Source organism: Falco punctatus (assembly GCF_963210335.1).
Source record: "Falco punctatus genome assembly, chromosome: 4".
Taxonomy (NCBI): Eukaryota; Metazoa; Chordata; class Aves; order Falconiformes; family Falconidae; genus Falco; species Falco punctatus.
Window position 1 is genome coordinate 19,956,907 of NC_137583.1, and position 72,089 is coordinate 20,028,995.

General features: G+C 44.9%; 1 protein-coding gene across 1 annotated transcript; it reads right to left on the bottom strand.

Moving 5' to 3' along the window:
- Positions 1–5,682: 5,682 nt before the first annotated feature.
- RYBP (RING1 and YY1 binding protein) lies at positions 5,683–52,511 on the bottom strand. Its single transcript, XM_080384378.1, has 5 exons — positions 52,330–52,511; positions 51,269–51,394; positions 14,022–14,198; positions 13,814–13,912; positions 5,683–9,599 (listed from the first exon to the last, which is right to left on the bottom strand). Exons 1-5 carry the CDS (start codon positions 52,359–52,361, stop codon positions 9,347–9,349), a joined length of 687 nt encoding a protein of 228 aa, XP_080240504.1. The 5' UTR covers positions 52,362–52,511; the 3' UTR covers positions 5,683–9,346.
- Between the last annotated feature and the right edge of the window lie 19,578 nt (positions 52,512–72,089).

Genomic DNA, 72,089 nt, shown 5'->3' on the forward strand with positions numbered 1-72,089 from the left:
GCAGCCTGCTCACCCCGCAGCTGCTCCATGGGCAGGGGAATCCTGGGGTCACCTCCCAGTTGTTCTACCTCATCGCCTTTAACTCCATCTTTTGACCAATGAAGACTCTGGCTGTATAAATCTGTGGGATTTATACCTTTGCACAGAAGGAAAACAATGATTGGCATCTCTAATAGGGCTTGCAAGAGGATAGACCCACCTGGGGGGGCCCGAAGCTCCGCTGGTCCTGCTTGGTCAGATAAACTGATGCAGGAAACAAGTGTAAGGGTTGGCAGATCTGTTGGTGAAGGGTGGTCAGTGGGGCCATTCCTGCTCTGCGATTGCTGGCGCAGCACTGCAGTGCAGAGCCGCTGGATTCAGGCTCCTCTCCTGCTGCTTCGAAGCCCCCCTGCCCACACGGCAGAGGCCCAGGGGGACAGCAGACCCCTCGGGAGCGGTGGGCAGGCGGAGGCAGCCAACACAGGCAGCTGCCAAGGCTGAGTCAGAGCCACCAGCATGCACGCAATTCCCAAATCCTGGCATCCTCATCACCCTCGCCGTGCACGCGCCTCTCCTGCCCCCGGCCCAGGCTTCCTGCTCCCCCGAGCGCCATCACAGTCTGGGAGCGTTTGCAGTCAGGGGAGTTTCCCATCACCCATTTTTCCCAGTGCCATTGTACACGGTAACTCCTGGTTTGATCACTGTCAGCTGTCACACACTCATCACGCCTCGCACCGCAGCCACAATTCAGCCCCCCCAGGAATCACCATATTCCTTTTCCAGGGAGCATTTCCACAATTCCAGTCCACATTTTCCTTCCTTAGCTTCACACCAGCAAAACTTCAGATGAATAAGGAGAACAATAGGAGCAGCTAAATACATTTCCATCCCCTCGGTCTCCTGGTAGCAAGCACAAATCCTGGGCTTGCAGGGCTGCTGCCAGGCTTTTCACTGGCTCTCTCTGCTATCAAGCTTGTTAATGCCTGGATGCAGCTCTAGCCCTCAGCCAAAACCTCAGTCTCTTACAGAGGCTGCACAGAAAGATTTGGAGACCACAGAGGATTCTCCATCCAGTCTCCACAAGCCTCTTCCAACATCTCTTCAAATCTGGGGCAAAAAGTCTGGGTATATAAATAAATTGACCCTCCTAGTGAGTAGCATCAGCCTTCAGCCCTAACCAGGTTCCCTCTGCCACTCCATAATTTTGGCTTTCTTGGATCAGGAATAAATTAGTTTAACGGAGAGATATGTTTTTCTTGCTTCATCTTATTTTTATAAACACCATTGGGAAGTAAAGCATATGAACAGAGAGAGACAATGTACTTGCTGCTGAAGTCAATCTGCAGAGCAAGACAGTAACAACCACCTCAAAGGGGCGGGAGGGATCGTTGGCCCCATTCGTACTTGGCTTATGCTGCCAATTCCTCGAGAGAGTCAACAAGAGTCAACCCTTATCAGAGAAAACTTTTGACAAGTCATGCCTCTAAACTTTACCACATCTTTAGCCTGTCACGTAGAACATCTCTAAAACCTACATAAATTCTAACATACTTAAGATTATATATTATATGTATTAGACAAGTATTAATTTCTGGGTGAAGGCAGAATTGCTGTCTCAGTGGCTCTCCTGCTTGCCTACACTGCTCTAAGCTTTAATCCCTAAAATACACATACAAACATGGAAAACTCCTCCTGCCAACTCCACGCCAAACTCCCCAGGCAACGTGAATCATACAGCCCGACAGCACAGCTTGAGGAGGAACAGAAATCGGTGTTATTCATTCCCCTTCTTACCTGGGCGACTATGTGCTGCTTCTGCAGCATGCCAACTTCCTCCTGCTCACGGCGATGTTTCATATCCAAATTCAGCTCCCAAATTTTTTTTTTCCAACACTTGAGAGCAACTTACAGCAGATTAAACATTTCAGACCTCCTCCCTTCAACTCCAGCCAGCTCCAGTAGCTGTGGCCAATTAATACTTCCTAAGAGCTTTTGATGTGCTCTTATCAAGTGTGTATTACACTGGGAATTTCACAGCATTTAAGCGAAGGCCATCAGCCCGACAGGCTTTGAAGGCCTCTGCCTCACCTGCTGGCAGGAGGAAGGGAGGATTGCCAGAGCACGGGAGGCAGGGCGAAGGGGATCCTCACACTAAGTCCCCAGCAGCTACTGTGCAGTTCTAAGTCCTCCTCCAAATGGTTTTGGAGGAGGCAATGTGCATGCTGGAACGGCCTCTCAAATACGTCACAATGGTTTTGACAACTCCTAATGCTGGAAAAAAAAGTTGGAAAAAATTAGAAATGTTAGAAAGTCATGAAGTCTTTGGGATCCTGGAAATAATAAGTAGTCATGGTGGAGAGGAATTTCTTTTTTTTTTTCCTTTTTTTTGTATGGAAGACATAAAAGAGAACAAAGAAGTATTTGTTCCTTGACTCCCGATCTAGGAAGCATGACCAGCCTGTGCCTTCCGTGCTTCCTGCGTAGCCAGGGCTGCCAGCTCATTTATTGCTCTGCAAGGAGCGATCCCCATTTGAGGAGCAACAAAGGACTTCAGGCAGGTACTGTGAGGCTGCAGCACAACAAGATCTGGCTGCAAAAAGATGCTATTTTCTAGCTTCAGTATTAATATTAGGTGAAGAGCAGAGTCAGGAACAGAGTGCTCTTTGCTGCTACAGGCTCCTATGCTATGCCATAGGGAAGTTTTGCAAGTGGGGTAATTGCACTGGTGTGGCTTGAAATGCTTTGATTAGGAATTTCCCAAACAGCCTTTTGATGTTACTGGTGACTTCTGCGTGCAGCTTTTTCTTTGCAGAGACATCCAAATAAACAATGAGAGCGCACTGCAGGAGTTTCTGATGTGTTCTGATTAGACGGGTTCAGCATTAGCCTCAACTCTGTCTGGAAAAGGGCTCCGTACGAATACCGAGCAATCAGCCCTCGTAAGATGGAAAAGAGCAAACAAGCCTCACTGCACCAGCTGACAGCAAGAGCAAAACGACAAGACTCATGCATGTAAATATTCCAGAAAGAAACAGCTGAGAAAAAGAAAGGCAGAAAGACCTAATGTTTCTTTGCCCTTATTACCACTCCAAAAGCCATGAAAGAATCCGGGTGTTGCAAACTGCAGCCCTTCTCCCTCTTCCTTCCAGATCCTGCTGGTTTTCCACAAGCAATCGGGACATGCTGGCTCCGCTGTGGCTCCCAATCCTCCTCCCTTTGAAAGGCTTCGAGCCCCGCTCGGGCTCCAAGCTCACGAGCCTGCACAGCCACAGCGTCCGCCCCACAAAACCCAGGCTGCCAGCGAGCACTGCGAGGGGATTTAAGAAAGGAGCAGAGATGCATTAAATGCAACCTGTACCATGCTCGTGTACTTCATTTCCCTTCTGGGGGGTGAAGGGAAAGCAGCACAGGGAAAAAGAAGAAAAAAGGTCTGCAAAACAAGGATCCACGTGAGGAGACCTATACACTTGCGATTTTTTAGGGGAGTTGGTGGGTTTTTTTGGTTTTAGCTTTTCAGTTTGTGAATCAGAAGTGATGTTTCGTAGCTCTGCTCTCTTTAAAAAAAGTAAATCATAGACTCAGGTTTACCTTTAAACAGCCAAATAAATGAGGCTGCAGCAGTCCATCCAGCCTACTGCAAGGTAACACACTTGCCTGAAGCCAAACCTTTGCACTCTGGAGGAAGCCACACTCAAAACCACAAAAGCAGAGCTGTGCATTGTCTTCACACTCCTCTCCCACAGCAAGTGGCCCCCAGTTTTCCAGCCAGATTTTTGGTGGTTCTACTTTTGGTCATGCAAACAAGGAAAGATGGGCAGCAGCTCTGCGATCACAAATGCAGTTTCTTCTTGAGGGAGCTGCCTCTGAGAGATGGGAAGGAGCCTGCCCACAGCTGGGATCCAACACAAGCCGGGTCCCAGGGCACTTGGCTGCCTCAGCATGGCACTGCACAGTCGCATGCTGGTGGGATGCGGTTGGACTGGCACGGCTGTTCATCACATCTGTAGAGTCTTTTGCAGACAACTTTCTGCTTTGGAAACTCCCATTGGGACCTAAATGCAATAAAATGCAGCTGGACGTCCACAGCTAATTACTGCGAGGGCTGCACAATTGACAGGTAAGGAACAGGCACAGCCCTGCCTGGGTTCCTAAAGCTCCTTCCAAGCTGCGGGGTGTAGCCTCTTCTTGTTTTAATTGCCCCCAAACTGCTGTGCCAAAGAGCTCAGATTTAAATAAAAATAGCTTGAGTCTTAAAACAATTGGCTGTTTGGCCCAGAAATAAATTTGCAAAACCCTAAGGAGCCAAGAACTAGTTTTCCCCATCCAGAGCTCCCCAGCTCCTTCTGTATTCCCTACAGGTAACAAACACGACCCCCCCAACACAACACCCAAGTCCAGCACATACCTTGAAGCAGCCTCGGTGCCCTTATCCCTGCAGCCTCCGCTGACCGCAGCTCCAGCATCGCACACGGTTCTAAAGCAAAGGATTTCCAGCAGACGGATCAACCGAAATCCCAGGGACGTGGTGACTGGGCAGGCTCAGCGGGCACCTTCCATGGAGTTTGTTTGCTGGCTGCATTCAAGCCTCCACCTGGTGATGAGGCAGGTGGATGCCCATCTCCTCCACTCTTGCTGCTGTACCCTGGCAGCGGCTCCGGCACCTTCGGCTGCTGCAGGCTGAGGACAGGGACCGTACGCTCCGAGGCAAGGACTAGTTCCCTACTCACCCGTCCGGCATGCCAAGCAAGTGCTTTTCAGGTCTATAGAACAACCACTACCTTTCCTGTTTCTTCTTATTCTTGGCACAAAGGATTCCGAATCGTTTCCAACTGAGGTTAAAAGCCTTTAGGAGCCTGCACAGTGTTGGGGTTTTTTTAAGCAACCTCTAATTCTAACACAGGCTTCTCCCAGCACACACAAAAATATCCAAATAGCTTTTAGTTTAGGCACTGTCCTCATGTTCCTGAAGAAAAGCTCTAGAGTAAGATACTTCTTTTCCCCTATGCATTTCACCTATTGCTTGCTTTTCAAGTTTCAGCTTCATATGTGAACAGTTCAGTCACACATCTCCTGTCTCGGGTGGGTGGGGGGGAAATACAAACTTAAAAAAAGCATAGTAATTCACATCACCTTGTTTCCTAGGCAGAGGACCAGCATACTGCCTGCAAAATACCAGTATTTTTACACTACAAAAATACAATTAGGCTCTCAATTAAATTTTATTAGTTTTACTCGTGGGAGTTCATTAGCACAAGACAGCTGAAGGAACTCCCAAGGGCTCTCACCGAAACCCTCTGCACTAAGCCTCACCGTTTTCTGCAGCTACAGAAAAGAGAAAAAAGATTTATCAGAACCCAAATTCTGCAGACACATCTGCCACAAACTCTCCATACATCGTCAGTCCCAGCGAACAAACTGGGTTTACTCACTCGACTGAAGTTTTCTGTGTGCGCAACCCAGTGTTTGCAGAAGTGGGTGCTCGAGCGGTGGCTCACGGGCAAGACGTACAGACTGACAAACTGCTTCAACAAGACTCCACTTTTTCTCAGTACTGGCATCTCCCAAAAAAGAGAGCTTTCAGATGTAATTAAATTTTACTATTTTATTTGTGAAAAAACTACAAGCAGAATTCATAAATAGACATTTCTATTTAAAGCAGGAAAATGATAAAGTGGCTTCTAATAACAGTCGTGCACATGCCAGTAACAGGAATATATTAACATCTTTTATTTGCTAGACAAAGAGCAGTGTCCAATATAAATTTCCCAAAAACATTTAAGACCTGTGAATTTCTGACCAGTTCACAAAACCACCATTGACACTTTAGCATGAAGATTAAAACAAACCTAACAGGACTGTCAGCTCTAAAGACTTTACAGAGCGGAAAAACTTTCAAAAGCGTTATACAAGCTGTCTTTCTGGGCAAATGAAAAATATAGCTCGTATAATACATTAACATAAAAATCCACAAGATAAGATTATGTTTTGACATACTTAAACAAGCATTCTATATTTGTCTCCAACAAACAAAGCTAAGGAAATAATGTAACCATCTTTACACAGTAAATTAAGGTTACAAGTCATACACAAGAACAGAACTGCTTGCGCATTAAAAACTGTTCAGCTCCATTGTCATACTCTAAATGTTGGCTCTTAAAACCATTCGGTTACATACAAGCAAAGGTTATTATATAGTCAGCAATTAATAAATTTTCAATAATTTAAGTTTATGGTAGAGCTTAAAAAAGTAGACTGAGAATGATCTTGGTAAGGCAGGTGAAAACATCTCAGTGGAAATAAACTCACGGAAGCTGCTGCCAAATTTTTGATCTGTCCAATTTGAAACAAGCAAAGTGTTCCAATAAATAGCTTGGTGGTGTAAAACGCTGTCATTTTTCCTTTGCAGAACTACGTCAAACTGAGCAAGTCAGGCAAGCTGTGTTGGTGTCTGTGTGTGTGTGTCTGTGTGTGTGTGTGTGTCTGTGTAAGAGTTGAAACTTCGCAAATGTAACACTGTGCTTTACTTACCTGCTTTCTGTGCCACTGAACACCACAAATCTGGTCCTTCCCCTACACTAGTGTTTTGGTTGGTTTGGCTTTTAAACACGTTCCCCACCAACAGCGGGGTATCCCACAGACACAGCGCGGAGGGAATCCCACCCGTGGACGCGTGCCATGAGTATGCTAACTTCAGAAATCAAGTGTAAAAGCAAACGTTATCCTTCAAATCCACAACACAACAGCTACGGATGAGGCTGGGGAGGTTCAATGCTTAGCTAGCAATTTCTATTGAATGCAGAATTACAGGTCACTTGTTCCAAAGAAATTTTCCTACTTATTTATAGCAAGCTACTTTATTGAGGAGGCACGCCCAAAAGAGATAGATGTTACTGACTTTACCAGTAGCCATGAGTAGCTGGTTACGGCGTTAAAGCTTTTTCAACTGATCTACAGGTCCATTTTCACTTGAAAAAGAAGCAATTTCCTGGTACACACAATGCTTTTTTTTTTTTTTTTTTTTTTTGCACAAATTCCCAGATTCAACGAAGAAGGTGAGTGTGCGGTTTGACTTGAAGCACCAGAATTTGCCCTGCTGAAGCCAGAGGGACTCGCCGCTCGCTCACACTCTTCACTGGATCGCGGCCAAGATGCATGCAAGCCTAATTGATAATGGATCATTTATAAAGCAGTGCAAAATATACAAGTTCAGGGGCATCTTCAAAAAATCTCTCTTAAAAAATTATTCCAATACATTTCAGTAAAATAAATAAATATGGCTGACCAGTTTACCCTCCCTGAGACCCTTAAAGGAATAGTAAAAACTGGAAAAGGAATGTCTTTGCAATATCCCACTAATGTTAAAATGTGGATTGAGAAATTCATAGTATTTAAAACTATGTATAATAAATTGTCTTGATGCTCATAGGAAGCATCTGGTTTCCTTTGGTTCTTTAATAAATACTTTAGAAATGCTTAAAAAGGTAAAGACAGCCTATACTGTGAATATAAGCAGAATTAAGTCGGGGTGCCCATGCTAACGTATCCAGAATAAAACCACTGCTGCAAAGGCACTGCCACTGCACGTACCCTCGAGCAGATCCCTTGCACGTTTCTGTCAGCAGTGTGAAAGGAACCTATGTCTGCTACTCAAAACCACACAGATTTTAAAAGAAATCTTAAATCAGTTGCCTCCACAAAGAGAAATTACTCTTGCTAAGCAAATAATTCACAATATAACAAGCTGGCACAAAGTTGTCAAAATGTGGCCCTCTTTCCTCACGCCCAGAAGTTATGCATTTGATGTCAAATGAATGCCACAGCCTCTGCGCCTGAAATTACTACAAAGCACCCTGGGGCCACTAAATAAAGATGAAAAGCCAAAGAGGTTTGGGTTTTGTTGTGTGTTTTTTTAAAAAAGAAGTTTGTTTCACCTCTTCAGCCTAGTGTTTTAGCAGGATAATGCATGGAAGGTAAACTGCAAAGCAACACTAACAGGCCAGGAAAAGAAATTACAGTCTGAATAGCTTTAGAGCAAGAATGGAGATGCTGGTCATGAGCATGAGCCACGCATGTCACTCACTTGCCAGCATAAAAGCTTTTCCCTACTTTTGCTCCCATAGCAGGAGACCCAGAAGCATCCAAATGCTGACAAGCCCAACATCATCCCTGGACGAGATGCTGTTCAGAAATGGAATACAGATGGACTTCAAGAAGAGCCACCCCAACAGCACGGCCGAGACAGACAGAAGGGGGCTGACGACCACCGACCCACATGCCGCTGGCTGGAGTGAGCGCCTGTTCGCTCCCAGTCCTACGGCTCCCTGCTGCCTTCAAACCGCTCCAGTTCTAGTTACCTCGGTTACTGATGCAGGTGGACAAAATTAATTAAATCTAAAACCACCAAATATCTGTGGGACTGGCTATGCACAACATAGCAATGCTCACGTTACCAAAATACATGACTCCGTGGCATGCCAACACCAGTCTGGCTGCGAACGCTTACGCTCCAGCTGGGCACGAACTTGCACATCACCAATCCAAGTTACCCTACTGGAAATACAAGCTACCTGGAGCAAATTTTTTCTCATTTCAGATCCCAAGCTATAAAAATCAAAACTGTGTGTCCAGTACATTTTAGCCATTGCCTAGGGAAGAAACGGGGAAGGAACAATAGAGAGAATGGATCCCCATCCAGGTTCAAACCTTCAGGAACGCTTTTCACCTAAGACCAGTTCCATTTCAGTACTTTCACAGAAGGGGACTGTCCCAGATCTTGAACGGTTCAATTATTTTTTTTTTTTCACTTCACAGTGTTTCAAGCACCAGCGTTTCCATGTATTGGTTTCAAATAACCCTTTATATATATTTATTTATATATATATTTATATATAATTTATATCAAAACTGATAGTACACAGTATAACTGGAAGAAGAACTGAACTTAAAAAGGATATGTTGAAAGAGGATGGAGTTTGTGAATGCAATAAATAAAGCTCCCTTCCCTCCCCACCCGCTCCCGACCCCAAAACAAAAAGTTGTAATGTTCATGGAAAATTGTGCACAGCAGATATTATAAAAAAGTAGATTCAGGAGCACATCCAATTATAAATGATTGTTAGGAAAATCATATAAAACAATGGAATACATAAAAGTGTCAAGAGTAATTGTTAGGGTGAGAAATTCCTTGGTGGCCAGATGCCCACGGCAAGCAGAAATTATATCCTGGTTGCATCGGTAAGAGGTTGATGTCCAAGAAAGTGTGTGTTCAAGCGCAGAAGAGGCTCTCCAGGATTTGAACAGCATGGGCAGGTGGAGTGTTTGAATTTCATACCCTGATTCATAGTTTCCACAATTCCATGTGCAATTTTCAGAAAGATTCATCGTTGACTGCCGACATGTCCCCCTTTGGCGTGGAGGAACGGGACGAGCCCTTGTCTGTGCTCTCAGAGCCTGAGCTGCTCTGATTCTGTTGTTCTGATCCTGCACTGGAGGTCACTGTAGAAGACGACGTGGAAGAAGAGCGAGTCTTTTCTTTAAAGTCTGTGATAATTACTGTGACATTTCCCACTGTGACTGCCAGCTGCTGCGCGGTACTTCTGTCCACATTTTTCAGTCTGGGTCTAAAACAAATGAGAAAACATTTATAAGAAGGATAAAAACAAACAAGAAAGGAAAAGTTTATTAGAAAAAGCATTTGACAACAAACTCAGTGTGACTCGTCCTCCACTCGCCTGCACAGATGGCAATAACTGGGAAGAGAACCTAGGCAGCAGCAAGCGCTGCACAGCAGAGGACAAAGGTTTGACCTGCTCCCTGTGACAGCCCGGGCTGCGAGGGCTGCAGCAGCATGCTCAGCCCCAGAGGAAAGACCTGTCTTGCAGAGCTCTGCAAAGGGCATCTGCTGTAGACTTATCCCTAACCCAACTCTGCCAGAAAGGAGGACACTACAGCAGAGCCAAGCGGCCAGGAGCCAGACAGACCGAAGGATCTCCTCCCCAAGCGGCAGATGAAAGAGTTCTCTTATCTAAATTCACCATCTCATCATGTGCCCTGATGTTATGAGACAAGGCTGTGACTCTGCAATACAAAACCACATGAAAGCATTTGACCACAGCTCTTTCATTCCCATATTGGAACTCTGCAGCTGCAAACAACACAGGCACTGGGACAACTTGGCTTCTCCCGCAACTGCTTTGAGCTTATACAAATCAGATGCCCAATCAGCCTATGTATAAAATTGCTCAAAATGTTCCCTCTGGAACCAAGGTTATTGTAAATAAAATCCAGTATGTACAACAGTATTTCTTGCAGCTAGTGCTTTTGGTTAGAGGAAGGGAGAAAAAGACTAAAAGGGGGGAAAAAAAACCCACCAGAAAAGAACACATTGGTATTTATTGCTCAGGATTATCTCAGTAATTTGCATGCTGTGCTATCATTCAGTTAGTAATGTAGCTAATAAGGGTCTAGACTCGAGGAAGCCAACATTCATGCACATTTCAGGGGCTGGTCCAAAGCTCTGATACAACAAAACTTGGACACTCCTTCAGCTACCAGCAAATTCCAAGTCATCCACAGCAACTGCTGCAATTCACAGCTTTTACTCCTAATTAAGGGTCAGGCTTAAGCAGCAGAATATTCCCAAAAGGGAAATTAAAAAGGAGAGTCTTTATACATCAGTGAAAAGTAGCTTGCTGAAAACTGCCTTATTCCAAGGGATGGAGGGAAGGTTAGTTTACTTTGGGATCAAGCTCCAGCTTTTAAACCAATCTGCCTTTACTCCTCCTCATCTGCAGCTAGGCTAGTGTGGTCGAAACGAAAAAAAGAGGAAATTAAGCCGACTTTGTATCGGCCATGCATATTCAGTGGCTTGCAGCGGTAAGTTAAGGGGACAGTCCTTAAGTAGTAGGCATCCAAGTGGTATTCTAGAACTGGACAGAATATAAAAAAGTATTAAGGACAGATGTACGGCTTCAAAAATAGAACAATGGTATTTCTGCAAGATTCCTTACCAAAAATGAAGTTACCGCACTGAAAATAGTATTTTCACATCTAACCTAGGAGACTGTTTCAATTTTTAACAAGTACCACAGCAAAGGCTAGAAAATACAACTAAAAATACTGCTACACTGGGATAACCATCAGTAAAACCTCCTACTTGAAAAACAGCCCCTTCGTTTAGTGACCAGCCTTTTCAGCCCCATAGCCGTGCTTCGTGAATTCCCGCAGCAGTGTGACACACGCCCACGCATATGTGTTGTACATACGTGCTCACGGGAGTTGGGAAATTCAACACGTAACCCCAGGCTAGGCTAAATGATGTCACCCTGTTTGTGGGCAACAAGAAAGGCCAGCTAGCTCAGCGAGTTTTGGGGTTTCCGTCAGCCTTCAGATAGCATCTCAGCAGACGCAGGCTGCCCCCAAAGCATCGGCAGCAAACACAGCACAAGCGTTCCCGGAAGCGTAGTACGCGTACGTATTTTCCTCCCTAAGCCCCGAGTTCCTCTAGGAAACCCAGTTCTTCCTGTAATTTGCCTGGGTCATTTGTTTTTTCTTGTACTCAGAAACAGCCAAAAAACGCTGGCCCAGATACCGGAACAGACCTTATTGCCTCTACCTTTCTGTAGTGTTGAACACGCACTCCCACTATTGCTTGTCAAAAGCCAGTGCTGATAGCCATAACTGGGGGGGTGGGGGAGAAGAAAAAAAGAAAGAGAGAAAGGAATTGATGTGGCCTAAGCTGCATTACATTCTGCCCAGAACAGCTCCCGCTACCAGCGGCCTTTGAGACAAGCCACGCACTGAGCACCTGAATGAAACTGCCCATGCATCCCTAAATGCCATGACAAAGTAACATGGAAGGACTTGGGGGGAAGCAGAGCTGAGGTGCAGGATTTGTCCACAGTCCTGTTCACATTCTCAATGTCAGTTTTACAGCTGAGCCCTCCAACCATTTCTGCAGGAGGTTTTAGGGGTCTCCCCTGTGCAAAGAGATGATTAAGCACAGGTGGAAGTCTCCAGACAGTCTCTTCAGCACATGCATGTTTTTTGCTTCCTATAGAAGGCAAAGGGATCGGCCCATTCATGTTATTTTGCAAAATTAAACACTGATGCTTCACGTTTATAGCTAAAAAGGTTCATGGCCAAATAAGAAATATGTTTCAAAATCAATCTGCACACATGCACAGGAAGGCATGGAACAAACCAAGATATTTTGTCAGAAATAGGCATAGTATTCAAGAAGCCCAAACCAGATTTCTTAAAAATCTGGAGAACCTTAAAAGACAATTTACAAAAATAACAAACAGTTAAGAAATCTGGGCATGAAAAAAATCTGAACAGATGTGACTCTGTAAAATTCAGATCCTTTAAAAAGACTCTTGACAGTACTCCTGAGGGCAGTGAATTGCAAGTAAGGTTCCACTAAACTAAATACTTAAAAAGAGTGTTTAGGAACTGAAGGAGATGATGTATCCCTTAAAAATACCCAATCAGACTTGATACTATTAAGGTTTAATAAGGAATGACAAAAGCTTGCCACAAAACATGGACTAAAAGACTGCAGTAGACAGAGTGACTCCTTCAAAGGAGTAAAAACAATTATTTTATGTAATCTATCAATTTAATATTATATCATTAGTCAAGTGCATCAAGTACCCTGCATCCTAAGTCTCAAAATAAGTCCCATTTAAAAAAAAGAAAAAAACCACAACAGGACCAAAAAACCAACATTGCAATAACATTGTATTTCTCTAATCAAATCAGGATTGGCAACTTCAGTCTTTGGGGGCTGAGGAAGAGTTAACAGTAGTCCCGGCAAACAGCTCAGTCTTCTAGCACAGCAAGTCTCACACTGCCCTGGCTACATTCAAACGAGTTCCTGTGTAAAGGATATTCACTCTTATCATTAAAGATTTTCATGCCATTACTTAAAAACTACCAAGGTAACAGTTTTCTGTAGAGTCATGTCTTGCCAAACTGAATGCTAACAGCAGTGTTAACCATATTTCCCATGTGCTTTACAAATGTTTGCAGCTAACTATTATTTTTTCAATTCATGTGGTTTCACTGTAAAATACTTACTACAGCCCATTTTAAAGAGATGCAATTCTCATATAGCCCCTATAGGCAAAGCACCCAGTTGAATTCAGCCTCTTGTAGCTCTCTAAGTTCAGTAATATAAAAACTGTTCTTAGATGCTGAATTTTTCATTTTAGAAACAGAGCACAAGACACCGCTTAAAGAAAACAAGCATGCAGTATAGGCAAGGCCAGGAATAAAGCTCTCTCCGTAGACAGCCACTCATTTGAAACTTGGACAAATAGGAAACCAACCATTCATGCTTTTTGTTGATTGCAATGTTCTAGCAAATTTGTTCATGCAGACTGAATTCCTGTATACTTGGAAAATTATCTTGAAAATTACAGTGACTGAACTATGGATATGGAACTGAAAAAGTAACCTTTGTTACTGCTATCAAGTGATGTTAAGAATTTGATGAAGACGACCACAATTGCTGGTTAATGTTTTTCCCCCCACTGTGGCTTTAATGCCCAATTGACAGTACCATTATTTTAGCAGAGAAGCAAAAACTGAGTGGACAACAGAACTAATATTTCCAATGCCTGAATCCCTTCTCACCAGCACTGTTTGAGTGCCTGTACATGGAGAAGGCTCATAGCCACTGATGGTCTTGCCATACTGACACTGGCAGACCCTGTGGGTTAGACAGTACTCTGTCTCTGTCCATTTAAAAAGAAAAAAAAAAGAAGAAAAAAAAAAAGGTCTCTGTTCTTTATCTAGTGCTCAGATACTGACAGCTTTATACTAAAGTTACCTTGAAGTGTGATTTGAGTCGCTGGTCTTTGTTGTAGTATTCCCAGACTGTATACTGTTTGCTTCGCTAGGAGGATCTTTCACAATATCTGACTTTGGTCTGTAAGAATTGGAGGGAAGAAGTAGAGTAAGATGTTAGTTTAACTGCACAATTAATCAATGCACAGTGCTACTGAAATCACATTTAACAGCGCATCCTTCAAACTTACTTAGTCTTCTTGTTAGTGTTCTTCTTTGTAACACTGGGACTGATTTCCTTCTCTTTGTCAGGTTTTTCTTTGTCTTGTTTTTCCACTTTCTCCTTCTTCTCCTTCTTAGGCGGCGGTGGGGTTGCATATTGCTGGGCAACTTGTTGTGCCACCAACTGAGAGTTTATTCTAGGTTTTCTATAATGACAATAAAAAGAGAGATCTATAGTCAATTTTACACAGTAAAAATAACTGCACCAAAAGCAGTATGAAGATTTATTTTAGCAACCAGGGAAGAATACTCCACTTATAAAGAACCAAATGGATGTCCTTATTTAATGCGAAGTACTACTGCTGCTACCAAATGAGATAGAAATCGTAAAATTAAGAAATACTCTAAACTGCGTCAGTTTTTAGCCTTATCTAACGTTCTTAAGTATAATGCTCCCTTTCTTCCATCCATGTCATGAAATTACAGCCAGTTTTGGGGGGACAATAGTGAAAAAGCAGCTTTCAAGAAGTTGCCAGCTATGAACTGCGGCTATACTTTAAGAGAAGGAACAGAGAGAGTGATAAAAATAAGTTTCCTGATAAACATCGGTCTCTTTCCCATCTTTCAATTTAATTTTTCAAATGAGCTTCTGGTTCCCTGAAGCAGCTAAACCTCACACTAACAAAGAACAAGAGAAGGTAACTGAGATGACTTTGTCCCGAGGGCCAGGAACGAAGCTCTCTGGCAGCAGCACAGAAGACAAGCGGGCATTCACGCTTCCACGGGGCAACAGCCGTGCCAGCCTCCGACACACCATCTTCACACCATTGTCTGCAGTCCCTGATGGTGCTCAGGCAAAATACACAAGCAAGCTGTCTTTCAAAGACTATTTCCATTTCAAATTCTGAATGACACAAAAAAGTAGCTTCGCACATAACCAATACCTTGGTTACTGGTCCTCACGTATGCTGCAGAGATCTGTACCTCCACCACTTCACACTCCTCATCCAATATCTAACGTCTTCTCAGCTTAACAACTCAAAACTTCTCCCTCCTGGCCCGGCATATCACAGCGCGGTTTATACACTGAATACTCTACCTGTTCATGATCGATTCAACCCCTTCAGCCTGCCAGAAAGATCTATGCTCCCTACGTCCACAGTACTGGGGGGGGGGGGGGGGGGGGGGGGGGAGGAGAAAAACTGGTTATCAACTCCATTAGTCGTCCGTTATGAGCTTAGTATCAATTGCAATAGTTGCTCAAGCTTGTCTATAGCTATTATATTAGTCATAAATAAGACTCAAATTTTCTACATATATCAGACTATAACAGATTTTCAATTAAAGCAATGCGCAAGTATCATTAAGTCTACAACTGGCACACAGAAACCCAAGGGTTTCTGCTGCAGAGCTCTGTACCTGTGCCCAGTTTTTACTACAAACATCTAGAGAGACTTTAAGAAGCTACTCAGTGGTTTCATGTGTTTAAGGAAAAAAAAAATCTACAAACCACTAATCATTCACATGTAACATCTGTATTTAGCAATGATACACACTATGAAACACCCAGAGAAGTTCTACTCCCTGTCACAGGAAAATCCAAGTATCTAATAAGCCCCTCTTGGCACTGGTTTTCTGCATAATGGTACCAAGATGTTCTTACTGAAGCCAGTTACACCCAAGTATTTAATTTCACTACCACAGCTTATTATAAAGGCTATGCAAAAGGTTGTAATTAGGCCCCTGACCCATCTCAGCACCACTGGCATTTGGATTTTTCACCCAACATAGAAACTACAACTCATTTTATGCTACAATCTGCATACATTTTTGAGTGACAACAGATGACTAGTCTTCAGCCTTAGGTAACTATGATACTGAAACATTCTGCAGATCAGATCAAGCAGTTACCTGTTCCATAGAACAGCAAAGATATTTAGCATCCTTGCATTTAAAATCCCATATACAGCAATTTCCGTCTGTATGACTAAGAATAAGCACGCAAGAAAAAGTGTTTTGGTTACATGGGATTTTCAGATTGATGCAATGACACTAAAAGCTGACAACAGTAGCTTGTGTCAAGTAACCTGCTAATCACCTACTCAAAAAAGAAAAAAAAAATGAGATAAAGTGTCAAGACATGTTCAAAGAGAGGGCAGATACCATCTCCATACATGATTATACATGATTAACCTCACTGCTTGAAGTTGCCACTTCTGCCCAGACTTACAGTTATGTGCTGTTTACACTACCAGCTAAGTCAGAAAACTGAGCCATTCATGGAAAATCCCAATTCAGGAATCTGAGAGCACCTTCAAAGTTTTTCCACTTTGCATGAGACCGATGTGCCTGCTTGTGATGTTATTTCCAAGCCTTATGTCCAGCCTCCGCAGCTATCAAGCTGTCGCTCCTGTTGCTGGAGTACTGCACTGCTTGAATGAAGACGCAAATTTTAAAATGGAAACTTCAACTAAACTGAAATAAACCCCAATATAAATAAGTCACATGCATTTCCCTAGAGAAGGCTGGAATCCAAAAGAGACCAGCATTAAAGTGCTCCTGCAGAGACACTTTGCCCTGTGAGCTCCCACTCCTTATCTGTGCCTGTGACAGCACACCACGTTTATTAAACTTTATCATTTTCTGGCCAGCCACTGACATAACTAGCACAACTTCTTCCAAAGCCACATTTGCATATTTCTTCTTCCCAGCCAGCCACTGCGGCGGGTAAGGGCAAATCCAAAACTGAAAGCGATGAGAGCAGGCAGCAACGTGTGCAGGCAGGGGACCTGCAGGAAGGGGGGCCAGCCCTGCTGATGGGGTTTGTCCTGCCACACCAAGGAAGGGAATGGAAAGCTGCTGAGATTTTGGCCAACACCGAGTATATTTCAAGATCTGCTGTGTTACTAGAACAGATATTATTTTTTTAAAATAATATAAATAATCCAATTGCTTTCCAATTCCTAATTTTGCCATTTCACTTGCTAGCAGCAAGCTTAGGAAGATTAAAAAACAGGTAAGTTAAGCACCTGGCATGCTAATAGTAATAAACTCCTTCAAATAAGGTCCCCGCTGCCAGCACAGCCAGGACACACTGGTTACAAGCCCTTTACAAAGAAGCCAAGCAAAGCAAGCAGAGCAGTGCATTTTTAACCACAGCAAACCATGACCATAGTAACCACAATCAAATAAAGTAGCTGCAATATCCAAAACTTGCTCCAAGTTTCCCAGCCTACCAAAAATACACTTCAAGGGCTAACACTGATCATCTAGCACCCTGACACACATCATCCCTCCAGACACTGTTCCTGCCTCTACAGCCATCCGTGCCATATCCTAGTCACGCTGTTTGCCAAAGCAGCCACCCTCCTCATGAGCATTGTGAATTCCTCTCCTGCTGTGGCAGCAGGTAGCTTGCACTGCCTTCTAGAAATAAGGAAAAAAGTAAATTCAATAATGCTTTGCAGTGGATACTAGTCATCGTCCCTTTCAGAATGTGAACAAGGAAGGAAAAAAAAAAAAAGTATCAGTGGAGAGATGCAAGCCTTATTCCCACTTGGGCTACAATGATTTAACATGCTCTGGCTTCTACTACAGAATGTAGAGTCATAAGAACAGAGAGATTCTTTTTTCCTTTTTCTGTTTTTGAACATTACAATGTGACTGAGACTCCCTGTCCCTAATTTTGTTCCAACTGGCTTTTTTTTTTTTTTTTTTTTTTTAATTTTTTTTTGTATGGGGTTTTTTTCAGTCTCCAAAGAGCATGCTTCAACCCAAAGATGCAGCTATTATGTTAAAATAAGCTATCATTCAGCAGAATCACCTGAACAGAAAGTTGGACCACTTCTAAATTTTTTTGTAAGAATAAACAGACACAAAAACAAGTACTAACTGGTTTTTACCTCCAAATCCACTCATCAGCTTTCTTCCTGTAACATTAAAATGTTCATACAAACAAAGACTACATCTAAGTGACAAATATCAAACCCCAACTCAGTCTCTTCCAGGCTGTCCAACCAGCGCTCACATTTAAGGAACAACTGTATCATCATTTACTAGAAGGTTTAAAGTATCAACGTTACACCCAAACCACAGCTAACAAGTCTCAACTTCCAAAAAATTATTTGAAAAGATGTAATACTTAATATCATACTTGGTTCTTGAATTCCTAAGCAGGTATCAAATGCTGAGCCACAGCACTCTGCTGCTTCTTGCAGGCCACTGGGTCTCCCCGACAAGGAGACACATGTTTTCCTTATCTGCTCCCCGGTCCCTGCTGGGACCCCTCCAACAGCAGTGGCACCCAACATCTCCTATAAAAGAGACTGCTTGGTTCCCCTCCAACCTGTGTCCCTACAAACTGAGATGTGCTGTGACACCTTGGTGGCACCGTTAACTTAAGCCTCCTGCACTCAGTATCGGGCGAGTGCTTTCAAACACAGAGAAGCCAGGAGTGTGCAATACACACACCAACTGATAGTGCCAGCAGAGGAACACTGGAAGAACCAATCTTCAATGCAAGTACCTGAAATCGGGACATTTCCTTCTATCTGAACATTAAAATGAACTTATGCTCTGCTCAGACAATTTCCCCCCTAATTGAAACAACAGCCTGGGTAAAGACTCCACCATCAAGATCCAACACCGATGTGACAAATAAATAAACATTCTCCTCCTCCTTTTTTCAACATGAACATGTCTTCTCCCACTATAAAACTGACAGAAATTAAACTAAACTGTGATTTCCGAGTTATGTTCGGCCAAGTAAATTGTTTCACATTAGTTAGAGTGTAGTTTACATCACAGGAGCATATATTTGCGGAACAATGATCTCTGCAGCAAGGACATACCAACATGTAAAAAAGCTGAAACACATTTCTCTATTCGGAGCACGGTTGTGGCACTTAGGTCGTTATCACCAACTATCATAAATGATGTACATAACCACTCTTTACTACCTTTTAGCAACAGGCCTGCACAGAAAGATTATGCCTGCAAATACTATACCCTCAGATTGTCATATGAAGTGACACTGGGATGTTTGGCTCATGGGAAGCGGAATAAGTGCAAGACATTTCCTCAAGGGCTCACTGCCTATACTACTGTGCTCTTGAAATAAAAAAATAAAAGTTAAAAAAAATCCAACGAAAACCAACTGTACTTTTAAGGTTCTGGCAAGCATCTTGCAGTATTTCACAGCTTGCGTTTTCTTCTGTATCTCAGCGTTTCCTGTTACAGCTTGTCTCAGGACCAAATCCAGAGCACGGACAACCCAGGAATTCTGCTGCTCCGCTCGCAACCCCTGCAACTGGGCTTAGGAGTAGAGTAGCGCAAATCACCACACTTCCAACACATGGTAGTTACTCAGACCTGGATTTCAACAGGGATATAGGCGGATAAGCTGCACCACATTTGTCATGTGACCCTAACTTCTGTATCTGTTTGGGATTTCTTTGGTCCCGGCTGCCTCGGGAAAAGACCAGCCACCTGCCTCCTGCAGACACTGCGGAGTGGAGACCGCGGCTGGCTTTATACCCACAGCAACACAGAGACCTTGAGGGACTCCAGCAATCCCCAGAAATGTGGATCTAATTACAATTGCTCTTACTTCCCTACAACTATGTTATCAGAAGAATGAAAGTGGCATCGAGTGGGATTTCAGAGTCAAAAGCCTCCTGTAACATGAAGTACCGAGGATTTGGATAATTTCATGCTGTTCTGGCTTTGATGCAAGTGGTGATACCAGCAGACCTCTGCACGGCTCACCATTTCTTTGAGAAAATTTGTTTCATACACTGTGCAGTGTGAAGTACATGATTACTGTAATAATCCTAGTCACACATGAATATATCTTTGCTCAAAGAAAACCAAGAAAATAAGACTAAAAGTATTTATATGTTTATAAAGCAGTTAGTGCCAGAACAATAACACAATAAGCATACTTCTTATGTTAAGCAAAAAGTTTAAAGCAAGGTTAGAAACTAACCCATAAAAAAAAAAAATCTCCTTAAAAGAGTTTTACAGAAGAACTACCAAAGCTTTGGAGAAATTAAGCCATAAACATGACAGGACGAGCACTCATTCTTGCATGCATATTTTCCAGCTCATTTGTGATGACCACACAGTCCTTTTTAGCAACAAGAGAAAGGATTAATGGAGAAATTGTCCTTAGTGTACAACTGTAAAGCAGTATGGAAGCAGTATACATTTATCTGGGAAGTTCTCCATGTAATACAAGACCACAAGGCAACTACAAAACAGTAAAAGATGACTTGGATGAACAGCAAGAAATATGTGACCGAGCAGTATTTTGTTGAAAGAGAAGAATTTTCCTTTAACACTGATGGGTTAATGCTGTGTTTTCATTTAGAAGACAGATGTTTAAAAATACGTAAGCTACTCTAAGGAATATCCACTTCTGGGCTACAGGTGTTAGGCACAGCAACATGTTTGAAAGATTCTGAGAGCTAAGTCTGAACATTTTGGAAAAAACATGAAAGAAAGTTAACAGCTTCACACAAACAAAACAATTGTTCACCACAAAATAAACTAAGTACATCTAAAACTGTACAGCCACCTCCAGAAAGCCTCCAACAAACTGTTCAATGTCGTTCTCAACCATCCAGCCCACTGTCTCCTGTCTCCTTGGAAGAGCCAAGGATAGGCAACGCAGAGATAAAGGAGCCTCAGCTTCCCAATAACTATTCCTGGCCCTGACAACAAACCTTGAGCTACTCAGATTTCAGAAGAGTATTTTAAACTTTGTGTTTGGCCATCAGAAGTTTTCAGACTTCAGCTTATTTCTCACAGCTTGAACACCTTCCACAGTACTTATGTTTTTAAACTTTAAAAAGTTCTAACATTCACAGTACTTAATATTTAGTGTTCTCACAAATCTGCCAGCTCCCTGCTTTTCTTCAATTCCACCTCCCCCCCCTTCCCTTCTCTTTTGTAAAGTCAAATTAAGAATGGGAAAGTTATTAAATTAAATGCAAGCTGTCACCCCCATTTACACAACATGACAGGCATTACTGTTTGCTGGAAAGCAGCTGGTCACTGCCTCTGTGCCACTACCGGCTAGCTGAGGCTTTTTGAATGACACCTATAAAAAGAATATTCAATTCCTATTTGTTACAGAAACCTTAGTATTGCTTACTTTTAATTATTTGGACGTATTTACAAATAAAAGTGTATAAATCACTGAGTTTTATTCCCAGAGTTGCCACTCCACAGATTCTGCAGCTCACATTTCTGGGGGTTTTTTTTAGCGAAAATAAAAACCAGTACTAAGAGAGTCCTAGAACCGATTGAGGAAATTGTTTCAGTATGGCTGTTAAAGAGCATAGTGTAATAGGTTTTTCAAAACTTTCACGGTTCTTTTTAAATATACATTATTTCATATAATCCCAATTGCAACACAGTCTAAAGTCAGGCCCTTAAGATGTTTCTGGAAGCAGCTAGACCAGAATTTTTCTATCCCAAAGTTGATTAGTCACATGATTCCTCAAAACACCTGTTCTAACACAGTACAGAACTGAAAACTGCAAATACCATTTGCAGGCACTACCACAAATCCGTATGTGAAATCAAATCAGGACCATTCACCTCCTATTAAATTAAGGAACATCGTATATGGTGCTCCTTGCACAGCCAGACTTAGGACCTGGTGGGCCACCAGCAGGAAAGGAGCCCCAAGCCAGAGAACGTGGCTATTTGGGAATTTGCTGGAAAACTTTCAGTGAAGCGCCACCACTGTTTGTATTTTGCAAGTATAGGGACTTGTACAAAACTTCTCTCTTTTGTTGTTTGGGGTTTTTTTGTTTGTCATCCCCCCCCCCCCCCCCTCCCCCCCCAATGGAAACTGATGAATCACAAACTGGACTTTCCACTGAGAAAGTCCTGAGCCTGAGCCTGATCATAAACCTGGGTCTTTTCCACCCAGTCCCACGGGCTCCTTTTCCCTCACTGCCCTGGGTCTTTGTCCTTCTCTACCACACAACCCTATAAAAATAATTCAAAAAGAGATGCCTAACACTGTATGATGCACATGTTTTGGACTACAGGTTTATTCTGATAGGCCTCTGGAGAGTTCATGATACCAAGTGGTGTAAGACAGCAGCAAACAAAAGCTCCTGTACACTATGGAGAACAAAGAGCCATCCCTATAAGGTGTCCTGAAAAACAGCACTTCAAGAACAACTCTCCCCTTTTGCTGCTATTTAATTTGAAATCACAGGACAAAAAAAAAGAAAAAAAAAAAAAGGAGTTAAACACACGTTGTTCTTTAGGCTTCTTTGATACCACAGCATGGACAAAAAATAGCAGTGATGGTGCATAACAATGCAAAGTACCAGTTATTGGAAGAGAGCTTGAGGTTTACTTAACCGCTAGTACCGCAAAATTTAACTTACTAGGTCTGCAAGAGGCAAAACAGAAGTCATGTTGAAGGTTTGGAAGAAATACTGCTCTGTTTCTCCTTGTAGAGAAAGAGCCTGCCTGGAAGCTCACACAGTGCTGGCAGTTTGACCCATCCTCTCAACCCTATCACCTAAGCTGCAACAGCAGATAATTTCATATCTAACCTGCAGCAGCCCACAAGTGCCAACGAAAGCCCCAAGGCTGTCCAGCAGATGCTCACCCTGCAGTTGCTTCCTCCGCCTGGTCTGAATCCCTGGAACAGGCCCGTCTCCGATGACAGCGACTGCTCCCAGCTGGTCTCGGCTCCATCCCTGAAGCTACAGGCGGAGGCTGCAGCCCCATGCCTGTCCTTACCAGCTGCGGGGTGCCAACCTGCACAGCTCCCCATCCGCGGGCACCGCAGGAGCTCGTGGGTGGCTGTATGGGGGTATGTGTGTGCATACATATACACACACACGCACCCCAGCAAGGCTGTGTTGAAGAGCTGTGTAGCCTGAGCAAGGATCGTGCCCGTGTTCATCTGCTGGAATTACTTACAATAGGAACATCTTTTAAGGACTAGAATGGGGAAAAGCCTGATTTAGGCTTTTTCTGCTTTCATTTAAAAAAAAAAAAAAAAAAAACCCTCACAGCATGTTTCCTTAAATAAGGAGTTCAACGCACTTCTAATTAGATGTAAAATTAGTAAAGAACTGGCAAAACACCAAGCTCACAACATTTAAAGCACGTTTTCTCTTGTTTGATGGGGAAGCAGAACTGTCCAAATGATCACAGCTTCTTTAAGCTTTACAAATATTATAAAGCTACTTTGGACTCATGACCATATATACAATCTAAGACAAAAGTACATAGCCAGAATTACAGTTTTTCAGATGCTTTCTTGCTCTGCTATTTTATGTAAAAAATAGTTTTCTACTCAAGATTCTTTTAATGGTCCATTTAAAAAAAATGATCAGAAATTAAGAAAAAAACCAGCACAACATATCTCTCCTGCTTGAAACAACATTTGCAATATGTAATAGATTAAAATAGCTTCAATTCCCAATTCCAACATCGCCCTAAATTCCAGCTGAACAAGAACAACTTTACAACTCCCCTTCTTGTTCTTTGCCTAAGCATTTGCTTACCACCAGCAGTACTTAGGTTCACAGCTACACATACAGAAAAAAGCACCACTTCCTATTCATTTATTGCATTTGTAAGGAAAAAGTTCTTCAGCAGTAGAAAAATTTTGTTAATATATACAAAATCCACAACTGTTTATGAAATGGGATGAAACCATAAATGTAAAGATCACAGCAAGCCCAAACCTGAAAAGATGTCCTTGAGATTACAAAATCATTTTTCTTAGGTGTGTGAATTTCTTTGGTCACCGATAAACTTCAGTCATATGTTACAAGTGCTGCACAAGCTTCATTTCCAGACATTTATTGCAACCACCCTCATCATGCTATTGACCCACTTGCTGACCCACTCGGAGCTTCATTTTAATCCACCATGGAAAAGTCAGAGCAGTATTTCAGCAGATCGTACATCGAAACAGTGAAATTTGTGGTGCAGCTGCTTCTGGTGTTTGCATCTATGGATGTACCTTACTGCAAAATACCAAATGTTCCATGATTTACAACGACTTACAAAATTATTATGGAAAATTCACTGATCGCAGCACAAAATTTACTTACCTGCTACCACCAGAACGATGATAAAACTAAGGCATTTTACTCGCTTGTCAAAAATAAGCTGCTCTCACTAGCAAAAATTTCAAAACAGTTCATAAAGCTGGCAGCAACCAAGACATGTATAATAAAATACTCAGATTTACAACAAAAACAATTACTTAAATACTTCTTCCTATTTGACTGTTTATTAAGCTATGTATAATCCTGAGGAAAGAGAACAGGCTCAAAACTTCCTGTCGAGTAAGAAGCTGCAGTTGGCAGCACGAGGGTATAAATGAGCCTGATGAAAATTTAACACATGGATTCTCCAAAGCAACTGCCCATGATAACTGTATTATAAATTAAAGCAATGAAAATCTGAAGAAAAGAATAGTTTTAACAACACTAACTAAAGCTAAAAAAATAGGAATGGCAGACTTGGTGTTATAGAAGTGCTCTATCACTGATGCTAATATATGTATTTCCATTTCAAACACTGAAATCTTGAGTAGTAATGGAAATTGATATGTCTACACCATCCTTTAATCCAGCTTGAGGTGTCCTGCCCACAAGCATCTGCCTCCAGGTTTGGGGATAGTTAAGTTTCATGCTTCAAAATCACAGCACAAGAGAGACCGAACTTGGAATACAAGCAGGAAAAAGGAGAGATGCTGAGAAAATGAGCTCCATACCAAAAAAGAGACATCAGTGAAATTCTGAAGTTGATCACCTCCCCAAAAGCTTGTACTAAAAGTAAAATGCATTTCCAGAAACATCCTTCTTAGAAGTGTGCTATTGAATAAGCATAAAGAAAAACCTGTACTTTTATAGGAAGAGGAGTTGTAACAGCATTTTCTCTTTTACCACACTCAAGCATCTCCACCAAATTGGAGTACGTATCAGAATACAATGCCCAATAATGTGGCATCGGATATATAGTACCATTCCCAAAAAACATGCCAATATTTTTTTTTTAAAAAAGAGAAAATTTAATATGGTCTAATCTATATCTGGGGGGGGAAACCCCCACATTTAAATAATGAGTCTAAAACATCACCTGTTGTACATCTAGAGTTGAATGAGATTTAAGAATTTGAAACTGCACACCAGTATCATTGGTCCAGAATTTGTGTTTTGACCACATATTTCCAACATAACTTTTTTTTATTAGCAAACTGAAGGTAAATTTGAACTTTGAAACAATGTGAATTCCTATAAACTTGGAGACTGAAAATTTAAAACTTAGTACCTAAGTTTTCAAATCAGCTCTGATTTTAAAATCGGAGTGATCGAGTTTTAGGGGGGTGGGGGTTTTTTTGTTTTGTTTGGGGTTTTGTTCATTTTTAAACCCTCCCCCCCCTCCAAATACTGTCACAGTCTCCAATGCTGTCCTAAGATCAGTACTGACAGGACTGAAACAGCCTACAAACCTGGGAGCAATAGGCACTAGCAAGAACTACATTAACAGGGTTTCCAGTCATTTAAGCAAAATGCTTAAATTTACGTAACACTTTTTGAGAAAGGCAGATAACCTGAATACCTAACCTGCAGACAGAGAGGCATGATAGCTTTGCTTAAAAACAACAAAGAAACTTCTACCAAGTAACTCTTTTGTTGAGTCCCCAGCAATCCAGGGGTGGGCTGGTTTATCAGAGTAAAATTTCACTGTGCTTGCATGACACTGGAACACTGTACACATGGGGGGTGGGGTGGGGGGGGGTGGAGAGAGAGACAGCCTTCTCTATCATTTATCAACCAGTCTAAATTCACATAGAAGCAAAATGAGAAACTACCAATTCTACAACAGAAGCTGAATAGACTCAATAGCCCCGAAATCTCTAGGGACACCATTGGGGGGGGGGGGGAAAAAAGCCCAATTGAGTAAGGCGGTAATTTTAATTCGGTCACATCCAACAGTGCAGGCTCTACCTAAACAAGAGAAACCAAGGTTTTTTCCAGCAAGCAAAACCTCCTTTTTTTTTTTTTTTTTTTTTTTTTAAATCAGTTATAGGATTTCCTTTCATAAGAAAGCAACGTTTCAAGAGTCCTTGAACAACCAGGAACATAGCTTTCCCGACTGAGTTCCCACCTGCAGCAGCTATGCAATTTAAGAGAGACGTCAGGGCTGCGGCAACGTGGAGCGGCCGCTACCCCCCAGCACCCTGGGAGGCTCGCACAGCACCAGGCAGCCGGCGCCCACCGGCAGTGGTAAATGGTACCTCACCTAATCCTGCACACCTCTGTCCCAGCACAGCCTGCGGTGAAATTGTCACTGCCAATGGTTTAAGAAGCAGCCTTGCTGTTCAATAAATCAGTTTCTTTTCTAAACACAACAAGAAATAAAAGACACTCTGAAGGATGACAAAGCAGGCAGACATGCATTTTTCAAAACATCACCATGTGCTCAGAGGAGCTCTTTTTCCCTATTGTGTCCTCTGATCACAGTGGTACAAATGACATTTTGGGGTGTCCGGCTCCATTCAGGTGGCACGACACATGGCAATCCTGCACATGCACAGCTGCCTGGGAAAGCTGGAGAAACCAGGCACTGGGCTGCCATTGATAGCTGCTGTTCAAGCACCGTGGGAACAAGACAGCCCGAGAGCACAGAAACTTTTGCTTTCAGAATTACCGCTCCTGGGCATGAGGAACTGACCCAGATGGTTTCAAAATTCACTGGGAAACAACATTACAATACTCAATTCGGAAGCTCTTCCTCCCTCTAAGTAGAAAGCCTTAGAAGTAACCTACTTAATAAACTATTGGTTCCCTACTTGGAGAACCAGTACAAGTTATCTACATGTGCCCAGCATGTTGTAGGATAGGGAAACAAATACTTTTACCAACAAAACTAGCAGAGAGCACTATCCTACATAACAAAAAGCCTGGAATAATTATTTAAAACAAACATTTACGAGTCCTCTGCAAAGCCAATTCTGATCCTCAGATAACAATGATGATTAATTGTCCAGACAAACTATCATTTTTCAAGAAAAGTTCTCAGATAAGGTAATCTTGAAGTTAAAATGCTCATTTTATTGTATTCTTGAGTGTCCCTCCCCTGTTACCATCCTGATAACTACTATCTGCAGCTTTGCATACGTTCACATGGCTTGCATTTATTTCTACACCTGCAGACACACGAAAATACACAACCAAAATCCCGAATCGCCATCATTCTGGTACAAGCCCCCAGGAAGGAAATCAAGCAAATGCAGTTACAAGTTTTGGGGTTGGGTTTGTTTTGTTTTGTTGTTTTTTGTTTTTGTTTGTTTGGTTTGTTGGTTTGTGTGTTTTTTTTTTTTTTTTTTGGGGGGGGTCTTTTTCTCAATTCTTCAGAACAGTTCTGGTGCTAAAGAAGTGGTTAGTCTCCCTGAAAACTACCAGTTACACTGTGAACCTGTGCCAGCTGCAAATCACTACAACTGCCCTGGCACCATCATTTTAAGTCATTTTCCATTTAAAGAGTCTCACATCAGCGCCAGCACAGCCTTTCATTACCCATCCCACTTAATACCCACAATCTCTCCACAGCTCGCTCACTCGGTCTCCACTGACCAAGCAGCACACAGAGACTGATGTGTGGATTATTGGGATTCCTAATGCTTTTTCTCCCTGCTGGCTGAGTGCTTGGCAGCCTGCCTGACCCGCAACACGTGTGGGTTTGTCAGCCTAATGCACTATGTCATCTGGAGAGTCTTGGGATGAAGCAGGACCCAACGGCATCCACATAGCAACGGCTGAGGGCTCCCAAAACTTCCAGCTACTACATTTTCCGGCACTGGTAGAAGAAGAGGTTCAGAAGTGAGTGTCTGGGTGTTTGCCACCACTTGCTTTCTGAGAGGCGAATGTGCGGAGTAAGAGCAACAGCATTCAGCACGATCCTTTAACCGAAGGCTGGAAAGTCAACACAGGGCTTTCCCGTACAAAACATGTATCCTTGCTTGATTGTTGTCTTGCAATGACTCAGATTCTGCACATCAAGATTCTGGATTTGAGTAACTTTTTTCACATACCCCACCTTCTCTTAACTAAATAATGACAGTGAAAATTCAGAGATACAGGCTCAAAAATGAGTTGTGACCAAGTCAGCTGTCACTCAGTTGCTACTAAACTGTACCTACGCCCAGCATTTAGGCAGGGCAGAAAGAGATGAGGCTTGCGCGTTTTTCTATATGAAAAGGTATACAGAGATACTTTCAAGGTGTGAGGCAATACATCAGCCCTGTAAACCCCACTATAAATTCTTACAGGATAAATACACAAAAAGAAATACCACACAACATGCAAATAGAAAATAAATGCAAATTTAACATTATGGCTCACTAAAATGTGTAATGAAAGTGAAACTGGTTTGTAGATGAATGAAATACAGAAGCTGGTGGAGATCTTACTTGGAAACGGAAGATAAGAATATGCAAAATACAGCTAAGTTTCACTTCTTCTATGCAACAAAATACGACAAAGCTCAAGCACAGCACATGGCACCTCCTCTCCAACCTCCTCAGACAACACACGCTGTCCATACACACCAAGATTTTCAACTTTATATCTGATGCCAGATTAGAGAGGTTTTTTTTAATTATCTGAGCAGAGAAAGATAAAAGATTACCAACTATATAACTAAATACAGGAATGTTCAGACAACATATTATAAACCTAACATTTTTTGCTAATAAACACATACTGTGTTTGCTGTTATAAAATAATTAGTAACAGAACTAAAGGGAAATCTTGAAAAGCACTACAAAGCAGTTCAACTGCACTGGGTCTGGTTCCAGTTTAAGCGTATTATCCCGCTCTCAGCATCACAGGCACCTCTGTCTAGGGTGTATTTATCAAGACACCCCTTGGTTCGGTTTATTTCCAGTTAACTATGGCAAAACTGATGAACAACAAGTTGCTTGCTTAAAGATGAGTACAGCAGAGGAAAATAAATGACATTTTCCTGAGCCCCAGAACTACACCACACTGGTGATACACATCTACCAGATTAGAGAAATTACTTGCTCCTAGAGATTTAAAAAAATGACTCAGTGAGATTCTACTATGTTATGTTGCTTCCTCCTCTAATTTCTTCCTGGATTTGTGCAGCTAATTGCTTATCACCAGAATTTCCAAGTTAAAGCAAGCTAAAAACAGAACCTTGTTTTTACTCAAACGCATTGCGGAAAACTGTGTGGACAGAGTTGAGCAACCACTTCTTAAGGAGCTCATATCCTTGCTACGCACCAAAACTGGGGAGTAAAAAGAGCAAAAGCTTTCGGGGCTAGAATAACTTTGTGAGCAATTACACATGTACAAACCACCTAGAGGAAAAACCAGAAAATATTTGCTCCTCAATCTCTTTTCATAATCTCTGGGGTCGCTTGCAGCAGCACCAAGTGCCAGGATTCAAACCAACATAAAACTTCCCCATCCGTCTGCTCTGCCCACATGAGACAGCCCTGCCTCCTCCCACCACCAGCTTCTCAAACCCACCTATTCCCCTTCGCCAGGCTCTTGACACAGCCGCAAAGCCAGCCAGGCTGGCACCTGCGCAGGGGCAGCTCCAGAGCTCATGGTGAACAGCAGCGAGGAAGGCTGTGAACACTGAAGCCCCGGCACACGTATTTGCAGCCTGACCTGGAACCCCAAAATTCTATTTTGGAAAAGCACGTAGGTTCGCTAACTGAAAATGGTCACTTCTGCTAGAAAATTTGGGGGTACACAAGGCAGGAAAGGTTGAAGCAACCACCTTAATGCTACAGTAACACCACTGCTCAATTTTCAGGTAAGTTTTCTCAGAAGAAACTGAAAGCAATCAAATAACACAGAAAAACACATGGAAATTATCATTATGGCACAAAAACAAAAGCAGAAAAGCTTTTATGTGCCTCCTTTTAACAAAAGAAAGTGTAATTTTGAAACAGCTGCTTCACTTACTCAAGCCCACGCCCCGAGGCAGGGGCTAGGTTTGGTTTGTTTCTGTTTATTTCACAGTTTCCCTGTTTATTCAGCTTCTTTCCTCTCCCGGTGGCAGCCAGGGCAGCACAGGGCAAGTGGCTCCATCCAAAACCAACAAGCAGTCCTTGACCCAACAGCCGCTCCATGCTGCTCTTCAAAACACAGGTAGCTATGTCCTTCTGAACTTAGAAGGAGCTTCAAGTCTTTTCTAAAGGAAAAGGCAGCAAACCATCTCAGAGCTTGTTTAAAAAAAAATACTTCTTTTTTCTTCCAAGTAGCATATTAAACTGGAAGAATGTAGTAAAGGTGAAGAGGGAATAGCCAACAAGTTACACAGTCTAAGCCTGATGTAGCTTAAATGCTACTTACATAACTGTTAAAAAAACACCAGCACAAGTTGGAAGAGAAGTCTCTGCTCCTTCCCTGGAGGCTGCAGACATTTCCTGGAGATGCTGGAACGGTCACCAAATGCTTGGGAAGCATCACACTTCTTTGCTTATGGACAAATGCATTTTGGTGGTGTTTCTGACTATCCATCCTACACTGAAATTTAACCTCAGTGATACCGATTCCAACTTCAAGTGAACTACTTTTGCCTTACACAGGCAAAGGACTGACTGACTGGGCAATCAGGGCTGAATGAACATTTTAAACACACATTTGTAGCAGGAAACCTGGATACCAGACATCCTTTATAAACAAGCACACTCATTTTGACAACAGTAGAGCTCTTCTACAGGGGTTTCCACAGAAGGCCAGTATTGTGACAGAGCACAAGTCTTGCCTTATTTCCTTTGGGAACGGTGTGCTTGCATTAAGGTGTAAATCCAGGTCTACTGTTCTCCTAATCTCAGGTACACCTAGCCAGCAAAAAAAGGAATTGGACTGCGATGTATATAAAGTACCACACAACTTGTGATACTGTAAGGTGACTAACAGTAGCAGTGCTGGGATCTAACATATCTGGCATCGGGACAGGACTTCAAAGCCCCACACCGACCACAGCAGAAGCTGTGTGAGCGTGTGCTCCCACTGGTGCTAGCAGTGGTGGCCATAGCCAGAACACAGGTGAGCAGTCACACCGGCTGGCTGAGCACATCCAACACGCTCAGCAGGCTGCAGTCCACATTCACTGGGGTGTTTTACACAGCAAAATAAAGCGGTATGTGTCACATGGGGAAAAATGAGCTGCAAGGACTTGATGGTCAGGGACGCAGCATAGGCTGGAACAGGAATAACGCTGGCAGAAAGGCACACAGATGCTGTGCTGGTCCACCTACAGCATCATCAGGAACTGTTCTACAGCCACGTGTGCACTGGCTGTGTGGCCACACATTCAGCCTGAACACCACCCTTCCATCACCATACCACCACACCAACAGTCCCCCTGTCCTCTTGAGTAAAGGTCTTTACAACAGCAGCTAAAACAAGAGTTTCACCAAAACAGACTCCTATCAAAGTATTCGATAAAAGAAGTCACCAAGAGAAGGTGTTTCACAGAAAAGTGGATTGAAACAGTTGTCTCTTAAAGGCTACCATATCAATGACTGACACGTACTGATATAAAATACCTGATAAGCTTATAGAAAGAACTTTGAATCATCAAGTCTAACGAAGCTGGCCCGTTAATGAGCAACAGACAAAGCACGCCCACGCAGTGCTCACTGCAAAACCAGGACCCAGGCCTTTCACAGATTATTTCTTCACTTCTTCCAAAACAAATAAAACCACCACAGCAGCTTCACAGGCACACTCATCCCCTGCTTTTGTAACAGGTTCCAGCAACAAAATCCTCTGTGGCATTTGGGTTTTTTCACATCAGCAAGAACTTCAGGTCATTCATTCCCCTTTGGTCCATTCACAGGAGAAAGTCATTCAAGTAACACAGTCTAAGGCTTTTTTTCAGAATTTTACAGGCCAGCAAAATGAAGTTCTCCATGCAGTTTAACTGTTTTAATCTTATATGCACACACCCTCCACGTTGAACACAGGCACACAAACAGCTTGCCTGGGTTACAAGTGCTCAGCGATGAGTAAACCTTTTGGATGCTGCAATACCTGTAACTGCATTTTACAGAAAGCAGCAGCAACAGCAGTACTAGGGTCACGATGGTGTGCTGGCTTAAGTTCAGCAATTTCTACAGGAAAATATAAGCTTAGCCTAAACCAACCCCATGACATTAAAAAGACAGACCCTCAGCCTTGCAAGCCTGCTTTCAGGGCAACCATGCAACACCGGACAAGTTATTCTAAATACTTCATGCATTATTGCAATCACAGCATCTTTAAATTCTTTCAACCTGGATGAGATATTTTTACATCAGCTGGACTGATTTTCGTACTTATTTAAACTCTCCTTTTCACAACTGTAGGGAGCAGCCTGTTACACAGCTCTCAGTGGGTAAGGATCATCCCTGAGGCTACTGGACAGAGGCAATGGCAGAAGACTGCTGTAGACAAACACTCACCGTCTCTTACTTTTGCAGGAAAGAGGCTGAATAACTAACACCTGCCCACCCGTTGAAGTACACTAATTATGGAGAATAACTGAATGACTGTTTTCCTTACTCAGGTCTTCTCATGCCTTGGATGTGAGTTTAAAGCGCTCTCAGTTGGCAGCAATGCACAGAAAAAAAGCCACCGGCTGTGACAATTAATAGCTTCATTTTAAGTCTCTTTTGTTAAAGTGATGAACTCTTCCACTCAGACACACTACATGAAACAACCCTTTCTCAAGTAAACAGGTATATTCAAGGCACACAGCTAAAACCTGAATGTAAAACCTGTATGGCCAACACTGGGAATCAGCCACACTGTATTTTAACGCGGTGGAGTCCAAGCTTTGCCAGTCCTGCATGTGCACACAAAAGGTGTGAAGGGGACAAGGGCTTGCTCCAGTGACCTCCTACAACCCCAGTAATATTACAGTTATCAACTCCTGCTTTTTTAAAACCAAATTCTAGGAAAACTCAAAAACAAGACTATGCACCAGCCTGCAGAGGAAAAGGAGAGATGTCTGCAAAGCGAGGTATTTTAGGACATGCACAGACATGTGAAAATGGACCTAGAACTTTAGAACATCTCATTTACAGATTTACTGCTTATGCTCTTAAGTAAGGTATGGATAGATTTCATGGAAGTTGTTGTTTACTGGAAATATTCCAGGTAAAATGTATTTCAATTTAATAGACCTATGTTAATTTTATCCACAACACAGTATGTCCACTCAATCACCATTTTCAGAATTGGATGCATGGTAGAAACTGAATTTCTTTGTGGAAACAGGTGTGAATATTTGTTGGAGCTGCATTCAGTTCTGCCTTACCTCTGTTGTATACAGAACACAACCTTCATTAAACCCTCTCTTCATTAAAACATCTCCACTTGCGGGATTTATTTTGTGCCACTTGCTGCCTGCTTTTAAAAAGAAAATTACACCTTTTTTTCTATAATACATTTTACACAGCAGCTGAAAAGAGACTGCTTGCATAACAAGTATTATGCAATTTCCCAAATAAATAATAACCTTGTAGGGGGGAAGATTACAAAGTCCCAAATCTACAGCCTTGAAAAATCTTCGGCTCCAAAAGCAAAGAGACTGTAAAAGCCACATGCCATCCCCAATCTTCCTGATAATTATTGACATCGCATCAGCACCCAAAGATCCCATCAGGAACAGTGCCCTACTGTGTATTAACAAAAGACAACCTGGCATAATACACAATTTTCCACCACAGCGCCATCTCTAAGGAAGGTGAAGAGGTTGACAACAGCCAAAAAAAGGAAACCAACACTAGAAAGCATGGATGCAGTTATGCTTATAAAGCTGTGCTTTGGTCTTGATAGCTTCTAGTCCTAAGACAGTTTTACTAAATCAGGAAAAACACTCACAAAAAATACCAAACAACAAGAAATCCCAAAATGCAACTTCACCTTTATTACTCATCTTCAGCACAGAGTACTTTGCCAGCACAAATACAGTAGCAAAGCATCTCATGTGGAAAACCTAATCTAAGAAAAAGCCTACCAAAATACCACGAAACTTTATGATCATCATGGAGATGTTTAAAAAACCAATGGCCCTCGCACTGCAAACAAACATGTTCTTCAGGTCACAAACAGTCCAAGTAACTCATGGAGAAGAAACACAGAAGTAAAAAACAAAGTCCAAGTGGCAGCACAGAGAAAAATAAAAGAGCAAGGGTATTTGGTAAACAGACACTAGTGCCCACCAGTCCCCATCTTCAAATTTTGGCAAAGTCCTTTCACAGGGCTGAAAAAAATTTTGCTTTTCCTTATCTTTTTTTTTTTTTTTTTTCCTGCTGTTATGTTTTGGCTCTTCCTCTCCATTGCTGTTTCTCTAATCTCCACCCAACCCCTCAGCACACAGAGCTGGCAGCCCCGGCACACTCCAGCTCTCAACAGCCAACACTGACACCAACCCCATTCTAGAAGAGGAAAGTCCCTGTGCACCAACCCCTGCTCCAGCCACGAGTCTCACACACACACACACACCCCACACCAGTGCACAATTGGAGCCTTGTATTTGCATGGGAAATAGGCTGACAGTGAGAAAGTGATTCAGTAAGTAAAAGAAGCCCATACTAGCTTAAATTAGTCTTCACTGAAAATTGAAGAGGTCTATTGCAAGCTTCAGATCTTAAGAGTCCTGGGAGATATTCACCAACAACTTCAACTGGGTATCAGGGAGAAGAAAAGAGGGACACCAAGTTTTGCAAAGGCAGCATCCATCCTTCCAGAAACTACAGACATAAAATTACACTTTTACAACTGAGCTAATCAGCCACTTTCCAAACATAAGCTGCATTTATCTCCCCAGAACAGCAGACTTTTTTCTTAATTATGCAAGGTCAATGGCAGTGAATATTGAGCTAACTGACACTCAAGGAAGCAACGTAGATACAAAACTGGAGGGCAGGCAGCCCTACATTTGCTCAGCAGTAGTATCACATTTTAATATAAAGTTTTTCTTCTTAAACATGAGACTTACTGTCTAATTAATCACCCATACGTCTATTACGGTACCTTTTTAGAAACAGAAATACCAAGTTCTGTACCAGCATAAACCTCCCTTTTTCACATAAGGTTGGAAAATACCCTTAAGATCATCCGAGTCTAACCATAAACACAACACTACCAAGTCCACCACTAAACCACGTCCCCAAGTGCCACAACTACATGTCAACTAAGAGAAAAAAATATTGTTAAATATTGGAGTAGAGCGTAAGGGTTTAAGACAGCTGAAGCATCCAGTCAGGCAAGGGAATATTACATTAATTTTTTAATCAAACTCACCCAGAATTATAGCAACACCTCAGAATTTTGATCACCATCTCTGTGCACTTAAGATATTCACAAAAGTTAATATAAACAACTTGAAAGCATTACATCTCCAGTTCAATACCTACAAGATGGGAGGTCTCAGGCACAGTCTCATCTACTACCTTGCTGAAATACACAGCTTTTCCAGACAGGTTTGAGCCTGTCACAAAACAGCTAATTTGGAAATCTCAATAACCATTTCAGCTTCCCTAAAAACTCAAGTGGTGAAGGGCCGACAGTTTTACTAGTACTGTATAAGAGATGGGTATTGCATAATTTCCCTGAAATTTCTATTTAAAAATGCAACAACAAAAATGCATGTTATTCTCATGAGCTGAAGAGTTATTTCATGTAGCAACCATAATTACACAGCAATTTAAGATTCCTGCAGAGAATAGCTCCAACAAGCCTAAGGTGAGCAGAGTCCTGGCTTTGAGCAGGTCCTGATGAGAAAGACATCAGAGAAAAAGAAGGGAAGGGGAAAGCTGCAGAAAGGTGCTTCCACACATCTTGTGATGGAACCAACAACAGCAAACCTGCCCTGACTATAAGCAGTTCCAGGAAGAAAAGCATCATCCTTTAACTGCACAGTGGTCCTCAGGCAAAGCAGAGATTGCATGGGGCTGTATTTGTTTCCAAGTTACATTCCAGCTTCCTAAGCCTGTTGGTGACATTATATAACTATTAATTACACCGCTGCTTGGCATGCTTTTAACTGCAATCATTCAAACTGCTTCCAGTAGCTCACTAATCCAAAGTACAATCCTCTTGACAGCAACTGACAGATTCAGAGTATTCAGTTCTAGCTGAAAGGAAGAAAAATCAAAACCCTCATCTGTCCACTGGAAAAAAAAAAAAAAAAAAAACACACACAAAAACACAAACCACCAACAAAACAAAACAAAAAAAAAAAACCCAAAAAACCTCAGCCAATATTCCTGCTGACCAGACTCACAGCTCAGTCTGGGGCTGGGACACACTGCTGATGGAACTCCAAACCTTGTGCTAATGCGCTAAACAGCACTCCCAGCCCAACAAACAGCAGACAAGAAGCAGCCCACACCTACAGAATGGTAAAACACAGAATGAGGGTGAAATACAGAGAAGAACAGCGTGCCAGGCAAGGCAGCAAGCCATGGGCATTGGCACCCTGATATGGTGCCACCTTGGGGGTTTTCCACCCTTCTGCCATCACAGCTGGGCCCTGGCCGGGTGCCCGGTCTGCTACTCTGGAAAGTGACTCCCCCAAAGGCTGGCTGTGCTTGTGCCCCAAAGCCCAGCATCCACCCAGCCAGGACCAGCCAGGCAGGAGGATTTCTTCCCAAAATGCTGTCTTGAAATTCTAAGAAAAAAACAAAACACAACCACAGAAATTGGGTCTCTCTTGCATCTTCATTATCACATGCACCGAAAGGTTTCAATCCTCAGCTACCGGACCTGGCGGACCCTCTCCTTGGACCTGTGCTCTGCCTTTGCCATTCCCATCCACTCAACCAGCATGAATCTTCTTTGCAAGATCCAACACAATTCTACATGCATTATTTATCCCTCTTGCTAAGTCATGCAGTGGGATAATTACTTAACTATTGTAATGATATTTTGCAATGGCTGTACTCTATTATTCTAATTGATTTTCATGGCATTGCTTTTGCTGCATGTTTTGAGCAAAAAAGTGTATTTTCCTGGAGTATAAAAAGCTAAGTTTAACATTCATTTTAAGCCTAAGCGCTAGATGTCAAAAGTGAATTTTTAGGAGAATATCAATGTATTCTTAATTAAAACAATGTTGATTTATTGCTCATAATTTTGCCATCTCTGCTAACAACCACTGAAGACGTGTTTTTCCTAAGTCTAACGAAATATAAAAATAGTTATTAACTATTTGCAAGTGTAATCACAAAAGCTTTTTTCTCCAATAGGATGTTGTTTTCCTTGTAAGACTTCACTTAGCATAATTACTAAACATTTGAAAGGTGAGAGACCTGCAACATTTTTATTTACAAACTAAAAGCTTAAGTCAAAACACATTTGCACGTCTTACTTAACACCACCTTAAATTTACTAAGATAAATGCTCAGCTTGGGACTAAGAGAATTGTTAAAATAAAACACTAAATAAAATCAGTCCTTCCCATGTACTTAATATGATATAAGCTACAGAGCAGAGCAGCCCAATTAAACCATTATTTACGTCTCCCTACCCCCAGGATATTCTTCAGGCTTATGTGTGATTCAAGACATACTTTCAACAGTTTTGTGAAGCGATGAATAGGATTTCAGAAAACACGAGTGTCCCGGTAGTTCAAAACTGGTAAGAAAACTTTTTCTGCCTTGAGCCAGAAATTCTTCCAGGAAGAACCTTCCTTTAAAAGCTGTTAACGATAATACTCTGAACTAGAGCAGGAGGAAAAGCAGCAAGCCACTGATAATCGACTGTCTTACCTACTAATAATAATCTGCCAGCTATATAAGTAAAGGCACGAATACAACTCTATGGAGAAGGAACACAATCTTTTTGATCCAAGTGAGCAACAGGTATACGAGAACTAGCATTATTTGTACGCTAACATCAGAACTAAGATTTTTATATAGCTAGCAGTAAAAAGGCTAAATTTTAGACAAGCCACATTGAGAACTATAGCCCTGCAAAATTTGGGTAATACGTTGCGACCTTCTGGGTGTTTTGTTTCTTTCTGCTTAAAAACAAAAAAAATGTTTGGTCATGATCTATGACACTTAACTTTGGAAAAAAAAACCAAACCAACCCAAAAAAACAAACAGATTCAAAGTTTTCTCAGTCTCAGGCTTTGTTTAAGCTTCAGAGGCTCCAGGACAACTGAGCAACAAGTGGCCTGAGTAGTCCCCTGCTTACATGGACACACACTAAGTTTCTCCCAAGTCTCATTTAGGTCTTTATACAACTCATTTCTCAATTCTTTTTTATCTATCAATAACATCTCCCTAGAAAAAAAAGTCTTGGAACAAAGCAAGATCACAAAAGATAACCATGTTAAGTTTCATGTCAACTTATTCCTTTTCTTCTCGATGCATCAGTCTCAGAGGCCTGATCCAACCCTGACCACCAACTGCTTCACTGACTTCTGCAGCCTCTGGACATGATTCAGAAAAAGCAATGCAAAGAGCAAAAGGTCACATTCTCCACAAGCATCAACTATCTGTCAAGCCAAGAGAGATTTGCAAATGCTAGCACACTCAGAAATAAAGCAACCAACTGTTATTAAACTAATTTCCTAGCACAGCGTCCATATTCCCACACCTGTGACTAAGTAAACCTGTTCCTTACACTATATGCCTTGGGGGGGGGGGGGGGGGGGGGGGGGGGAACACACCAAACAAACCCCAAACCCCAAACCACTCATGCTTGTGACAGGCTTTAAAAAACAAGTAAGTGTAGTACACAGCTGTACAATTTCATAGCTTTGAATTCAGAGTGCCAGTGGGAAAGTCAGTCTGGCTTACAACACAAAAAAGAGACAAGAAGAGTAAAACAAAAGAGATGGAAAGAAAACCAAACTACTGCTGAGTGTTATCCTTTACCTTCCCTGCACATTTGGAAAAACCCTGAGAACTGGCACAAAACTGTAACAGGTAACTTATTACGGATCTTTTCCCATTACTGGCTTGACACGCCTGGCCATTGGCAGCAGTAAATGCCTCTTCCAGGTACAAGCGGTGAGACTGTCCTCATGTTTTACATCTTCATAAATACATATGCTGAACACGAGGGTATGCTCTCCCATGCATTTACAGAGTAGGTATGCAGCAATACAGGCATGATGTTCCACCACCCTGTGCACTGGTGATTTCTGTATCAATAGGTTAATTTGTAATCGGAAAAAAAAGTCATCCTTTTCATACAGACAGGGAAGCTTTTGTTTATGAAAAAGTTTCACTTCTCACTTCTTTGCATGCTGGTTGAATAGTAGTGACTCTCGGCACAGCAGCGTGAATTCCCAGCACACAATTGCACATTCCCAGACAATGCAACCTAGGAGCCTTAATGAACCCTTCGTAGCTCTAAACTTCTGAATGCAAATGTGTGGTCCCAGCTTGCAAAACTGTCACTGTCAACAAGTCATTTAATGAACCTCAAAATTTCACAGTCTGAGCTCTGGTATTACAGACTGTCCCTGTGGATAGTCCCGCAGTCCCATGGACACTAATAACACTTGTCTCGGATGCATTAGATCTTCCTGACCTCAGAAGTTAAGCAACTTACAACTAACTTGAGTCATATCCTGCAATAAGTACTTCTAATTAACGACTCTTAATTGCTGCCAGGGTGCTGTATTCCCACACCCATGATTAAGTATGTTCCTCACTCTGCTAACCCACATGTAAAATTGTGCAACTCTAACAATCCCATGTCTTTAGTACCCATACAGCACACAGCTGTGCCATTCCTCCAAGTGCTTTTAGGAGCAAAGACATCGCTACACATAATGGTGAAACAAAGTGTACAAAGTCTACCCACCACACCATTCCAGCAGATGTAACATCATTTGCTTTCTTGCTGCCTTTGCTCTTATTTTTAAGTGATTACCTCTACAGTTCAGAGAAAGGAAGAGAAGCATTGCTTTTTAAGTCTGACTTCACATGCAGTTTTTGAGAAGACATTTCAGAACTTCAAAGCACCTTCCAAAAATTAACTTTACCTCCTATAAGCCATGTATGGTAGGGACTTCTTACTGCATTTGCTTTACAGACCGGTAACTCGCGTGCAGCTTTACCTAACTGTCCAGAGTCACAGCAAGTTAAAAGGGGGGAAAACAAATCCCTGCAACAAGCAGTGTCCCAGCTCGAGGCCCTCTGCTCGAAGCATAGTCACCAGGTACACAGAAACACCCAGCAGCCATCCAAGATAATGCTCTTCTGCCAGCATTTACAGTTTCATTGTGTGTCACGTGGGAATTAACCATGTGAGGTTTGCAGCCCTGTATTCCGTAACAGGAGTGCTCCTGCCCACCCCAGGGAAAGCCCCTCTGGTCCCGATGGGACCACCGCTACGCCACCTCTGAGGAGAGGCACCAGCCCGGAACAAAGCAGCCATCGAGGAACAGTCGCTTGCAAGTTAACTCACCCTCCCTGGTCAAAGCTGGTGCATACCAAGCTACCTTTAAGCTAACTCATTACCGCTGCCCCACAACAGCACACCACCCAGCCGTCCCTCGGACGAGCCACCCGCCGTGGCTACCAAATGCTTTGCCTTTTGCTTTAACAGAAACCCAGTGCTGTCAGATGCTATTAGAGTAACTTCTCCGGCCCACCAAGCTTAACTTTCAACACTTCTCTGATTAAGACACACTGTCCTTCGAATCCCACACTGGCATCGGGCAGCTGCCAGTCTTTCCTAAACAAGCCAAGCTACTTGCATGTAAAACCAATAAAACACACATAACTCCCCCCCCCTCCCCCCAAAATAATTAATCATTTTTATGACAAGCAGTTTTACGTGATACAGGTTTATGAATTGCTAATACTATGCTGAATTGGAAACATTTCCTAGACCTTATTAAATATTTTTGCTAAATTGATCCACACCCATGACTGTTACAGATAACAAATGAAAACGGTTTTGTTTCTCCATAAGGCACCTGTAATAACGGAGCAATAGCAGCAAACAGGCACCAGCCAGAGCTTCCTCACCCTATTAGCATTACAGAGGAAAACCTCCCCTTCTGCTGCTAATGATGTGCTCTACCCTGTATCCCCAGGAGACAAATGACTGTACTGGCTGATTGACTCCATCACAGGGCCATCATCCATCAATGTATTGCCTCTCTTACTGAAATCTCATCTTGGGAAGAGAAAGTGCTCAGTACCACTTCCGAAAAAAACAGTGAAAGCACTTTCAGAATAAGAGTTCCAAGACACATAATTAGAGCCAAATGTTTCAGCAGAAACACACATTTCCAACAACCTGAACATATATGCATGCTTTGTACAACCACGACAAGTAAGATTTATGTCCTTCTGCTAATCTAGGCATTTTTAACAAAGGAATGAAACACCTACCATAGACATAAATTTCTTGATCAAATTAACACAGAGACAGTGAATACAATCGTACAGATTTAAAAATGGCAACTTGAGGATATTTAGCGAGCTAAGGGTGAATTCCAGGCTCTTACACAGGCTCAAATCACACTAACATCATACTATCCCCATTTATACCCGCAAACAGAAGTGAAAGAAAACACGTCTTTCCATTTATTTAGTACATAGATAATAAAAGAATTAAAAGTAAGTAAACGAATTAAGAACTACCTTTATAATTTAAAAAATGTTGCACATTTGGGACAGGAGCACAGAGGACAACCCATGGTCAATTACTCATCTGGTAACATTCTAACCCATTTTGTATCACTGAAACTACCAAACCGTAGTACTTCCACATCCTCTGTCCAGCTCGCCAGTTGGACCATATTAAATTGCACATGATTTACCTGGACATAGTTCCATGCACACAAAAATAATTTATTCCAGGGAAAAATATTTCAGATTCTTATCAGTATCACGTCTGTCTACTCAACAACATAAATCTGAAGGCGGCAGCTTTATCTCAGGCAAGATACTTTGTCTCACTTAGCACCTCTGCACGCTACAAGCAATCCATCATAACTCTGAAATCCCAAAGAACAATTTCTTGAGAAAACAAATCTAAACATTTATTCCTCATTTAGCCCTAAACAGAACCCAAAACTGACTTCTTTTGCTTCCACTTTATTTAAAGACAACCAAACTGGTAAGATCCTCAAACTAAAGTTTCCTGAACACAGAAGCACAGAACTGTTTGGGTTGGAAGGGACCATCTAATTCCAACCTCCCGCACTGTGGACAAGGACACCTTCCACCAGCCCAGGTTGCTCCAAGCCCCGTCCAACCTGGCCTTGAACACCTCCAGGGATGGGGCACCCACTGCTGCTCTGGGCAGCCTGTGCCAGCACCTCACCCCCCTCACAGTGAAGAATTCTTCGTAACACCTCATCTAAATCTCGCCTCTTTTAGTTTAAGACTGTCACCCCTTGTCCTGTCACTACAGGCCCTACTAAAAAGTCTGTCCCCATCTTTCTTATAAGCCCCCTTTAAGTACTGAAAGACCACTATAAGGTCTCCTCGGAGCCTTCTCTTCTCCAGGCTGAACCATCCCAACTCCCTCAGCCTGTCTTCATCGGAGAGGTGCTCCTGCCTTCTGAGCATCTTCATGGCCTCCTCTGGACTCACTCCAACAGGTCCATGTCCTTCTTAGGCTGGGGGACCCAGAACTGGATGCAATACTCGGGGGTGGGTGTGGGGGGGTGTCTCACAAGAACAGAGTAGAGGGGGAGAATCACCTCCCTCGACTGCTTTTCACACTTCTTTTGATGCAACCCAGGGTACAGTTCACTTTCTGGGCTGCAAGTACACATCAAGCTTCTCATCAACCAACACCCCCAAGTGCTTCTCCTCAGGGCTGCTCTCAATCCATTCTCTGCCCAGCCTCTATTTGTGCTTGGGATTGCTCAGACCCACATGCAGGACCTTGCACTTGGCCTTGTTGAACTTCATGAGGTTCACACAGGCCCACCTCTCCAGCCTGTCAAGGTCCCCCTGGATGGCATCCCTTCCCTCCAGCGCTGCACTGCTTGGTGTCATCAGCAAACGTGCTGAGGGTGCGCTCAATCCCACTGTCCATGTCACCATGTCCATATTCCTATGCAAATTGTAAATATAGTCTCTGGAAATTTGCACCTCCATATGGCAACTGACATAAAGCACACACTGTGCTTACTTAAATATGGAACATTTCAGCTCTCCGCAAATTGCCATAAAATGTATGCTTCAAAATGTTTATCAGTCAGAAGGTTAAAATCAATTTGATATTACAAGATTTCTGCTTCTGTGGTAAAAAACATAATTACAAATTTTTAGTAATGTCATCCTTGTAGCATAGGAGGTTACTCCACAATCCCAGGCCAGTGTCTCCAATAAGACCACATATGGTTCAAAATCAGGTCTCCTGGTTTTACGATCCATACTTTAGATACCTACACAACCCCTTTTTCTCACGCATTCCCAATATTACTTAATACAAGATTGTCTGTAGGTGCACTTTCAACTTTCAGAAACGCAGGCAGCAATCCAATCATAAAACACTATCGAACAATGACCAGTTTTAGCCAGTTCATTTTGTTTTTTCTAGGAAGCAGTTGAGATTCACCTGACTCTGAAGATACCAAGTTACTGAACAATCAAACAAAACCCACCAGGCCAGCAAGAAGTGATGCAATGCTTTTTCCTCTCATTTGTATTTGAGCCAGTCAGACTTTCCCCATGTTTAACAGGCAGTGAATTTGTTGATGAACCAATTAGCACTCTGCTACAAAGAACATGCTCCTAATTAATAGCTGGCTTATGGGAAGAACAATGTTAAAGATTTGGTTGTACCTCCAGATGTACCAGAAAAGCATGAAAGGAGCTCTGGTTGATGTAAAGAAAATCTGTCTGCACAAAGAGACAATCAATGTACTTAGCATATGTCAGCTGTAAAAGGAACTTACATAAATGTAATGGAGGCATTTCCACATTATTTCCGTGGTATCGTGTAATCCTGGACATCTGCTTAGAGTAGCATGTACAGGTTACTCAGTGTTCCTGGTCTGCTTTTTTGCCATGTCATTAACAAACATGAAGTGGCAATCATGATAACTTGCCCTTACCTGTCTGAAACACGCGCATTTACATAAATACTCACAAACCCTCCTGTAAGACCTCTTCCCTCTGGAAATGTCCAGATTTCTCCTTTTACCTTGTGAAGAAGGCAGCCAGTGCAAGGCGAGACGTAAAGTACAGCTGCAGCCACAGTTTGTATGAATCTTATTTCAGGTCAGAGCTACACGTTATGAAACTCTTAACGCACCTCGTGAGTGACCTACATTGCGGGACTGGAACCCACTAACCTACAGAACCACCCGAAATCCCACAAAATAGGTCAGTGGGTTTTCTCGTAAGAAGAACTACGCAGACAAAGAGAGATACACATATTAAAGGATAAGCAGAGCACATCCTTCACCTAATGCAGGGGCACTCTGCAAGCTGCATCTCCCGCCCTGCTGCCATGTTCCTGCACATGGGCAGGACTCCCCAGAAGTGCTGTAAACTTCTGTGTTTCTCACCAAGGGGCCCTGGAAGGACCTGTCTGCACATTCAAGCCCAACAGAGCAGGAAGAAAAGCAGCCACACCGCAGCAAGGAACAGTGAGCCTACCAACAGCAAAGCCATTTAATTCACATTGCTAACACAAAGCAAGTCTCATAGCAGCTGGAGTACAAGGGACACCTGATTCATGACCAGCAGCAAAGTAGCCTGGAGTTATGGCAGGCGTGTCCAAGCTACAGCACAAAAGCTGGATATAGCCAGCCAAAACAATCCACCTAGCCCACAGCACATTTCTTGACTTCTTTCACTTCGCATGGGTCTTGGGTCCTGTGCATTTTTTTCAGGGACCAAACAGTTCGGCCAAAACAGAGCCCCACAGCACTACAAGCTGCCGAGGAACACTAAGGTGCAGCACAGGACAGTCAGGCAAGATCCCACAGGAGCTAAGGGTGGCCACAGAGAAGCACGCTTTGCATCCATCACTTCCCTCCTCTCAACTATTATTACTCCAGGCAACACTTCCTTATTTCCAGTTCATGCGAGGTTCCACTTACTAGACAAGCCACATCAGGGTGCAAATACCCATGCCAATTGTGCAGATGCAGCAGCCCCTCTGCAGCCAGCTGATGGAAACATGAAACAATCAGGGCAATTAAGAAAGGCACGCAGAGAAGGTTGCTCCGCATTCCTCTGCCTACCAGTTCCCCACGAGGACCGGCTGAGAGCAATGGGTCAGCATCCCAGTGGCCACGTCGTCTGCTTACAGGAATAAAAAAAGTTGCATGCCCTCTCCTCCTACACACACATACATACTTTGATTTAGATTCTCGTCTCCCAGAAAAGAAGTCCATGGAGGAAGGGAAAAATGAATAATATCCATGCTGCATATTATCAGCAATAGATTAACACGCTCAGTCATAGTTTATCTATCAGATCTTCACAGTCTCCAACAGAAGTCAGAGATTGATGCTAAACCCTACCACCCACAATTATTTAACTCAAACGGGTAATCTACATAAAAAAATTATAACACTCTTTATCCACATTAAAGATTTTAGTATTTATTTTAACAAAAAGATCTTTTTTTTCCCTAACAAAAAAGCATCAAAACAGCTATAGCTATCATCCCTTAACAGGACCTTCAGGAACAAAAAGTGGTAAAGCAAAGTGAGTCACAGCAGCCACTGCACTACCTACTGTGTTTGTCACCTACAGCATTCCAGGTACCCAAATCTGACAATCATAGCAAAGGCACATTGCATTGGTCCTGCATGTCAATACCGAGGATCCTCCCTGCTGTGAATGATTTCCCAGAAGTGCTGAGACTGGGGAAAATCCTGGGGCGATGGTAATGAGATCGTTAATGCCAAAGACCAGGAAAGAGCTAATCAGGACACAACTCTATTTCTTTCAAACAGCCAAAGTGCAAGACGCATATCTTCTCCCAGGGTTAGCTTGCACCAGGATGATAGATAATAGCTGATCTGAAGCTGAGCAGCTTCATCTGCTCAGATCAAGTCTCACGGTCTATGCTAGTTAAAAAAGTAAGCATAGCACAAATCTGTACCAGTAGTCAGTTTATAACGGATCAATACTCCAAGCCACGTGGCTGAGACACCTGGGGTCCAGCAATATGGGTCATGAAGTCAAACTTAGCGTATCGTCAAACCACAACCCCAGAATTCAGGGCTTGCTGCAAACCATCATCATTGACTGCTTGCAAAATGCTAGGTTTGCAAAAGGCTCCTCCTGTCCTTAGCTCCTGGTGGGTTTGCCAGACCTAACAGAAGTACTCCTCATCTACAAATTCAGAAAGTAACAGCTAATTACTTTCAGACAGTGCTGATAAACAAGACAAAAGAGCTCTCAAGAACCCCCTTGCACGTGTTGCACGTGGGCAAACATTTTGCAAATAGGCATCGTGCATTCCGGCACTCAGAACTACTTAGGCAGAATTACCTGTTCCCATCCATCACCAACAAAGCAGCCCCAGAGGGGACACAACCCTGGATGGCCCCACAGAGCACTGGCACAACTCCAGGCTGGTACCGACCATGCTTTGCTCCACCTGATCCAACTGCCATTTAACTTCAGGGAGAATAGGGATGATTTAACCATAGAGCTAAATGGCCAATTAGTAAGATAAATAATCTAGAGTAAAGGCACAAACATCCCTTCCACAACAGCTTTTCCCAAACGAGTCACATACTCCATTTTTATACAAAATAACCCACTTGAAGGCCAGCTATGATGCTAAATAAAACCCACCTTAACGCAGGTGAAAGCTATTTAACTTGAAAGAATTTAATGAAACCACTTTGCTTCCAACCTACACCACAGCTACACACCAAAGCAAGTGTTTTTAGAAGAACAGTCCTGCAAATACATGGTGAATAAGCAGGGCATATATTAGTTGTATGGAGGTCAGGATCATCAGCCTGATTCCTCATTCCAGGAATAGCAGGACTATCTGGTGTCTATTCTGGTCAGCCCAGCCTGGATGCAGAACAGAACAAGAGAATACTTTTCAATGGTGACATGGACAGTAGTTTACATCCTTCACGGCGCTTGCTTAGATCCCGCAAACATGCAAAGGAATTTTCTGGAGAACTGAAGGGGAACAAAGGCCAGTATCTATCCAAGACACCTGTTCCACACAAAAGAAAATTAAAATCATTTTGAACAGTCTCAGCTTGGCCACCCCTCAAAAAGAATGGCAAAAGAGTGAAGCACTACTGACATACACTCCTTGAGCACTCCACAACGAAATACAGGTTCAAACCACTTGATGCAAACTCCAAACCATGCATTTCAGGCTAGTACTAGCAACAAATACAACAAAACCTTATTAAATGTGTGTCTTGCAGAGGACATACACACTACAACTTGTTAATTTTATACTAAAGAATCCCATTGTTTTGTTAATTTGCATGTCAGACACCCAGTTGTTGCGCTCTCATCTTCCACTGAATTTTTTTTAGTGCACTTCTCTGTAATCAAGGCACATTCATGATACAGGATGTGAAGTTCGGACAAGAAAGCATTTATCCTAAAGTTAAAGAAAAATTAACACCAGAGAAGCTCCACCACATTGCACTGGTTCCCTATTTATCCCAAAGGGAAGCCTCAGAAAATCAGAGGGAGAGCGTAGATATTCTTCACAGTGATGCGTGAATGCAACCCCATGCAGAAACACTCTGTGTGGTCACACCTGGGAGGAGAAAGGGAGCTACAAGAAGACGTGTACACAGGAACACAACATACATAAACCATCAGAGAACTGAAGCGAAAGAGAACACCATTAAGAAAAAACAAATGGAAACACAGAGCTCCATCACCTACCCTCCAATAGGAACATACAGCTCCCCATAAAGGGAAATACGAGGCCAAATTCTGCCCTTATATTCCTAGGAAATCCAAAGTAAACTTTCCTTCCACATTTGAAGAAGCAATGGATACTGGAAGGGAACATGCATCCGTGGAGCAAACTTCCCAGCAGAAGTTTTCATTCAAGCCTTCTCCCGTGTGCTGGAGCTGCTGGGGCTACACCAGAGTAAACGACCAGAAGAGCCGCATGACACAAGTGGAAGCGATGGCCAGCACCAGTTCCCTGTGCCATTACACCAATACAAAAGAAAACAAAAATATATTGTACACCCCAGCAAACACGTTACCATTGCTCACTCCCAAGATAAGCCAGTTAAATCATTGTCTCACTCATCTCAACGTTGTATTGAACATAGCTTATAGCTTTGCCATGATCCTCACAGAAGAAAAAAACGTAGAAAAACTCACCATACTTGCCTAAATAGAGCATAATAAAGTTTAGCCATAAAACAGCAAGATAAAGTTGAGGAAAGGGAGTTAGTGACATACTGTAACAAATCCAGTATTCAACTAAGTACTACAGGTTTAATGTAATCTTTGCACGACAACTCCCAATACTCTTGAGATGGATTTGACCTCATTTTTATTTAAAAGTGCAACTGAAATATTTATAAACAGCCCCTTGAAAAAGTATTCAGGTGCAATTTAACTGTTTAGCATCTACAGCAATTTGGACTTGGCAGGACAGTTCTAAAACTCACTGTTTGAAGCTCCTTTTATGAGATCCTAGGGAAAAGGGATAGCTGGATCTGAGAAAGTAAAACTTAGAACTGCTGCCAGCCACCCCTCCCACACACCAACAGACTACATCGAGTCTGAAAAACGTATACACACGGTGAGAATTAGCTAACGTCCTAACTAATTACCAAATCAGAGAATATTTATCAGCCAAAGCAAATTCTACATCAAATTAGTGGCTTCACTGTGGAGATGGGGGGGGGTGGGGTGGGTGCAGAAAGTAGGTCATACCAGATCTTAGTAAAAAAGCTGGGCATACTGTAGTTGCACACAATTTGACAAAAACCAGTTGCCTCACCATGTCTATGATGCCTGTCTTTCACTACTTTGCTAAGTCTTCTTAAAAATTGAGTTTGATAAATTTACGATAAGTGTTACTGAAGTAAGCCTTAACGAAGGCAAGGCAGCTTTAAATGTGGAAAAGTGTCACCAACTTGTCAAATTGCAACTTTAAAAAGTCAAGCACATCAGACACCTTATATTTCATGCAATACATTATCAATCACAACTCATTAAGTATCTTTACATCAGTCATTTGTTTTAAAAAATTCTGAAGAATTTCCCCAGCATCAACTCGCACGTCACATACTGTAACACTCAAAAGCAATACCACAACAAAGAACTCTGACCTCCCAGGTCTTATCAACATACACACTCCCTCACAACATTCAATCACTCCTGCTTTCGGTTATATTTATTCATAAATTATATAAATATACAAGAAGGCATGATGGTCCATTGAATATTTTAAATACTTTCTCAAATTCTACAAACAAAAGCCATTTTAAAAGCAGCAAAAATGAATAGAAAGCTGATGAATTAAATGAATTAAAATTAGAAGCCATTCATAAGGGTCCATTAAAAGCTAAACAGAAGAACAATGTTCTAGAGCAAGGGATCACATCTGCAAGTAAGGCTACAGCTCTTAACCTGAAATCATCAACTGCTATCCCTCTTAATGGCCCTTTAAAAGACAAAACATCCTACTACCTCAACAGTTTGGAAATCACAATTTTTTAAAAAATAAAAAGTAAGGGCATGTGAAAGAAAGCTGCTGCTCTCAAAACAAATATCAGCATGGTGGCCAAATGAAAATGATCAAGTCTGATACAAGATACAACTCACGTGGGCTCCTACATTGCATTAAGGCTCTCCTCCTACAAACAAACACCCAAGCACAGGCTTGACGTGACGCTGGGAGAACTTGCAGTGACTGCAAGGCTACGCACTGTAGCAGCACAATTAAAAGGCCAGGCAACTGCAGGATCCAGGTTTCACCTGAGCCCACGGGGAGGCCAAGGAAACAGAAACCCACAAATCAAGCATGCTGTGAAGGTTTAGTTGCATGACAAAATCAGACTGAACAAAACATGAAGGATCAGCTCCAGGTGCATACAGAACACGGCTGTTCAATCTTAATTCAATGCTGTAACTACACTATTTAAATTGAAGTTCAACACCTCCGTTTATTTTGTAAAAAGCGTAGAGATACTTTGTAACCAATGTGCATCACAAAACACACAGTAAAAGCACTACAGCACCCTGTTACTGTAACTCAGTTTCCACGGCCCAAAAGCATGCTCCCCATTAAAAATGTAGGCGCTTCACATCGCCTAAAGCACAGTGCGAACAATAACCAACCGAACACGCTTTCGCCTCCTTTGTCAATCAAGTCAAGACAGCCAAGTCATGCAAACAGCCTGCTGATGAGAGCATCGCAATACATGGCTTCACTCAAAGGAGGAAAACGATGCCTCTCACAATGGAAATCTTATGGACTACTTCCTTGGCAGGGCACAGCAATGGAAACTCAAATTTGGAAGGTACAATACGAACAAAATCAGAAGTCAACACGGTAGAACAAATCAGAAAAAGAAAGAAAAAGCAGAGCACCCCACGCCTCCTAGTGCCAACTGATATTTCCAGGACAAACTTTCTGAACCCATGAACCGGGAAAGTGCAAGGTTTTGTGTTGGGGTTTTGGGCTGTTTCTTTTTTGACTTAACTTAATTACTGTACGTCAGCCTCACCATCTCAAAAAGACTTCCACAGTTACTCAGCGCAAGGCAATGAGAGAGACCTGACAGCTAAAGCTTTCAGAAATCCGCATCATTCCCACACCGAGCACAAAGCCGATTCCTTTTGGATGACAACAGACACGGAGAGATCAACATCTCAGGAAGGGGGTGGTTGTTCTCATGGCATCTTTAGTTTCAGCCGTTTCCTTTCTCACTCCCTAATCCACAGCCATTCCTACCCCTGTAGAAAACACAGGGTAAATCTCCACCTAAACCACAGAAAACAGTCTGCCCCAAACCAGGGTCAGAACTCTTCTGGCTGGCCACGGATCTCCAGGAGGTCCACTGTACGTCAGTGACAAAAAAGCACAGAACAACAACAAGATTCAGGTCCATGCCACATCCACGAACCATGTCTTCCAGCTCAAATTAAACGCTTGAAAAGAGAATTTTTTAAATCCACAAGCTTTTGAGTGGGGACAGAAGGGACTGCATCGGGGAGAAGGGGGGAACGCGACCGGCCAATATCCAGGCAACAGCGGGAAAAAAAATCAACAAGTCGGCGCAGCCCAGCGTGGGGCGAAAGCCACGCCGAAAGGTGCGGACGTACCTTGTGGAGGTGCCTTTCCTGACATCGCAGATGCTGCACTTGAAGGCTTCGGCACTGTTCCTGAAGGTGCACACGCTACAGTCCCAAAAGCCTTCGTCGGCTGCAGGTTTGGCTTGCCTCTTCGGCCTTGAGGAGGGGGAGGGCGAGGGGAAGCGTGTGTGTACGTGTGTGTTTGGGGAGGAGGAGAGAGGCGGCAGGAGGAGGAGGGAGAGGAGGAGAGAAAGAAAACACACACATGAGAGACCATGTTCCCGAGCCCCCAAGCCCGGCGCCCCGCTCTGCCCGCCGCGCTCCCCCCGCGCCCGGGAACGGCCGACAAACACCTACCGGGGCCGGCACCCGGCGAGGTGCGGCGCCGCGCTCCGCCCCCGGCCCCGCGCCGCGGGAGGGCCCAGCGGGCCGGGCCGGGCCGAACCCAGCCGGGCCGGGCCGGCCGCGTCCCCCGGCGCCCCCCGCACCGCGGCGAGGGCCGCCCCCCGCCCCCGGAGGGAGGGAGGGAGGGTGGGTGGGAGAGTTTGAAGGCTGGGAGGCGCGTTCCCTCCTCCACCTTGTTAAACCTCCCTTTGTCTGGGAGCAGCGAGTGCGCGGAGCGGGAGTGCGAGCGAGCGGAGCCGCCATGGCTGCTCTCTCACCAGACCAGCCCTGGCACCGGCGGCGGGCAGGGAGACACCGGCACTCCTCCTCCTCCTCCTCCTCCTGCCCTTCCACGCTCCCTCCATCTTAGGAGCCTGCCTCCCTCCCTCCCTCCCCGCCCGCCCGCAGCCCCCCCGCCCCGGCCCCCCGCGTACCTGGCGGGGCGGCGCGGGCACGCCGCCCCCCTCCCCGCGCACTCCCTCCATCTTAGGAGCCCCTCGCCGCCGCGGCCCCCCTTCCCCCGCGGCGGAGCACACGCACGCAACTACCAGCCAGGGGCCTACCCACCGCCATCCCCTCCCGCCGCGCCAGCGCCGAGCCGGGCCCGCCGCCGCCGGGGCAGAGGGGCAGGGGCGGCCCCCGCCGCGCTCCCTCCATCTTAGGTGCCTCTCCCCGCCCGCCCCCGCGCCCCCCGCGCCCCCGCTCACCTGGTCGGGCTCTTCTTGTCGCCCATGACCATGGATCGGGGCCGCCCCTGCCCTGCGCACAAAGAAAGAGGCGAGGGGGAGGGGGACGGGGTGCCTCCGTCCAGCAGGCTCCGGCTGCTCCTCACCCCCGCGCCGCCGCTCCTGCCGCTGCCAGGCTCCGCTCCAGACTAGCAGCGCAGCGCAGCCCGGCGCCCTCCCTCCTCCTCCTCCTCCTCCTCCCTCCTCTCCCTCCCCGCGCCGCGCCGCTCCGGCGGGCGGAGCTCTCCGCCGCGCCGCGGCCAATGGGGGCGGCCCCGCCGCCGGCCCTGGCGGGGAGGAGAGCGGGGAGCGCCCCCCGCGCCGCGCCGCCTCCCCGCCGGGCCCCGCCCCCGCCCCCGGCCGGGAGCCCCCGCGGGCCGCCTCCCGCCCCCTCCTCAGCGCCGCGGGCGCTGCCCCCCGCACCGGCACCCCGTCGCGGCGGGAGGGCTGGCTCCTCTCTGCCGGCGGTGGCGGGTGGCCCCTTCCTTTCCCGCCCCTTCCCCCGCGGAGGGCTCGCTCGTCGCCTTGCCCGGCCCCGGGGGAGCGGGGCTGAGGCCGCCGCCGGGCCTGCTGCGGGGCGGGAGCCCGTGAGGGGAGAGCGCGGCCGGGCGGCCCGGTCCTGCCCGCGAGGCGGGAGCGGGCTCCGGGCGGCGGGAGGGGCGGCAGGTACCGGCGGCGGTCAGCGGGGCACGGGGGTGCGGCAGGCCCGCTCCGTGAGGGGAAGGGCGGCCGCAGCCTGCCTCGCCCCGCCGGGCTGCGCTGGAAGTTACCCGGTAGGGCTGGGCAGCCGGCGGCCAACTCCTGCTGCTGCCCGGTCCTGGGGCACGGGCTCCCCGTGCCAGCGCCAGCACCTCGGCTGCCGCCTTTGCCGACATCCTTTCTGCTTTGTGTCTGGCCACTGGCCGGTACGGAGCCAAAGGTGTTTCGACGGCACTGCCATAGTCTTCCCAGAAGCGTCCTCATCGAGCCCTCGGCAATCCATCGACTCCACCAAATGCACCAGCTGTGGTTCTGCAAAACTCCCGAGGTGCCAAAGAGTGGCATTTCCCAAAAAGCAGCAGGCCTGCCCCGCGTTTCGCCCCGGCCCCGTCAGGCCCGCAGAAGCACTGCCATGGCAGGCCAGGCAGCGATGTGCCAAGGGCCAGCCCTTGCCATCTTTGCTGAGCCGCTTTTCACATGGGGCCGGTTCCTCGGCAGCGGCTGCCGGAGGAGATGAAGGCAACGAACAGCCGAGGAAGGGCCGGCTAAATGAGCGATGAGTAAAGACAAAAGTTGATTCAACCACTCCTAGCTGCATGAGCACAAGCCTTGCAGGGCTGACTTTTTTTTCACTGTGCTTTCCCAGTTTCTCTGGCGACTAAGCCAAGCTTACAGCTCCCACCACTGAAGAGCAAACTTCGTCCCCACGCAAGAACCAGCACAGGCAGGAGGGACATCTGTGAGCTGCAGGGGCTGTGCCTGACAGCGTGGCAAGCGGGGCTGCAGGACGAGGGCAGTCTGAACAAAGTTAACCTATGGCTGAATACAAGGGGGAAAAAAAGAAAAGCGTTACCTAAAAAGCAAGCTAATGTAAGCAGCTTAAGGCAGGATATGCTCCTACCATGGCAGGAGGCAAGCATAACCATGCCCTGCACTTTGAAGCGATCTGGACTCACACGAAAGCCACAGAGGCTTTTTTCCCCTCCACTGATGCCCATTTTAAGTCAAATCATGCTGACAGTCACCTCCCCATATTTAATAGCTGCTGTAATCCACTTACCCTACCTAGCCCCCTCATCCCCACACAGGTAATTTAACCCTTGCTGGCACCTCCACCAACTGCTTTAACTACGATTTGCGGAGACGAAGACTTCCAATGACTTTTTTTTCTATGCCACACAAGTTTCCGAACAATACAGCGAGAAGCAGACATACTCCGAGGGCAGAGTTAAGGTTGTGCAATTATCACATGTAGGAAGTGTCATTTTCCCATTGCATCTGCTGTTTTCCAAACATTTTTGCTCTTTTAGATTACAGCAATAGCGTTTGCTTCAGGAATCTGTGTGGGAACAGTAACTCAGCAATGCTCATGGGGTCTGGTAAGCGCAGAGTCCTGGTATGCAATCGCTACCAGAACTTCATGGCAATGGTGCTTATGGGGACAACGAGAATGCTGTGTTTGGGGATGAGGTCAGTGGAGAACCTGAGAAGCACAGAAAGGCAGAAGGTGCTGAAATGTTGCCTCAAGAGGAGAGCCAGGCAAGGACTGACTCCCGTTTTCTGCCACAGCTGTTTCCCTTAGCTCCCCATTGCTGCATTAAAGCAGAGCGACAGCCACCACAGGCACAGAGTAAGTTATTGTGGAAACACCAAGGAGCTACGGCTCATTTTTAGAAAGCAACTTATCTCCTTGAAAAAGTTTCAGGGTTGCTGTTTTCACAGCGAAAGTTGTTTTCTTTCCAAAAACCTACTACATCCTTTGTTATCAATTCCCCTGGAAACCTTCCTTCCTCAGCAAATAAAGTTTTCAAAGTTATGTGTTAAAAGCTTGGCAACCCAAGTATAGCATGACTTCATTCAGTCACGTACGTGCAATGGGAGATGATCATTCCCAGTCTGTTAAACACCCTTCAAGCCACAGCTGAGTGTCTCTGCCCTCATGGACAGTTTCTGGAGGAGCACCGTGACCGCTGGTGGGGTCACACGTTGTTCCAGCCAGAGCTTTTGGGATGCTGCAGCCTGCAGGCACCACTTCCCTGTTGACCCGCCCTAGACACCAATGCACCAAGACAAGAACCATTGGCAGGAATCAGGGCTGAAAATACAGTCAAACTAAATGACAAGTGTCTTGGTGGGTTATTTCCTTCACACCATGGTGTGTTCACAACATAACTCATATGTTAGCACAGTGAGTTATCCTGAGGGCCTCAAAATCCATCGGGGTGGCACAGGCAGTAGACTCTGCTGAGGATTTGGGGATTTTTAATGGGGTCTGGGATCTCATGTGCTCCTAAGGCAGACTTAGGCAAGTCATTCAGCACTTCTTCTCATTAACTCCAGCAGTCTGGATTTGAAAAGTGAAAGGAGTAAATTTCTAGGCTTGCACATGAATCTGTGGCACGAGTTTTCAAACCAAACTCATTCCAGCTAGATGTTTTGGACGCCACGGTGCTGTTCAGCTGGTGGTAAATCTACCTGAAGGAATTCCCACCCTTGCCTACAGAAGATGCCGCTTTCTCATCGATGCGAACTGTGTGCAACTCCTTGCTTGAGAGGACTCTCAAATGCAAGAGGATGCTGTTAACCCACTTCTTTCCACTTCTCCCATTCCCCCACCACATGTATTTTACTGACAAAAACCTTGTCAAGAGACAAGACACTGCTTGCAGAGACTTCCAGGGCATGACAAGAGACCTGGCAGCAGGGCAGACACAGCACAGGGCAGGCATGCTCACAGCAGCTGGGAGAGCAGGCTGCTCTCTTGACTTTTGTCTTGTCTTGCTGCTCCCAAACCTCTCAGGCCAACCAGCCTGTGCTGGGGAGCTCATGCACAAATGGCTTTGTGCAGCAAAGCTTTGCCTTTGCATTAGTGCATCCTTTGCATCAAGTTACAGAGATGTTAGGGTGAGACAGACAGAGCATCCTTACCCTTTTGCACCGGCTCAGCATCCCCATCCCTCTCACCCGACCATCCCTCACACCAGCAGCATCACAGCTGCTCCTGCTTCTTTGCTTCAGCTTGAAAACACATAACAGTCCAAATCCACGGTCTGTACCCTCCACAGAGCAGCTGGCCAGGGATGCTCAGAGGCACACCCTGAACTAAGCACCCTGTTAGCAGCCTGTTCAGTGCAGTAAGATCTCCAAAACCTGGGGTGCTGAAAGCACGGGGATAATTCCATGCACCTAGACCATCGGTATAAACGAATGTAAAAATAAGCCGGGACGCTACGCATGCAGCCAAAGTCAGTATTTGTGCATAGGGTTCAATGCCAAATATAAATATTAACTTGAGCTTCTCAGCCCCATTGGTCACTGTGGTAAATACACATTTTTGTAATTTTGCATCAATGTGCGTAACTTCTCAGAAGTGACTGCTGCCCTGAACAGCCCAAAGTCTAACCACTAGTAAATTACTTTTCTGTGGATTTAATAAGGAATTTGTTACACAGGAGTTGGAATCAGGCTCAGGACACAGGTCTCTCTATTAGTTCAGCCAGAGCTTTAAAAGGATCAGAAGTGATGATGATGCTCTCTGGGGCAGGAAAGTTGTGTATCACCACACGATTAGCACCTTTTCATAGAAGTGGGTGGAAAGGGAAATTAGCAACCGAGGGTAGAAATGGTGAACCAGCTACACTAGAGCACCTTAACAGTCAGCATTCATTTCACTGTCTCCTGCTGAAAGGGATTAAATGTGTTTGGCCTCCCCAGATTTTCAGGATGAAGAGAAGATATAAAGGGGTGGGAGAAAAAGAGGCTGTGTGAAAGCCGGCAGACTTCACACAAAGCAGCATGTTTGCCATGTCATAAGAGCACCCTTGGCAAGGGAAGCAGGAGGAAATACTCAAAAGCCTGGAAGCCTTCACCACAAAACAAAATACCAAACCAGAAAGCATGCGTTGGCCAGACACTGGTGGCCAGCTAACCACACTCTCTCTTGCTTTCAAAGCACAGCATTAACTGCCGTCGGCTTCAGGTGCCAATGCCAGCGAGAAGTCAGGAGGAAACTGCTCTTGGAAGTCGCACTTAGCACTTGACAGCACCTTTGAAAAGATGGCCCAAGCCGAGTTCGTAAGCTTTTGGGGAAATGCATTGTGTTAGGGATTGTGTAAACGCAGAACTGGATGATGGATGGCCCTGGTGCACCACAGAGATTTATGCATGCTCCAGCAAAACATACTGAATTAACAAGCCTCTCAGATTAGTACAGGGACACTAAGAGACTTTGCTGATAATTGTGGGAGAGAAACAAATGATAAGGAAGAGTTGCTACACAGCGTTCCATTTTCCAGACTTCAGTAAAGACTCAGATGCGTGGTCAGATGGGGTGTTTTTAGCTGTGCTGGGAGCCCAGTCGTGGCAAAGCAGGCAAGGGATGGAGCAAGGAGAGCCATGGGGCTGAAAGAAGATTGTTGGCAGAGCTCCTCAAAAAAATGCCTGGAGATGAACATTACTTGATATTTTCCTTCATGACCCCATTAGGAAAAGGGGGGTGATTGTGCTCATAACCTGAAGATGAGAAGCAGAATGTCATGTTGGAAGAAGATAAGTTTGAGAGAGAGAGAGAGGGAGGGCAAAAGGGAAATGGGATGAAATACAGTGTTACTGACTTAGGCAGCTGGGCGCTTGTACTAAAACTTTCTGACTTAGAGCAGAAGCTCGTTGATATGGCACACAGGAGGGAGAAGACCTGTGTCAGGCGTTTCTGTGCCACCGGTGTGACTTAGCTCCTGAAAAGGGCAATGTCAAGCAGAGGGTATCAGAAGAAGTACCAATGAACAGAGACAGGGAAGCATATAATGGCACTGTCCGGTGCATAGGCAAGATCTTGTTGGAATTACCATTCTCCAGATGAAGAAGAAAATGCATTCAAGCTGGGACAAGCATGGAGAAGAGTTTCTAGGATGGCCAGAGGAATGGCAAGCCTGTTCTGTGACAGAAGTTTCTATAGATTCAACTTGTTCAGCCTAGGGAAACAAAGGCTGGGAGGAGATAACGACCACTCTTTAAAATACAGCGGGGAAGGAAGCAGCACATGCAGCGGTAAAAGAGCTAGTAGACAAGAATGAAGAGCACAACTGATCTATGCTGGACATGTAGGCTGGAAACTAGACATCTGATTCTAACCTTCAGAGGAACAAGGAACAGAAACGTCTTTGCAATGGGAGGAGCAAAGGCACTCAATGTAAAGATGAATCTTGATCGCTTACAGAAGGAATCATGGAGTGGAGCAGCTCACGCAGTCCCTCCTGCCCCTGTGATCCTGCTGAGGTCAGACCCTACTGCTGTCATCGGAGCCCTGACTCTCCCTCCTCACCCACCCACACTAAACAATCTTATCTGTCTTGTTTCCAGCCAACAGATCTCAGTAGATGCTCCCTCAAGGGAAGGGGAGAGGTACCTGGAGAAGAAAACTCTTCATCCAGCTTTTGTGCCTAGAGATGGATTTCTCAAGCACCCAGGGATTTCCGACTTGCTTCTAAATTTTCCTCCTGGAAAACTTAAAACTTCCTCTATTCAGTAAAATAAGGGCATTTTTAAAGTTTTCTTTCTTTCTTTTTCTTTTTTTCTTTTTTTTTTTTTTTAATATAATCTATTTATAGACAGTCTTTCATGGTTTCTTTGGAAAATTGTTTTAGAACTGAATTACCAAGTGATCAAATGCTGACTATCAGGAACTTCAAACAGCAAGCCAAAAAACTTTCTATCAGAAACAGCCTGCTGAAGAACAACGAAGTAGAAAAAGGATCTGAAAGATGAGGAGCAATATGCAAGCAGCAGCCAGTGCCAAGAATCTCATGGGTCTGCAAACCCTTAAAATGCCAGACAAACAGGAGTAGAAAACTGCCTGAAAAGGTAGAGAGGCATAAAAAACTCTGCTTGCAACAGCGTTAAATATAAAACTCGGCTGAGTAAAAAAGAAAGCCAACAAAAACTAGAGGCTCTAGCTAAGCATCCTGCGTGCTGTATTCTACAGATAGCAAAGGCTGTGCAATTTAAATCTGTAATCCCTTCCCAAGCAAAGAGGCTTTTGCAGTAGCGCAATCTGGATGTCACCAGCATATGAATAGGCATCTTGGGAGTGCTCTGGAGAGCAGAGGTCAAAGTTTAGTGATGTATGTAGTTGTCTCCCTAATGGGTCTTATTGATTATTATCCATAGAAACAAGCAACATCTCCAAATCTGCCTCCCCTTTTATGCTAGATGCTGGCAACCAAGAAAAAGTACCTTGATCTTTTTACTCCACACAGTTTGTAGAACATTGAAGCATGCGACAAGGAAAGACACTAAGTTGCTGCACAGACTAATGAAACTTGGCAAGTGGAAAATGGTAAATAGATCTGTGTAACATCTGTGTAGCAATGGTACATGGGAGCACAGTGTCAAAAAATAGTATGTAACAAAATAAAAAAAATATAATTTGGGATAACAAGAGGTGGGAAAAAAGGAAGTCAACATTGCAATTCAATCACCTAAGTAAATTACGTGTTGTGGAAGGGGCTGAAAAGCCCCATTACAGATAAAGCCAAATTCACGCTTGTCCAACCGCAGGTATTCCAGCAAGGTAGCTTAAATATTGCAGCTCAATTGTCATATCTGTGATACAAAATGGTGGTAATAGGTTGGCATCTTCACAGCACAAGCACAATTCTGGTTTGGCAACTTCAACAGGAGAGCAAAAATAAAAAGAGCATCAGAAGGACTGAACCAGAAGTACCAATACTATGTTTTCCTATTCTAGTGACCACTGCTGTGGCAGCCAGCCAGCATGGCCATGTGAGCAGAGCCACCTCAGGCAGGGCACTGGGAACCCCCTCAGATGGAGACTAAGCTGATAAATAAGCAAGGATAAGGGTGATTATCAGACTTCTTAAAACTTCCTGAGTTTGCAAGATAGAGCCAGAGAAAGCAGGCTCACTCTCAAGTCATTGGTACTTCCACTTTTGGCTGCTGCTAGAAACTGGAAGTAGAAGAAAAAAACCAATCCAACCCTGTCTACAGTATTTCAGAATCTCAGAAGATGTCCCATTTGGGTTCAGGGTTAGGAACTGTCTGAGGCAGCAGGGAGGTCCTCTCTGGAGATGTTTGCCCAGCTCCATATGGAGACACAAGGCCATTGAGGCTGGCCCTACTGCTGCGCTGCCTGAGAACTGGCTGTCTGCTCTGTCCATCCTCATCTCCACCTATCTCACAGCTTGCAGGCTGAAAAGGGGCAGAGGAGGTTGGCTGTGCTGCTGGGCTCCCCTGTCAGCCAGAGACCCAACGCTGGTCAGCAGCAGCCATTTCCCACTGGTACCAGACACCAGTTCCTGGGCTGTTCTGCACATACACATACCTTGGCACAGAGAAATATGGGATGTGGAAGAGGCTCCCTGCAAGAGCTCCATGCGCACACTCCTGGCACCTCATAGCGAGACCTCCATGCAGGGCAGGGATGAAGCAAGGCTTGCTGCCCAGCAGAGGACCACGTAGATGACTCCTGCTCTTGGCTCCATGGCATGTGCAGCTTGCTAGCAGAGGTTATATAAACCTAGTTATCTACCCGCACATTCTCATATTGAAGACCCATTAGAAAAAGATGGGTCTGCACACCTGAAAAAGAAGACAAGCATGTGAGTATGAAGCAGAGTATAGACTGTGTCATTGATAGTGAGGCCATAGCACAAACCAGACCAGCAGTAACTGCATTTACTCCAGTGGAATTGTAACAACACGATCCCAGACCCTGCCAGGAATGTTTTTGTTCAATACACATCTAAGTCATAAAACAGCAACAAGCCTACCACACACTCAATTTTCTTAGAGGTACAGCAAATCTGGGTTGCTCTGGGCATTTGAAGGGACCAGCTCCAGGCAATCAGAGATGCTGTGCTCTGTGCAGCTGGCATTAGGATCACTGGCATCTGGTAGGAGTGCAGCTACTCAGGACTCACCGAAACAACAACAAAAAAGCCTCTTTTCTCATACAGCTGAATTCCCTTCCTCCCATTCCCTTAACAGATGTCAGAAAAAAGCATGAATGGCTGCAGCTCTGTGCTTGACTTACAGCTTTCACACTTGCTGCAGAGCTGGCCTGCTGCTTCTGAACACAGGAAGGCGTTGCTTTTTGGAAAGAAAAAAAGAGAGAAAGAGAAAAAAATGCCTTAAACACTTAATAGTAAACTCCTTCAAAAGAAAACTTGCTTCAAGCCAGAAAACATTTGCCAAGTTTCAACTAAATGTGAATTTTCATGATGCTGTAATAAACACCTCAATATGGGGGTTTCAAAATGAGAATGCTGAGACAACTTTGCTCCAAGCAGTTCAAAAACTTATATATATATAATATATAACTTTAAAAAAAAAAAAAAAGAAAAAAAGAAAAATCAAAATACCCCAAGGAGACATTTTATGGTGTTTCAGTTATATAGAGATATTTATAAAACCCTAAAATACAAAGAAAGCAAAATGAAAAGCCATGGATTCATCTGTTGCCCATCATCCCCGTTGTGCAGGAGGATGTAGGCAGGAGCAGGACTCTCTCCCCAGAACCAGATCACAGGTCTGGATGCTATTGCAGCAGATTAACCTGGGAGTACTATAGGAAAGAAGCATTTCCAGGGGAGAGAAGTGGTCTACTGCAGAAATGCTCTTGCAGAACCCACCTGGCCAATTTGCCTCATCTAGACTCCAGCCAGGGTTCCTGTGCTCTCTGCGACACAAGGTGCTGATTTCTGAGCTCACTGCCTCCTTCCCTGAGCATCACACCAAGTGGTGCCTGCCATGGCTGTAGGCATCGGAGGAGCTCCAGTGAGGTTCTCCAGCAATGGATAACAATGGCATGAGCCATCAAACATTCCTAGGACTGGAAGAGTCTAAATTTTTGACTGCTCAGATGTTGAATAGCTTTTCTTGTGCTTAGGCTGATGCATAAGATGAGATCCCAAGAAAGCAGAGCTCTGAATGCTAAGCGTGAGCACACCTATCTTTCCTCAGGGCCAAGTCTGGCTGCCTGTTTTGCAGACAGCTGCCAATTTGTTTTGGAACGTACAAAAATGCCCTTCAATCCAATTTAGGCATTAAGGGGAAAAAAAACCCCACAAGTGCCGTATGGTAGCTTTGCAGCCCCAAAGGCATCTGCAGCTCTGGAGGGGACAGCAGTGCTGCCGTCACCAGTTCAAAACTAGTGTCATTGTGCTGCCAGCTACAGCATCCCTGCAGAGACGAGCAGTGGGACTCTGCTGCCAGGGGAACCGACAGCCTAAGGCTGGTTTTAATTCTGGCCAGCTCCCTCATGCCATCGCACAAGGATGGATTGGGAAAGCTGCAATGAAAGAAGACGATGTGTTTCTGCAGGGGAAGAGACCATGTTTGGGACTGCAGCCATGAGTTAGCTAAACTTGTCCAAATAAGGGGGGGGAAAGAAAGCTACTTATATTGTTTCCCCAGCCTCGGAGCAACATGTTTCCCCAGGATCAATTCATAACAGGTTGCTGTGTTCAGAGCTAAAATTAATCTTACACCAGGAGAATGAATTAAAAAAATAAAGGGCTTCCTGCATTCACTGCTAAAAATTTAATCTTCTGCTGAGAGCTTCCTTTTCTACTTTCCAATTGGCCACCTTGCTTTCATTCAGGGAAAGCCTCAGTAAAAATGTAAAACCATTTCCAGGTGGTTTTGGTTAAAGCAAACAAAGAGCCATGAATTGTGTCAGAGCCTGATTTCAGGCATGGCAGAAGGTGGAGGGTTAGCCAGAAAGAGAGAACCCGCTGCTGCAGAGATACAGCCACTGGCCTAATTAGGTGGAATAGCTATTAGCAATTCCACCTAATTAGATAATTAGATTAATTATCTAATTAACTGAGATTGTTGTTAGACAAAGGCAGGTAGAGCTTCAGAGGTGATAAGGAAGATATCAGGGCAAGGTTACTCTGTGATTTATATTGATTTCTTTAACAGTTCAAGAACTCCCCTGGTTCCCACATTTATTTACCCTAGTCTCACTCCTCCAGGGCTTGTTTTAAAGTGATTAAAGCAGGGAGGGGAGGGGGGGGAAGGGGAGCTTTTTTTAAAAAAAAAAAAAAAATAGAGAAAAGGAAAAAAAGGGAAAATTTCACTGCAAGTTCCCTCCACGCTACAGAAAACTCAGGACTCAGTGGAGAGGAAGAAACCAGACTGGGCAGGGGAATGCCCTGCAGGCAAGGACTGCCTGTATCCTCCCATTTCTTGTGCTTGGATTTTGCTGTGCATCTTCCCCGCAGACCTTTTCAGCTACCCAATTTGATTATCTTCGGTGAGAGAGAGGACGTGTGAACTAACAATGCACCAACACCGAATGGTAGCTGTGATACCAGCAGATTTTTCTCCATCGCCTGTTCTTTGCTTGCAGTGCTGGTGGGAACCACAAGCCAATTAAGAAGTCTTCGTTGCGGTAGACGTGGCGTAAAAGTAGCATTAGAGCATTCTGCCCCAGAGACCCAGCAGTCCTAAATACCCAAGGGCTAGCGCAAGGCAGGTTTGCAAGTTTAATAAGCTAAGTCCTCCTCACTCAGGCGTGAAGCTAATATTATGCCAGGCAGGCCCGGGTGGAGGAGGCACAGCCGGAGCCTCTGGCTTCCACAATTTCAGCCACCTGCTTTGAATTTCACCGCGACAAAGTCAGGCTCACAGTGGAGCCCAGATTTCAGGAGGTGCAGGAGGGTGCGCAACCAGATCGACACTGTCTTTCCCATCCTACATCTATTGTTAGATGCATCAAGGAATTTGACCCACTTTGGCAGTTTCTGGTGGTTTTTCACATTCCATTTGTCCTTTCTGAGTAACGTTTTGCACTCGTGTGTCACAGTCCTGGCTCTGCTCCCTGTCGTGGATGCTCAGATTGCCAGAAAAAGATCCAGCTGCTGTATCCCACTGTGTTTAGCGCTTCTAAGCTCTAAGCAGATCCAGGATGCTACCTACACTGGGGTTTGAGGCATCCTTTCCATGTGCCAGCTCCACCTAGCATCCTCCCTTCTCGCCAATCTTCCCTCCTCCAGACAGACGGTTGAATTTGGACCGTACAGGCTTTGCATGCTCACTCACACTGAACACACAAGCTCTGCAGACTATAACACAATTTTTGCAGAGGCCCGTAACAAGTGCAGTCCAAGACAGGCTCTTCCCTGAGTTTCGGAGGTGGTGAGTAGGATGTCCTCAGCACAGGGCTTGCTCAGAATCATAGACTTACAGAATCATTTAGGTTGGAAAAGACTTTCAAGATCATCAAGTCCAACTGTTAAACCCAGGACTGCCAAGTCCACCACTGGTGTCTTTTGTTCACCTTGCTATAGGACTCCTCACAAATCAGCCATATGGCAGAAGAAAATATTTTACACACCTTGTCAAGAGCTCAAAAGGTGTTTTATGGTTTATCTTCTCTAGCTTTGGTTGTCCCACAGCTAAACCAGCCCCTTGCTGCTACAGAGGCCTCACCATCACTTCCCCTAACTTCTCCTGTGCACCTCTGAGGTTTCTCTTTCATACGCCCTCATAACACTCGACTTCTTTGTTCAGCCTTAATACCTGTGTATAATAATAGATTAATAACTTTATAATAGCTTCAGCCTGTCTCCTGGGAGGTACAGAAATAAACCTGTCTTTCCTAGTTGCAGAGACTACGTTAACAGTCTCCTTATTGGTCAAACCCGAATTATTAAAATTCTTAGCACTCATTGCCCCTGCTCCAGTGAGTGTGCCTTGGCATCCTTTTCAACAAAATGCTCCACCCAGGCCTTAGCAGCATCCTGTGGAAGAGCTGCGGAGTGTAAATGTCACGCTAGTGCCTCAGGTACCAGGGCAGGCTGTGCCCTGCCAGCTGTGGGGTATCAGGCTCCCACTTTCCTGCCTGCACCCCCCATGCCCCAGAGGCTTCAGCCACGATCTCAGGCAGAACTTGCTCTTTCCTAACAAAACATTTATGTCTCCATGGGAGCTAAAGGGTTGCAAGCGCAGACCAGGCACACCGCTGCAAGCAGCCATCCATCTGTTAAGAGTATTGGAGCAAGTGACTTTCAAAGCCAACAAACACTTTTTTCGCAGAGTTTTTCCACTGTAGAGAATATCACAAAAACTTCTATTTTGTTGTGTCATAATACTGGTAACTAAGAGAGATTTTTATCACTTTCAACAAACTCTGAAACACATCCAAGGCCTCAAGGAGGGAGCTCTCTTTGACCAGCCACAGGACGTGCTGCCTGGGGAGGGGAAGACCAGTCCTCAACAACCCTGAGAGTAGCCTCGCCTTTTGAAAAAACTTCCCCCAATGATTTTGGCCTCCTTGGAAACCTGTCACCAGTGCGCTGAAGCTGTCCCCCATTAGCCAGTAGGACAGAGGGAGACCACAGGCTGAGAGGAATAAATTTAAATCATGCCCAGCAGCAGACTTTTAATCCCTATCACAAAATCTGGCTGCTCTGCTACTGTTTGCATCTGGTTCAACAAGTTTGCAGGAATCAGACTGCAAGAAAGCAGGCGACTTAGCTTAAAAGCTAAAGGCTGAACATCCGCAGAATCTAGCGGCCTTAATGTGCTGATCACATTCAGTGCCGAAGGGCCCAGGTGGGCAGTTATTTCATTTTCGGGGCTTGGAAATCAAGCAGCGCATCTCACTGCAGCCCCAGAGTTCAAACCCCAGAGGACAGTAAATCAGGGAACAGCGCACAGGCAGTGCATTGACACTCCTCAGCATAAATATCAATTTTCACACTCTGGTCAGGTTCTGTAAGTGTGGGGAATTGGTGTGGCAACGGGATTTTAACAAGGTCTGCTTGTGATTAGTCCCTTTCTAGGCAGTTCCTTTAAATGACTCAATTCCTTACAATCATCTAGTAATTATGAGACTAAAGAAAACTGTAAGGGATCACAACGAACACACGCATGAAAATATCCAAAGCTGGAAAATAAAGGTACTTGCTGGGAATTATTGAAACAGCACAAAACCACAGAACTTACCTGAAATGGAAGGTGTATTGGAATGGGTAAGAAATCTCATATTGCAATTAATGCTTTACAGGACACTACAGCAAGATAGAGCATATCTATGAAAGAGCGCTGCGATACCAGAGCAAAATCCACGGCCAAGCCCGAGTGCCATGGTACAGCTTGTGCTGGGCTCCTCCCTGCCATGCTGCTTTTTGGAGGGGGGAACCCATCCAGGGCTAGGGGAGGTAGGAAACAGCAGCAGCCCCAACAGGGTGAGATAAAGCAGAAGTCTGTAATAATAATAAAAAATAATAATAAAAAAAACCCCTGAAATTTGTCACTCAAGTTCCTGCTCTTACATCATCCATTCTCTTGTTTTTAACCCTGCGGCAGAGAAGATTCCCTACCCAGAAGGCAGCCCAGCCACTGCCAGAGTACGCTGGGAAAAGGGAGTGAGGGTTTGCTTTGCAGGGGAAGCAAACGACTTCCTCCAGCAGATCTCCATCGCTCTTTATCTGCCCGCAGCTGCTCGCAATCTGGCCCCGCAGATAAGGAAGGCAGCACTCCCCATCCTTCCTGTTCCTCCAGCCCGTGAGGTCTGGCAGCTCGGTGTTTTCTGGAGCTGCGGACAGCAGCACCATGCAGCAGATGAGCACGTGGCCAAATCCCACGGCTTTGGCTGGGAGCTGCCATGGTGTGGCAGCTGGCCACAGGGAGAGCAGGCACACAGGCTCAGCACGCATCTGCTCTGACCCTGCAGCTCTCCCCACGCTTCAGGAGGCTGGTCTGCATCTGTCCTAGATCCATCCCTCCTCTCCATCCTTTTTGCCACCCCCTCCCCAGCTGTAGCAGTAACTCAGTGCCTTCCTTTCTTCCAGCTTAGCGGTATGGCTCTGTCAAGTGCATCCACTGTAAAAGGGCCAAATTCATCCCAGGTGTCCACACAGAGGCTTAACTGGAGGGACACTTGGGATGGATTTAGCCCATTACACAGCGTGTTAATCATATTACTGCAGAAACCTGACACAGTTCCCAAAGCACAAGCTGACGAATCCTCCTGGAGCCCGACGGGCCTTGGAGCCTCGTTCCAGCATGCCAGAGGTTCTTTTATTCATTAATCATATTTGCTTAATAATCTTGTATCTCTCCAGCGGAGGGAACTGCCAGGCTTGCATAAGGTAATTGTGGGATGGCTCTTCTGAAGAGCTGGAGGTACTGGCATTTTCAGCCGTGCATGTGGCACGGCTCCGTGGTAATTTCCTTTCCCATCCTCAGCTGCAAGGGCACAGGGAAGGATGCGAAGCCCTGTGGATGATACATACCCTTCTGACAGTGATTCTCCCTCAATCTGGCAGCAAAGTTTATGACAGTGGATTTATGATGTTCTGGGTCTGAGCTGCCTCTTGACTGACAAGCCCACGTGCAGCAGCAGCATGTTTAGTGCAGGTAATTACTGATGTCAAGGAAAAAATTGCAGAGAAGATCTTGTACGCAGCCTGTTAATTGTACCTGTTCCTCTCGCTAAAAGTTTTGATAGGTGTAATCCATCAAATACGCTTTATGCAACTTTGCAGTGGTTGACTAAAGGCCAGTTTTATTGCTTTAGAAATCAATGGGTGCAGCACTGCTGGAAGCAGAAGATCCTGTTGGTGTTTCCCATCTCCTGTATCAGCACCTAGTGTGCGAGAGGAAGGTGCTGATTCCAGAGCCTGCTTCTCTCTGCCGCTCACTTGCTCTGTGCGATGTCTATGGTCACTGTCCCAGGAGTACTTTTTGCTCTTGTAGTCTATTAAAGCCTCTGAGATTATCACTCGTGTTGTTACAGCATGGGGTCTTACTTTGTAGCTGAGGTTCAGGAACTTCCCTTTGATTAAGCTTGTTGAGAATCAAGCTTTTTAAATACCCTGTGATTATATCACTGAAAATCTGTAACTGGCACATTTTCCAAACACTCTGCTGTTTGTGTGATGTTCATCAATCAGCCCAGGGTTCTCCATCCCCCAGGACACCCTTTTCCATACAACACCACCTGGGTGTCAGTCCCAGAGCCAGGCAGAGTGACACCCTGCTACAATCCCCAGTGTATTTTTTCCCCACTAGTGATCAAGGAAAGGATTCCCAGCCGGCAACTACTGTGGCCAGAGCAAGGAAGAAGTGGTGTATTTGGTTGCTCATTGCCATTCAGTATGGTCCATAGTCTACAATTCGGTCGCAGCCCAGCAGATGATGTGCTGTTTCGTGAAGGGGCAGGGGGCTCAGAGGGGCCGGGCAGCGCCTGTGGGGATGCAGGGAGCATCTGGCAGCTGCTGTTTCCTCTCTTCCTCCTCCCAGGCGAGGAGCAGTTTCACATCAGCAGCCTCATGGATGCAGTTAAACTGCAGCGTGGGCCAGTTTTAAATCAACCCCAGATGGACCATCTCCTCCTTCCAGGGGGTCATAGATCCACTTCAAGTCCCAGTGACCTCAGAGGCACTGGGTGAGGCCCCTCAGACTGGCAAGACGCAGCCTTCACCTGGCGTTCTGTGTGCTGCGAGCACTGCAAGCTACTTGTTAATCCTCACGAGATGGACGGTGAACTGCATTCATTTCCAGTTTACAGGTGGAAAACAGAGAGAGGATAAGCACCCGGGGACGCTCGGGGAGCACATGTGAGGGGTGCTGCACAGGGCACAGCGAAACAGTCCTCTGCTCCTTCTCTTTGGCTCATCCCACCAGAGCAGCGCATCCCGCTCCGACACAAAGCAGAATTGCCGCTGACGGAGTACAACGGGGGTGTCAATGCTCTTCCCATTATTGGCACATGGACACCAGGGAAAGCATCTGTGTCTGGAGCTGTGTCACCCTTCTTTCTGAAATGCACTACCCCAATACCTGTTCTGGAAATAGAAAATCAGGGACCTGCTGGCACATATGGATGGAGGGGAAGAACTTAGGAAATTCAATTAAAAAGCTTTTAAAAAGCAAAGGGAAAGCAGACACCCTCCCAAGACAAGGAGAGTAAAAAGTGCCTTGGCTACTGGGAACAGCTATAAATACAGGCAGGCTGGTTCTGGTGGAGTCATGATATTGTTTAATAACATTGCCGGAAGGCTAATTGCAGAGTTTAAAAGGAAACTTAAGAAGTAGTAACTATGAAAATGTTAGTTCTGAAGTTACAGGATTATAAGAAAGCAAACTAGTCTATCTTGTATGTTAATGGCTGAATCAACGTATTAGAGCAATAATCTGCACATAGTCTAGCTGTATAAACCTGCTTAATATTTCAGCAGCAAGATATTTTTGCTTTGGTTCTCACAGAGAAAAATACACTCATTTATTTCCCTGAAATACTATATTATGATGGATGCAACTGCCAAGCTATAGCTAATGGATGTAACATGATGGAAAACATCATTATTTAGGTGGGGGAAATTGTTCTTTTAGGAATCCAGTGTCTGTAGCAAACTTGCACTCCTTGAACCTCAATTCCACAACACATTTCAGATGTGGATTTTAAGTGACTGTTTCTAATTAGTGTATCACAGAACCCTGTCAAGATACCTTTTGGTGAATGGCAATAACGTGTGCACAGGATTTTAAAACGCACCTAGAGACTGGCTGTGGAACTTGATGCCTGACAAAGCAGCAAGAAGACAAAATGCGGTGACTAGCCCCAGTGCTTGTGGGTGCTGCTTGTCCTGTGGCACTCGTCCCCCTGTGCCTTTTTGCAGTGAAGGCACCTGGGGAGACAGTGCAGCTGGCAGCACAGATCAGGCTGGGATCACTACATCTGCAAGAAGCTGCTCCCAAGGGCTGTGCTTCTCCCAAGGGCTGTGCATCTCCCGTCTGCCGCAGCACGGGTACCCAAGGGCCACGCTGGGGGGGTGAGATGCCTGGCACCGCTAAGAGATGTTCCCAGGTGCACGGGGAAATTGTAAGCTCCCCAGTGACACATGGCACAGGAGGAGGAGGGCTTTCTGTGCTATTTCCCTTAAGAAAACGAAAAGGAGCGATCAAGGCATGTAAGCGCTGCGTACAGCAGTGTGTCCAAGCAGCCCAGCTGTAACAGAGAAAATTCATTCTTGGTTGGGGATTTCCCTTGCTACCCAGACTGATGGAGCTGGCCTGGTGTAATGCCTGCGGGGAGCTGCTCTGCCCACTGGGGCTCAGGAACCAGTCTGTGCTGAGCTTCCTTTGGCCGTTTATTCATGGTCCAGCACTGACTCCCTGTAATGCCCCATCACACCGCGCAGCCCTAGTGACACAGGCCAGAGCCCAGCACCAACACACCCCAGTCCAAACACACTTACTTGAAGCTTACACAGCACTTCCTTGCAGCAGAGAAAACCCCTCTCTGCTCCCCCAGCAAGGGCACAAGTATAAACATTTGCAGCTGGCTCCCATCGGCCGCACAGGGGTGTGTGCTTCAGGTGTTTGATAAATGTTCCTTGCTTTCTATGAATGCTTCTGCTGTGTATCAAAAGAGGCATTAAACCTGCCTCTCCAGCCTTAGCAGGGGCACTCCTGACAGCTTCGGCTGTGCTAGAATAACACGCTTTGCTACTTCAGTGCTCACTTCTGCTCCTGGAGGTGTACAAGCAACTCCCATTGAATCCGGTCTTTTCAGGGGATGGGTTTCCAAGCACTTTGCCAGTGCCTTAGCCAGTTTTGAGAGGTGCACAGCATCCAAAGGCTGGGTGCTCTGGGATGCTGCCAAATCATCCCTGCACTCACACAGGAGGAGAACTCCAGATGTAGTTATGTTGGCTGAGCCCTTCTGGTCACCCAGGCTTGGCTGGCATCAGTGACCACCACTCTAGGGCACTAGCAACCCTCTATCTCATTAGCTGATTGGGAAATTAATGATAATCAACTTGTACAAAACCTCCATCTCTGGCAGTTGTGTGACTGTCACTGCCACGTATAGAGTCCTCTTGCTTCTCCAAATTGCCCCAGAAAGCCTGGTCCGTGCATAGCCTCAATGACCACCATGCAGAAGAAATGAAGCAGCAAATCATTATTATTTTAGAATCCCAATTCTTAGCTCACTATCACTATTTCTAGCACCCACTGTATGTTTTTAAGCTCCTTGGTACAGTCCTAACCTGTTAGAGGAGTATCGATCATGCTGGATCCAACAGCCTGCGAGAGGGGAGGCTGCTGCAGCTCTGTGCCCTTAGCAGGCACACGCGGTGTGCAGTACACACTTATAGAGAGATATATAGATATATAGATATACACACCCAGCCGGCCACGCAGATCAGATAGGCACTAGGGCATCCACACAAACGGAGCCAGCACCCATGGCCTCACCCTGTTCCCCTCTCTGGCTGAACAGGGTGGAAGTCCACTGGTGACAATAATTATATAAGATGGGCCACGGACCCCTTTGCCAGCCAGTGGTGAAGCCAGTCCCTACGCAAGCCTTGCTGGGGAAGCTGCCATGCTGGGAGCTGGCTGAACTGGGACGCACGGTCAGCTTGCCAGCCACCACACTCCAGTTAACCCTCATTACAGCTGGTACCTGTTGCAGAGCCAGGCTGGAAGGGGAATTGCATTTAGCTGTTTAACGACGAGAAGCTGCTGGGAGGAGGAGAGCCATGTCATGGCCACCACCACCCATCGAGCTGGGAAAGCCACCCCAATGGCAGCGCTCCCATCTCAGCAGCTGGGAGCCACGGCCACCTCCTGTGGGTGCAGCACCCACATGGAGCCTGCAAACAGCCCTCGTGGGAGGGGGTTCCTGGGCAAATGAAGGGGGACAGCACATCTGAGCAGTCGGCAGCACACGGGTTGGGGCATTCTTCCTGCCATGCTTTTTGCCAGCTGCTGTGCATGGAGAGGGCTTTCCTGCCTGGGCTGCTGAGCAGCTGCTGCGGCAGGGTTGTGTGGCTTTTTTTTTTTTTATCTCTGTTTCTTAGCTGGGAGCTTATTGTGCATTTCCAACAGCAACTGGGTGATCCAGGTGATAATTCAGCTGCCACTTGGCCTGGCACCGGCACAACTTGGACACGTTTCAGACACCTGGCATCACACACGGAGAGGAGGCAAAAGGGATCGATACCCTCTGCCCCAAAGGCAAACAAACTGCATCGATTAACTCCAGTGGCTGTAGAGACTTG

Bases quoted from the DNA above. Each gene is read 5' to 3' on its own strand.
- RYBP (XM_080384378.1), bottom strand. From the start codon at position 52,361: ATGGTCATGGGCGACAAGAAGAGCCCGACCAG. The intron at 14,199-51,268 runs GTACGTCCGCAC...TTGTCATTATAG, and splicing joins AGGAAAGGCACCTCCACAAG to AAAACCTAGAATAAACTCTC. The intron at 9,600-13,813 runs GTAACTTTAGTA...CATTTGTTTTAG, and splicing joins GACTCAAATCACACTTCAAG to ACCCAGACTGAAAAATGTGG.